General features: G+C 52.4%; 2 protein-coding genes across 10 annotated transcripts in view; both read left to right on the top strand.

The window, feature by feature from the left end:
* SLC13A2 (solute carrier family 13 member 2) overlaps positions 1-12899 on the top strand; it is a 27748-nt gene extending 14849 nt beyond the window's left edge. Inside the window, exons 2-12 of the mRNA XM_084750727.1 lie at positions 1427-1555; positions 3879-4015; positions 4108-4307; positions 6133-6304; positions 6428-6550; positions 9138-9356; positions 9576-9664; positions 9948-10069; positions 10965-11126; positions 11772-11909; positions 12311-12899. Of these exons, the coding sequence (XP_084606853.1) occupies positions 1427-1555; positions 3879-4015; positions 4108-4307; positions 6133-6304; positions 6428-6550; positions 9138-9356; positions 9576-9664; positions 9948-10069; positions 10965-11126; positions 11772-11909; positions 12311-12478 (1659 nt within the window). The 3' untranslated portion in view covers positions 12479-12899. The remainder of the gene's footprint in view (positions 1-1426; positions 1556-3878; positions 4016-4107; positions 4308-6132; positions 6305-6427; positions 6551-9137; positions 9357-9575; positions 9665-9947; positions 10070-10964; positions 11127-11771; positions 11910-12310) is intronic.
* Positions 12900-25350: 12451 nt separating this feature from the next.
* Positions 25351-57671, top strand: FOXN1 (forkhead box N1). 9 transcript variants are annotated; one of them, XM_084750725.1, is made up of 10 exons: positions 25351-25569; positions 41512-41610; positions 42227-42688; positions 43931-44062; positions 44826-44936; positions 46855-46985; positions 48216-48312; positions 53290-53497; positions 53645-54136; positions 56230-57671. In XM_084750725.1, the coding sequence occupies exons 2-10, from the start codon at positions 41569-41571 to the stop codon at positions 56547-56549; spliced, it is 1995 nt and encodes a 664-aa protein (XP_084606851.1). In that variant the 5' UTR covers positions 25351-25569; positions 41512-41568; the 3' UTR covers positions 56550-57671. The 9 variants fall into 9 exon arrangements, with proteins under 9 accessions (XP_084606851.1, XP_084606847.1, XP_084606849.1 ...); XM_084750721.1 differs by having other exon boundaries at positions 41479-41610; XM_084750723.1 differs by having other exon boundaries at positions 41474-41610.
* Positions 57672-67450: the final 9779 nt, after the last annotated feature.

Genomic DNA, 67450 nt, shown 5'->3' with positions numbered 1-67450 from the left:
GCCCCTCTAAGGAGGCTGGACCCAAGTTGTCTTGTGCCCATGTCTGGCCTCTGACTATTTCTAGGCTTAAGGTCAGAATCTGTGGTCCCTGAAGAAGGAAAAGAGAGGATCTTTGGTTACTCAAAGTCCATGCCTCAGAGTTACCCCAAATCCCTTGCATAACGCAAGGCTGGAAGAAGCTCTCACATAGTCTGTAAAAGTGAACCATGCCTTGGTTTGTGTGCCGAGTGGTTCTAGAGAAGGAGGAGGAGGGCAGTGGGAGGGGATGGGGGAGGGGAAGGGGAGAGGGAGAAGAGGGGAGGGAGGAAAACTCTAGGGAACTCTTCTCTAAGACAAGATAAAAACTGAGACCTGTCGGACGTGGTCAAGCAGAGCACACCTGTAATCCCAGCAGAGGCAGGCGGATCTCTGTGAGTTCAAGGCCAGCCTGGTCTACAAAGCCAGTCCAGGACAGCTGGGGCTACACTGAGAACACAAAATGCCCTGAGACCCAGAGATTCCAGGCTTCAAGGATCCAGACGCCACCAAGTTGACCCTGTCCTGGGATAGAGCTCAGTGGAAAAGCCTTGCCCAGCATGCACGAGGCCCTACCCGGGAACCACTGTATGAACACACATGAGAGGAAAAGGCTTAGGGCCTTGAGCAGGGCCACGCCTTCCTCCCAGGTCCCTCCCCAGGGTCCCTCCCCAGGGTCCCTGGAGCCTCTTCTTGAGCTGGGTGGGGCCTGTTACAATGTCTTGGCCCCACCAGGCAGTGGTGGCGCACACCTTTAATCCCAGCACTCAGAGGCAGAGGCAGGGGGATCTCTTGTGAGTTCAAGGCCAGCCTGGTCTACAGAGTGAGTTCTAGGACAGCCAGGGCTACACAGAGAAACCCTGCCTGAAACCAACAGCAAGCGAGTCTTGGCCCCAAGGTCAAAGCCAAGAGGTGAAAGCCTTCTTCTGTTTGGGATAAGGTCTCACTGATGGCGCACACCTTTAATCCCAGCACTTAGGAAGCAGAGGCAAGTAGACCTCTGTGAGTTTAAGGCCAACTTTGTCTACATAGTGAGCTCCAGGCTAGCCAGGGCTCTGTTTCAAAACAAACAAATAAACAAATAGAAGGTTGGGGTAGTGTTTTCATGTGTAGCTAAAGCTGACTTTGAACCCCTGAACAGCCTGCCCCTCCCCCCTGAATGCTAGGCCTACAGGCTGTGTGGTGGTGCTTGGGATTCTGTACAAGGCACCGCATGCCAGGACACTCCACCAGCTGAGCCATATCCCTAGCTCTTCTTTGTTCATTTCCATTTCGAGATGGGACCTTGGACCTAGGTCAAGCATTCGCAGGCCCTCCTCGTGCTGGGACCAGTGGCCTGGTTTCCCTTGAGGGCAGAAGGGATTGTATCCGCCCCTTCCAAACCACTCCGCTTCTCTCCTCCTGCCCCCAGGAAGCCTACTGCGCTTACGCCATCATCCTTATGGCGCTGCTGTGGTGTACCGAGGCCCTGCCCCTGGCTATCACCGCCCTGTTCCCCATCGTCCTCTTCCCCCTCATGGGTATCATGGACGCCTCGGAGGTGAGCACCCCCATCCACACTGAGGAAAGACTACCAGGACAGGGGGAGTCTTCCCTAGAACTTTGGAGCCAAGGGAGGTCCTTGAGGAAGCAGAGGGCATGGCAGGGGATCAGCCAAGAGGCAGAGAGCATCCTAGAAACACGTGTAGCTGTTGGGAGAGCTCACCATAGTGGGAGGAATGAGCCTTGCCAGAGAGTGCAAGGCCCACACCAAGAAGAAGTGGATGGCAGCCACTAAAGAGCTCACCCAACAGCTAGTCCTGGTCTCGCATTACTGTAAGTCTGGCACCGAGAGCCTGAGACAGGAGGATCCTAAGTTCAAGGCCAACCTGGACTACACAGATAGGCCCTGTCAAAAACAAACAAACAAACAAAAGGATCAACTGTCATCTCTCTATATCCACAGAACCAAAGTTTGTCTCTTTTTTTTTTTTTTAATAATTTATTTATTACATATACAGTGTTCTGCCTGCAGGCCAGAAGAGGGCATTGGATCCCATTATTGATGGTTGTGAGCCACCATGGGGTTGCTGGGAATTGAACTCAGGACCTCTGGAAGAGCAGTCAGTGCACTTAACCTCTGAGCCATCTCTCCAGGACCCCAAAGTTTGTTCTTTTTTTTTTTTTTTTTTTTATTGGTTGGTTTTTGAAGACAGGGTTTCTCTGTGCAACAGCCTTAGCTGGCCTAGACTCACTTTGTAGATGAGGCTGGCCTCAGACTCACAGAGATCCACCTTCCTCTGCCTCCCAAGTGCGGGGACGAAAGGTGTGCACCACCACCACCACACCCGGCTCCAAAGTTTGTTCTAAGACACCCTTTGGATTCCAAGATGCCAGAATGCTCAGTTCTCTCACACAAGATGTATGGTGTTTTTATAGAGCTATAATGTGTTCTTTAGAAAATAGGCCTGGGAGATAGCTCAGCAGATAAAGGCACTTGCTGCCAAGTCTTAACCCTGAGTTCAATTCCTGAGATCTGAGTAGTGGAAGAAGAAACCGACCCTGCGAGTTGTCCTCTGACCTCCACACCTGTACACACACACACACACACACACACACACACACACACACACACACACACGTAAATAAATGTAAAACGTTCAAGAAAATACTGTAGAGGAAAGTCTATACACCTCAGTACAGATGCGATTTCTGCCTGAGTGTTTTCTACACAACGTTGCCTCATCCATGAGCTCAGACTTCAGTAGGAAAATCTGACAGAGGGCTGGCTGCACATTCTTTTTTAAAAGATTTATTTATTTGATGCATGTGTTTGTTTCCTCTGCCCGCATCACATTTGTGCCTGGTACCCTCAGCGATCAGAAAGAGGGCATTGAGTCCCCTGGAACCAGGCTTAAAGATATGTGAACCTTCACGCAGACACTGAAAATAGAACCCAGGCCCTCTGGAAGGAACAGCACGTGCTCTTAACTGCTCAGCCATCTCTCAGCCCCTGACTAGTCACTTCTCATATGATGATGCTTGAATTTGGTTTTTCTTTTTCTTTTTGTTTTTTTGTTTTTGTCTAGACAAGGTTTCTCTGTGTAGCCTTGGCTGTCCTGGACTCACTTTGTAGACCAGGCTGGCCTCAAACTCATAGCGATCCATCTGCCTCTGCCTCCGAAGGGTTGGGATTAAAGGCGTGCGCCACCACTGCCCGGCTGATGCTTGAATCTGAACGGCACCAGAATTACCTGGACTGAGGCGCAAAACAGAGAGATGACCCCTGGCCCTGAGCTGACAGATCCAAAGGGCTTTCATCTCCATCTCATCCTCCTCTTTCTCTTCCTCCTCTTCCCCTTCCCCTCCTCCTCTTCCTCTTCCTCCTCTCTTTCTCCTTTTTCTCTTCCCCCCTCCTTCTCTCCTTCCTTTTCTTCTTCCTCTTCCCTCTCCTTCACTTTAACACAGGGTCTTGCTGTGTAGACCACAACTTCCTTGCTCCTGGGGTTTCGGCAGAGCTACCAGGCCAAGCTGAGCATTTAGTTTGTAACAAAGTCTCAGGAGATGTTGATGATACTGCCTCAGGAACCACAAGCATTTTCTATAAAGAGCAGGGAATTAGCTTTCTCCCAGAAATCGGCTTGAAACACAGCTGGCTTCAGGCTACAGCCTCCCAGTCTTTGAGAGGAGAAAAAGCAGTGAGTTCGGCAGGAAGGAACAGGGAGCCTGGCTCTCGCCAGTGGTTGCTCGCTCAGAAGCCATTTCCAGTTGGTTCCGAGGTCCCGAGGGAATACCAACTTGTGAAGATGTCTTGACTGTTCCCCCACAAGCTCAGTGGTATGAGGAGGGGACCCCAAGATCTCAGATATATCCCTGCTCCCCAGGTCTGCATAGAGTACTTCAAGGACACCAACATACTGTTTTTTGGGGGGCTGATGGTGGCCATTGCTGTGGAACACTGGAACCTACACAAACGCATCGCCCTCCGAGTGCTCCTTATCATCGGAGTGCGGCCTGCCCTGTGAGTCTGAGGTGGGGGGGTGGGAGGAACAGCATGCAGGTATCCCAGGGCTGGAAGAATGATGGAGTGGCAGTCTGTCTGTTTGCCTCTAGGCTGCTTCTGGGCTTCATGTTGGTCACGGCCTTTCTCTCTATGTGGATAAGCAACACAGCCACCACAGCCATGATGTTGCCCATTGGACATGCCGTCCTGGAGCAGCTGCAGGGCTCACAGAAGGATGTGGAGGAAGGCTGTGATAACACCACCTTTGAGCTCCAGGAAACAATTTCCCAGAAGGATGAGGTCAAGCTTGGTAAGAGACATGAAACAGACCCTGTCCCCAGCCCCGCACTGCCTGGGGGAAGCCCTGACATGGCTGCTGTTCCCAAGGGTAGTCATCGTGGGGCCATAGGGACAGGAGAGAGAAACCAGTGGCTAGCCCATCCAGGTCTTCCTGAGGCTTTCCCAGGCTTAAAATGTCAGTAGAGGATAGTGGGATAACTTAGGAGGTAAAGGTGCCTGCCAGCAAGCCTAAAGACCTGAGTTCAAAGCCAGGCGTAGTGGCATACACCTTTGATCCTGGCACTTGGGAGGCAGAGGCAGAGGCAGGCAGATCACCGTGAGTTCGAGGCCAGCCTGGTCTACAAAGCCAGTCTAGGACAGACAAGGCTACACAGAGAAACCTTGTCTCAAAAAAGAAAAAAAAATATGCCTGAGTTCAATCCCTGGTACCTACATGATGGAAGGAGAGAACCGACTCCTGAAAACTGTTCTCTGAGTTCCATATGTGCACTGTGGCATGTGTGTGTGTGTGTGTGTGTGTGTGTGTGTGTGTGTGTGTGTGTGCGCGCGCGCGCGCGTGCAGTAGTAGTGGTAGTAGTAGGAAGAAGAAGAAGAAGAAGAAGAAGAAGAAGAAGAAGAAGAAGAAGAAGAAGAAGAAGAAGAAGAAGAAATTCTGTTTCAAAAATATTAAATTGGGGGCTGGAGAGATGGCTCAGTGGATAAGAGCACTGGCTGCTCTTCCAAAGGTCCTGAGTTCAATTCCCAGCAACCACATGGTGGCTCACAACCATCTATAAGATGATCCGATGCCCTCTTCTGGCCTGCAGGTGTGCATGCACATTCATACGTTAAATAAATAAATCATTTAAAAAAATATTAAATTGTAGGCTTTGAACTTTTTCAAACCTACTTTATTTGAGGTTCTTTAATGCTTATACCTCCCTTCCAACCCACCTCCCAAGAGAGGAGGGAAAAGAGGTTAATGGGAACAGGAGAAGAAGACCTTTTGGACTCAGTTCCTGGGAGCGATTCCCCTGGTGTAGTCAGCAGGATTTCAGCAGACCAACAATTCAACCACAGTTGCTGCTGGAACCTGGAACAGCAGCCGGAACCTGGAGCCCCAAAGCATTCTCTAGAGCGGTTCTCTCTAGGAGCATCTCATAGATAGATAGATAGATAGATAGATAGATAGATAGATAGATAGATAGACAGACAGATAAATAGATCTCCTCTCACAGTCTGTACTAAGATGTGTTTAAGCCGGCAAAAACCAAGCCCCGAACAAGGTAGATCTTCTAGGGATAAACATCACCTGATCTCACAAGTCTGTTCCCCATCCCACACTTGGGATCAAAACAAAAACATGTTTATATCCACTACATTAAATGCCAAGGTCCATGGGCTAAGGATGTAGCTCAAGGGTAGGGCACTTGCCTAGCATGTGTGGGGCCCTGGGTTCCATCCCCAGCACCACAAAATAATAGCAATAACAACAGCAGCAGTGACAAACACTGATGACAAAGCTAAGCATCCTGTGCTAGGATCCCTCAGCCCTAGCAGTGCAAGAGTTTGGTGAGACGTGAGCTGAAGTCTGGGGGAACAGGAAGTGTTCTCTGGCTTCCTTCCACCTGCTTGGTCTAGGTTAACCTCTTCACTTCCTTTCTTCACTTCACATCTTCGCAGGACGTGTTGAACTGGATTGTGTCTGAGAGGCACAAAGCTCCAAAGAATGCTGGTATCTAGAGACAATCTCTGCTCCCTTGTCACCGACAAGAGGCCCTGGCGGCCTCAGGACCCAGGCAAGGTGGCCACAGTTACTCTTTTCCCTGACCCCACATGGTTTTCCTTGCTTACAGATAACGGACAGGCTGTATCTGCCTCTTCAGAGCCGAGAGAACAGAAGGCCCAAGAGAATCAACGCTTTCGCCAGGGCCTGAGCCTCTGCATCTGTTATTCAGCCAGCATCGGGGGCATTGCCACCCTGACGGGCACCACACCCAACCTGGTGCTCCAAGGCCAGGTCAACTCGTGAGTGCAGGGGAGGTGGGGGAGGGGGCAGGGGCATGATGAACCGGGACTTGCACTCTCACTGAGGGGCAGGCCGTTTCTCAGGGACAATGTCACACAACAGCCCGGTGTCCCCTTCATCAGGCTCTTCCCCGGAAATGACAACGTGGTGAACTTTGCGTCCTGGTTTGGTTTTGCCTTCCCCACCATGATCATCTTGCTGCTGCTGGCTTGGCTGTGGCTGCAGGTCCTCTTCCTGGGTTTCAAGTAAGTGGTGCGACAGAGAAGAGAAGCCCGGTTTCCTGCCCGTACCCCATGTCAGGAGCCTCAGTTTCATCCAAACATGGTGGGGGACCATGCTACTAGAAGCCCTCTCCTTTTTTAGGTGCTTGGCCTCCCACATGAGAGAATTCCTGGGTGCGGAGTGCTGCCCTTGTTAGCAGATGGGCAAGATGGAATGGTGAATTCTGGGATTGAAAACCATGTCTCCTGTATGTGCGTCTGTGTGCGCACGCACACATTCAGGTGTATGCATGTTTATGGACAGGAGCGTGTGCACATGCTTATATGAGTGTGTGTGTGAAGGCCAAAGGTTGACATGAGCTGTTTTCCCCTCAACCATTTTTCCCCTTATTTTTTTGAGACAGTGTCTCTCAATGAACCCGGAACTCACCCAGGTTATATTGACTAGCCAATGAGCCCCAGGAATTTCGAGACAGGGTCTCTCTGTGTAGCCTTGGCTGTCCTGGACTCACTTTGTAGACCAGGCTGGCCTCGAACTCACAGCGATCCGCCTGCCTCTGCCTCCCGAGTGCTGGGATTAAAGGCGTGCGCCACCACGCCCGGCTCCTGGAGCCACTTTTTATATATGTGCTGGGGACTGAACTCAGATCTTGATGCTTACACGGCAAGCATCTTACTGACCAAACCATCTCTCCAACGCCCCAGTCAGGCACCCTCCCATAATGGTCCATGGTCCTTGGATGAGCACTTGGGGATCCCCACAGGGAGCATAGTTCATTAGGAAAGCATCTGAAGCAAATCTTTCTGTTTCCCTATCTATGTACTGGACACTTAGGTGAAATCTTATCCTTGCCGTTCTCCAGCCAATGGCCCATGATAGAATGGGAGCCATGAGAGAAGCGAGCATAGGAGGTGGCCATTCCAGAAAGTTCCTGTATATGATATCTGCGTTGATTCATGCAGGACTGATAGTCAGCACGACATAGACATGAGGGAAGGCGCCCAGGCAGGAGGGGCCTGAAGCACAGAGCCAGAAAGATCTGGGTGTGTCTGGAAAGCCTATAAAGAGGACACTGAAGTGCAAAGAGGCCATCAGGGAACAATCACAGTGGACTTTGTCACGCAGAGTTGGGACCTTGTCCTTGAGGCCAGGATGAGGAGGTAAATTTCATCCTACACGCAATCCCAAGTTACTCCTCCTTCCAGTTTGCAGATCTATGTTAAGAAGTATTAAGGCCGGGCGTGGTGGCGCACGCCTTTAATCCCAGCACTCGGGAGGCGGAGGCAGGAGGACCGCTGTGAATTCGAGGCCAGCCTGGACTACAAAGCGAGTCCGTGGCAGCCAAGGCTAACACAGAGCTGCAAGTCCCTGTCTTTAAAAACCTAGAATGAAATGGCATAGTCTGATGCCTTGCTAAGGCTTCGGTTGAACTCCAGTCTGTAATCGATTAGTGATGTCTCCTGGCACGCGGATCCGAGAGGTGGTCTGAGTATTACTGGGGTGTGAGTCATCATTATCCGTCCATCCTTTCCAGGCAGAGGCAGCAGGTTGTTAAAGCTGTACTTTGAACAAATCACTTGGGAAGGTACAAGGAGGCTGGGTTAAGGTTGGGAGCCGGTACAAGGCAAGGGAGCAGTTGATGAGGTCAGCACAGTGTTTGGATTCTGTGAGGAGAGTGAAAGATGTGTAAAACATGGTCTTTGCCCCGAGAAACTCACAGGCCAGCAAGAGATAAGATTTACCCAAGTGTAAAGTTAAATGGCATTATGAGTTAAAGAAACCGGGCGAGGGGGCAGCCAAAGCATTGCTGAGGCTGGCAGTGATGCCGGGGCTAGGCAGGAGTTCCTGGAACACTAATAAAAATAGGAGCTCAGAGTCAGGACCAGAGGCCACTCATCCCTCTCACCCTGGGCAGAAAGGGCGCTGCACAAGACGCTCTGGAGGAAGGGCGGCAGTGAGGAAGTTGGGGGAAATGGACCGCTCTTGTTGGAGAAAAGCCACAGCCCCAAGCCAGGCATGGTGGTGCACACCTATAATCCCAGGATGCTGAGGCAGGAGGACCAGCAGATGGAGAACATCTTAGGCTAAAAACAAAGGGTTAAAAATATCAGTTAGTAGCTGGGTGGTGGTGGCAGCGGAGCATGCCTTTAATCCCAGCACTCAGGAGGCAGAGGTAGGCGGATCGCTGTGAGTTCGAGGCCAGCCTGGTCTACAAAGTGAGTCCACGACAGCCAAGGCTACACAGAGAAACCCTGTCACGAAAAAACAAACAAACAAACAAAAAACAAACAACCAATATGTGTGTATGTATATATTTGTGTGTGTGTGTGTGTGTGTGTGTGTGTGTGTGTGTGTGTGTCAGTTAGTGGAGAGCTTACCCAGCATGCGTGAAACCCTGGGTTCAGTTCCCAGTCCCACATAATCTGGGCATGATAATGCATGCCTGAGACTGAAGGTCAGCATGGGGTATATGAGAGCCTGTCTGGGGTAGCCATGCCATGGTGCCTCTGCGGGTCTTGGGCTCTCTTTTCTAGCGCCGAAACCGAGGCCATTAGGGTTTCCCATGCCTGGTGCAGACCCTTGACCCACGGCCCCTGCCTCTGCCCGCAGCTTCCGGAAGAACTTTGGCTTTGGGGAAGAAGAAGAGGACCGAAAGCAGGCGGCCTTCCAGGTCATCAAGACCCAGCACAGGCTGCTGGGCTCCATGAGCTTTGCCGAGAAGACGGTCACTGGCCTTTTTGTTCTTCTGGTGGCGCTCTGGTTCACCAGAGAGCCAGGCTTCTTCCCAGGTTGGGGTGACACGGCTTTCGCCAACGAAAACGGGCAAAGGTGAGACCTGCCGGGAGCGGGAGCAGGAGGGGCCGATACCTAGGACTCCTCACTCGGGAGCCAGAGGGGGCAGTAGGGGGGGGGGAGGGGGAGGAAGGCAGAAGGAGGGGAGGGACTTAGGGAGGCGACAGGATGTCTCTCTTGGGGCGCTCACCGGGCATGCCGATGGGCGGGACCCTTCTCTGTCCCCTACTCAGCCCCCCTCCCCCCCTCCCACAGCATGGTGTCGGATGGGACAGTGGCCATCTTCATCAGCCTCATTATGTTTCTTATACCCTCCAAGATCCCAGGACTGACCCAGAACCCAAGTAAGCACCCGGCCGGCAGGGAAGGGTCTGTAGCAGCCCCTGCCTGCAGGTCTATAGCCTCCTACCACATCTGGCAGGAACCAGCAAAGCCCAGAGGTTAGGGTGACCTGCCAAGGACACGGGGACTCAGGGACAGAGTTGGAATCCTACAGCAAAGCGAGACTGAGGGGCTCCCTTCCACCTGCCCTAAGCTCTGATAGGAACCCACTTAGGAAGGCCTCGAGCGGGCGGGAGGGGAGACCTATGCATTTTTGGTGACCATCCTTGTCTGCTTGGGGAGTAGAAAAACCAGGCAAGCTGAAGGCTCCTCCTGCCATCCTCACCTGGAAGACAGTGACCGATAAGATGCCCTGGAATATCGTGATCTTGCTGGGTGGGGGCTTTGCCCTGGCCAAAGGCAGTGAGGTGAGAGCCTGTCTGAGGGAGACCCTGGGATAGTCCCACGCTAGCCTTAGGTCCCTTTCCCTACCTGGGTTCTTGAAACCCAAAGGAGAGTAGGCCTCTCTCAGCGAGGAGCCCCACCCCGACACCAGCCACGTATTTCTGAAGCCAATGCAAGAAGCCTAAGCACCCCACAAGGGCTAGCATCGGTTTAATGTAATGCCATATGAGGCCTACAGGGGGCGCCAAATAACAGCCTTCCAAGGACCGGAGCGTCTTTCTCTAGATCAGCCATTCAAAAGAGCTGAGATTCTGGACACTGCAGGCCTGGACCTCCAGGTTCTGGCAGAGCTGAGGCAAGGGTTGATGTCGGAGATTTCTGGGACTGTGATCAGTGTATCGACACTTTGTGCCAGGCACTTTGCTTGGTGTGGAGGAGACAGGAACTCAGTGCCTGGGCAGAGCATTAGCACCAGGTCCTACAGCCGGGCATGACAGTGGGCAGGGCCAGAGCTGGAGCTCTTCCTACCCTGGGAATTGCCCATTTCCCCAATATTGTCTTCTCAGCCTCTTCAAGGCCCTACTCCCACCCCACCACCACCACCCCCTTGTCAGGAGCACAGTCCCCTTCAGCCCTAACGCTCAAAAGGAAGCTCAACAGAGGCTCCAGGGGGCGTCAAGAGAGTAAGGTGATCAGACCCACAAACAGCCAGGTTTTCTGCGTAGGTCCTCCCCACTCATCCCGTTGGTCCCAAGGGACAGCAGGGAGCCTCCTCGGTCCAAGCTGGGTACTGGCATCCTTCAGAGCTGAATGCCACAGAAGTGTGGGCAGGGACAGGAACTCCCAGAGTTCCAGCTGAGGATCTGGGGACCCCAAGCCGTTCTGCCTCCTTTCTATTGCCTCCTTCTGCCTTCTCAGAGATCAGGTTTGTCTGAGTGGCTGGGAGACAAACTGACGCCCCTGCAGCATGTGCCGCCGGCAGCCACCGTAGTCATCCTTTGCCTGTTGATCGCCATCTTCACCGAGTGCACCAGCAACGTGGCCACCACGACGCTGTTCCTGCCCATCCTCGCCTCCATGGTGAGCTGGCACTGCAGCCACCTGCAGGCAGTTCTCCTGATTGCTCTCTATGCCCCCACTGGTCAGAGTGGCTGACCTAAGCCTTCCCCTCCTACATGGAGGGGACCGCCTAGGTTTCCTTCTTCTCCAGACGTTGGACTCTCAGGTCGCAAGGCCTTCTGGCCCCTGAGTCACCTGTTTCAGGTGACATCACTCTTTGAGTATCCCAGTGGGGCTGGCTAGAGGCCTCACCCACCTCCCCACCCCATCTCCTGTTCTGGTCATTCCAGAAGTGATGTGGGGTGGGGTGGGGGGGGTAAAATTGCTCCCTGGAGCGTCCCCAGCCCCTTCCTCCTCAGGCGTGTCCCCACAGCCTTTGATGACACCTCCTGAGCCCCTTTGAGATCAGTTTTATGGGCCACTCCCCTCACTACACCCCACAGGGCAAGGCAGCACATTCATCTCTGAGAGGTCAAGGGGCCCTGTCCAGGTCACCCCGCAGTACTCTGCCGAGGGACTGGGTTAATGACCATGGGGGGGAGGGAAGGGGGGGACAGGTCCTCCAAGGGGAGAAGGAGAAGAACGGGGTGGGAGTGGGGTGGGGGGGTGTCTGGCCTTCCTGCGGAGCCTGGACCGGGCTCAGTGATGTCCGCCATCATCCTCCAGGCACAGGCCATCTGCCTGCATCCCCTGTACGTCATGCTACCGTGCACCTTGGCTGCCTCCCTGGCTTTCATGCTCCCTGTGGCCACCCCGCCCAACGCCATCGTCTTCTCCTTCGGAGGCCTCAAAGTGTCCGACATGGTGAGTGGCAGGGAGGTCGGCATGTCTCCACCCTCCACCTGTCCAAGGAGAGAAGAGCTGGCCCAGGCCACGGCCAAAGCGGAGAGGCCCAGCAGGAGCTCTGGCATCTTTGTGCTCTACAAAGGGAGGGGACATTCAGAAGGTCCAGGAGGGGACCCAGCATCCCCACTTAATGAAATAACCTTAGAGAAAACAAGGCCCCGAACCCCAAGAGTGTATAAGGAGCCCCCACTTTTCATGTTAGGATGGGCAGTCCAATAAGAGATAAAGACATGGCCTAACACTGCAGGTTAGACTGAAGGCAGAACTTCCCAAAGAGGGCTTTGCTGATGAAAAGGGTCCTGAGCACCCCGATAGCTGAAGAGTGTGCCTCTGATTCACGTTGCCTTGCCTCACCCTAGGCCCGTGCCGGATTCCTGCTCAATATCTTGGGGGTGCTGGTTATCACATTATCCATCAACAGTTGGAGTATCTCCATCTTCGACCTGAACACGTTTCCCCCCTGGGCCCACTCCAACGCAAGCCAGTGCCTTCTCAACACACCCAATTCCACCCAACCAGGCCTCTAAACTAGGGTACAACCTAGCTCTGCCACTCCTCAGAGCCAGGAGAGGGCGCCCCAAATGATGCCAAGCCGGGCCGATGCAGTGGACCAGCGCATGTGCAATCGTGTATTCGTGTGTTTGCATAGATCGCACGCGCGCGTGTGTGTGCGTGTGTGTGTGTGTGTGTGTGTGTGTGTGTGTGTGTGTGTGTGTGTTGCTCTAGGATGCGGAGAGAGATGCTTGTGTCTCCGTGTGGTGTGGTGCCGGGACACGCGTGTGTGGCGTGGCCAGAGGGGCGCCTCAGTGGTTGTATGCATGGTTACAGCGCCCGCCCTGTCTCCCAACTAAAGCCTCCAGACTTCTTTGCACTGTATTTATTGAAACTCTGGGCTGGAGGCGCCTGGGAGCGGGAACTCCAAGGTTCATTAAAGCTTTTTTCAGTAGAGTCCCAGTGTGTTTCCCGGTGCTCAGAAGCAGAGGTCGGGCACCCCTGCCAGGCCGTTTAGAGTGGGCGCAGCCACCCAGCAAAGTTGCAGTGACTTCACCGGCGGCTAATTGGGAGCTGCCAGTCCCTGCGTGTCTTTGGGAAAACCGGCCTCCCCGTTCCCAGAGCACTCCCTGGACATTTACATAAAACCCCCTGCCCCTGCCAATTCTTCACCGACCCTTCCTCCAGCTGGAAAAACCGGTCCCACCAGACCAGAGGAGACAGGCTGACCCATGCGGAGTGCTCAGAGAGATGGACCCTCATCCAAAATGGCAGCCCGCACCAAGCTAGATGGGGGTCAGACACAGAAGAGCAGGCTCAAACGTGCCGTGGCCTCCCTACCCATCGCACTCCACACTTTCATAGACCCCAGATACTCGTGTATCTCACAAGGGGATGGGAGAGACGGATGACACCACATCACCACGCATTTGAGCATCAACACCTCTCCTTCCTGGAAATCCATTTCCTGTCGGGAAATCCATCTTCGTGTCTGCCCTAACTCTGTGTGGATGGTGCCATGTAAGCCTGGGATTCATTTGGAGAAGTTTCCTAGCGCTTTATCCAGTTCTCCTCTGCAGCAGAGAGAGGGGGGCGGGGCCGAGATATATCAACTGAAAAGGGGTACCAGCTGTGATAACAGAAAATATCTTATTTTTGTCTCCTAGCTGGAATTGACCATCCTTACAGACCTGGGTATCTCAGGGGAGAGCAGCTGGGAGGAACATGGCTGTCTCCAGGGGAAGTGGATCCTGACAGGACATGCCAGGCATCTAGGGGGAGTGAGGTGTGTCAGGAGAGTGGCTCTGCCCCCACACTGCCCCCCCCCTGCATTCCTTACATATGAAGTACAGTCATAAACCAGGTGAGGGCCCCCCAAGGCCTCGGGGGACAGTCCCCCACAATGCAGTGGGCTTCTAGGAGGGCAGTGGGAAAGATCTTCTCTGCTACTGTGAGTTCTAGAAGCCCAGCACTGGGGAAGGCTTCACAGGGCACCAACAACTGCCTGCTCATTTATTTTTGAGACTCATTTACTTCAGGGCTGGAACTCACTACGTAGACTAAGCTGGCCTTGAGCTCATGGTGATCCCCCTGCCTCTGCCTTTGGAGTGCCACCAAATCCAACTGCTGCCCACTCAACCCTTGTTAGCCCTGCTCAGAGGGACAGGTGCAGACTGAGGTCACAGTGCCTGTGCTGGAACTGGTGGGCTTACTGGCCCTGTCCTTTTTAGGGCAGATGGACACCAGCCAGGCTAGGCCCAGAGTTGGACCACACAGGTGTGGTCGGAGCCTCCCCCAACTGCTTAGACACTGCCCTCTGCCACAAGCTGGGTTGAGGTGGGCAGGGCTGCAGGCAGCACTTGTTGGCCTAATCACCATCATTAGCTGGGTAATAAAGCATGTGGACCCAGCTGGCCTTTGAGGGAAGGGCCTGTCAGCCTGGGTCAGGGCCATAACAGCAGCAGGTAGATCAGGCCTACTAGCCTAGGCTCCTGGACCACCCTGCTAGGCAAGCACACCCCATCACTGCTGCATTCGGGGACAGTGTAGCAAGAGGTTTTGGGTGTCTCCTGGCAGCCGAAACTCAAAACATGAGCTCCCCAATCCTGTGGAAAATCAAGTGACTGGGACACCTCACCATGGCCTGCCAAATGGAGCCGTGTCCCTAGTTTCTTCATGCAGCCCGGTACAGAGAATATCATGTAAAGCAATGGATGTATCAGAAGCACAGAGGGACCATCTTCCCCTGGAGGCCATTAGGCCACACTGTCCTCAAAGCCCCTTTCCAAAGTGAGCCACGCTTTGTGACCGTGAGGCAGTGTCTCCATCTCTCTGGCCCAACCTCACTTCAGTCTCAGCAAATATGCCCAGATTTCTGAGCCGACTTTAGATGCTTCCCCCGTTCCTGTGCCCTGAGACCCTGGCTGGGGGAAAGTTTCCGTTTCCTACTCCTCCCCATGCCAGCTAGCAGGAGTCCACATGGGCAGCCATAGCAGCTGGACCACGGAGGCAGGAGCTCGCCAGCCTGTCAGAGACACCTGCAAGTCAGAAAAGAGTCTGATGGGTAGATGGGACCAGGCCAGGTCACCCCGTTGTCACGTTCATTTTTGCTTGAAGCACTCTAGGGTTTGAGGTTAGGACCTCCAATTAGACCTCTGTGAGGGCCTCTGTCTCCCGGTTTCTGAGGGAGGGAGGGAGGGAGGGGCTTGTGGAGGATGGAGAGAGCCAGGTCGTCCTCCTGGCAAGGCAGCTGACTAAAGGGGTAGACTGGATCCTTGGCTGGCTGGAAGGGGAGCCAACCCCAACCTGCAGCACAAGTGTGTGTTGCAAAGGAAAAAGGGATGGGAGCAAGGCTGTGACAAGAGTGGGTGACCACTTAAAGGTAGGTGACCCCGGTGCTCAGAACCCTGGAAGAGCCCTGCACCGCCTTCACCCACAATCCTGTGCACCGGCTTTCACAGCTCCTTAGCCCACACAGTCACAGATATCGGTGCCGCTCAGACTCTTGTGTCCTCACGAGTGTGCAAAGGCTCACACAGGCCTCTGGCAGACACACCCAGCCCCCACCCCACCCCCACACACACACAGTAGCTCCGTATTCCCACCATAGCCTTGGCCAAGCCTGTGGAGAGAGAGGGTGCCTGTGCGTTCTGCAGCAGAAAAACCCACTGTTTGTAGATATTTCTCACCTCCTCTGATCCCAGTGGGGAGGGGTTAGGACCTGAGTACGGGAACCATGCAAGGCCTGGAGGACTCTGCCCCGTTCCTCCTCCACCACCACCACCACCACCACCACCACCACCACCACCACCACCACCCTTCAAGCTTGGAAAGTCCCTGTACTTCCCAAGGGTCAGCCAACCAGAACAGGGGCGGACCTCCCTGGCCAGTTCCCCCTGAGGCTCTGATCAAGTTGTTCAGCCACCCAGCCAAGGACCTATAGCACCCCATATACCCACCCTCCAGCCAACCTCTGCCGTGAGGCCTGGCCTTCAGCATTTCATGCTGCGGTAGTCTGCAGGGGGCAGTGCAGTGTGCTGGAGCCAGAACACAAGGCCTCAAGTTATGCTAAGAAGCCCTGCTGCAGGGACCCCTCTGCAGACCTTCCTCAGAGCCTTCCGTCAACACTGTGAGCCCAGTGACTGGAAGGGCAGGCTCCATCTTAGGAACTCACTTTGAAAAGCAGAGCTGACAGCTGGGCGGTGGTGGCGCACAGCTTTAATCCCAGCACTCAGGAGGCAGAGGCAGGTGGATCTCTGTGAGTGTGAGGCCAGGCTGGTGTACACAGTGAGGCCAGGACAGCCAGGACTATGAGAGAAACCCTGTCTCGGATAGAAAGAAAGACAGAACGAAAGAAAGAGCCCAGCCTACAGGAGCAGAGTTGGACAGATGTGTCAGGCACCGTGAACTGTACCTATAATCCTGCAGGGGAATTGATGCAAATTCAAGGCCTGTCTGGTCTACACAGAGAGTTGTAGGCCAGCCAGGGCCACAAAGTGACACTCTGTCTAAAGTGAAAGAGAGAGAAAGAGACAGACAGACAGACAGACAGACAGACAGACAGACAGAGGAGGAGACCAGGGGTGGAAAGGAGACTCAGTCAGTAAAGTGCTCATCAATACAAACAGGAGTCTTAACATCCTTTTGAAAGCCCACGTGCAGCCTCTTGCCGCCTAGAACCAGGCACAGGTTGGTCTTTGGAGTCTTCCAGCCCAGTCACTGCAGCCAAATCAGCTCTAGATTCGGTAAGACACTATCCCAGAAAATGAGGCCAGGAGAGAGTGAGGAAGACGTCATACATTGACCTCTGGCCTCCGTTCACGCACCCACACACAACACACCCACACACACTCACACAACCACAAGCACACACTCCCCCACCCCAATTCTTTGCACATACATGCATAACTTGACAGACATGGCCTATTCTGACGGCACTCCCTACTCCAAGTCACAGAGGTTCCAAGTATGGTCGCTGCTCCTCCTGCTTGGGTCTCCAGAGTCTTTCTCTAGACAGGAACCTGGCAGCCCCTGCTCCAGGGACTTCCACTTCTGCCCAGCACTGGGCGGAGCTTGGCAGGCAGGGTCATAGTTCTAATCCCTCAGCTTCCCAGGCCTGTTCAAACACTAGCTGCGGCCACCTGGACCAATGCCAGCTCCGCTCTGTCTGCCGGAGGGCGGGAGGGCTCTCCAGTCAATGCTGCGGATGCTAGACTCCTCCAGGTGAGTGTTGGACTAGGCCTTCTGGACCTGGGAGAGAAGGCCTGGTTTGATGAGAGGAGTGAATAGCCTGTCACCAGGAGGTAACGCTCACTCAACCTCTTGAGGCAAGCTCTGTCAAAATTCCCACCTCCTCCATCTCCCAGGATTCCCACCTCCTCCATCTCCCAGGATTCACACCTCCCACATCTGCCAGGATTCACACCTCCCACTTCTCTCAGGATTCACACTTCCCACATCTCCCAGGATTCCCACCTCCTCCATCTCCCAGGATTCCCACCTCCCACATCTCCCAGGATTCCCACCTCCTCCATCTCCCAGGATTCCCACCTCCTCCATCTCTCAGGATTCCCACCTCCTCCATCTCCCAGGATTCCCACCTCCTCCATCTCCCAGGATTCCCACCTCCTCCATCTCTCAGGATTCCCACCTCCTCCATCTCCCAGGATTCCCACCTCCTCCATCTCCCAGGATTCCCACCTCCCACATCTCCCAGGATTCCCACCTCCTCCATCTCCCAGGATTCCCACCTCCTCCATCTCCCAGGATTCCCACCTCCTCCATCTCTCAGGATTCCCACCTCCTCCATCTCCCAGGATTCCCACCTCCTCCATCTCCCAGGATTCCCACCTCCCACATCTCCCAGGATTCCCACCTCCTCCATCTCCCAGGATTCCCACCTCCTCCATCTCCCAGGATTCCCACCTCCTCCATCTCTCAGGATTCCCACCTCCTCCATCTCCCAGGATTCCCACCTCCTCCATCTCCCAGGATTCCCACCTCCTCCATCTCCCAGGATTCCCACCTCCTCCATCTCTCAGGATTCCCACCTCCTCCATCTCCCAGGATTCCCACCTCCTCCATCTCCCAGGATTCCCACCTCCTCCATCTCTCAGGATTCCCACCTCCTCCATCTCCCAGGATTCCCACCTCCTCCATCTCCCAGGATTCCCACCTCCCACATCTCCCAGGATTCCCACCTCCTCCATCTCCCAGGATTCCCACCTCCTCCATCTCTCAGGATTCCCACCTCCTCCATCTCCCAGGATTCCCACCTCCTCCATCTCTCAGAATTTCCACCCCCTCCATCCCCCAGGATTCCCACCTCCTCCATCTCTCAGAATTTCCACCCCCTCCATCCCCCAGGATTCCCACCTCCTCCATCTCCCAGGATTCCCACCTCCTCCATCTCTCAGGATTCCCACCTCCTCCATCTCCCAGAATTCCCACCTCCTCCATCTCCCAGGATTCCCACCTCCTCCATCTCCCAGGATTCCCACCTCCTCCATCTCTCAGGAATCCCACCTCCTCCATCTCCCAGGATTCCCACCTCCTCCATCTCCCAGGATTCCCACCTCCCACATCTCCCAGGATTCCCACCTCCTCCATCTCTCAGGATTCCCACCTCCTCCATCTCCCAGGATTCCCACCTCCTCCATCTCCCAGGATTCCCACCTCCTCCATCTCCCAGGATTCCCACCTCCTCCATCTCCCAGGATTCCCACCTCCTCCATCTCCCAGGATTCCCACCTCCTCCATCTCCCAGGATTCCCACCTCCCACATCTCCCAGGATTCCCACCTCCCACATCTCCCAGGATTCCCACCTCCTCCATCTCCCAGGATTCCCACCTCCCACATCTCCCAGGATTCCCACCTCCTCCATCTCTCAGGATTCCCACCTCCTCCATCTCCCAGGATTCCCACCTCCTCCATCTCCCAGGATTCCCACCTCCTCCATCTCCCAGGATTCCCACCTCCTCCATCTCCCAGGATTCCCACCTCCCACATCTCCCAGGAGTCCCACCTCCTCCATCTCCCAGGATTCCCACCTCCTCCATCTCCCAGGATTCCCACCTCCCACATCTCCCAGGCTACAACAATGAAGAAACCTTCCAAAGGACAAGGGGTGGGGTAGAGGCAGAGACTTCTCTCACCAGCTTATCATATCCAACAGAAGAATATTGAGGAATGGTGATGCACACCTGCAAACCCCAAGGGAGGCTGAGGCAGGGGGATTGTAGGCTTGAGGGCAGTCTGGACTGCACCGTGAGTCCCAGCACAACCCTGGCTACATATGGAGACCTTATCTTTAAAAGACAAAGCAACACGCCTCTAATCCCAGCACTCGGGAGGCAGAGGCAGGCGGATCGCTCTGAGTTTGAGGTCAGCCTGGTTTACAAAGTGAGTCTAGGACAGCCAGGGCTGTTACACAAAGAAACTCTGTCTTAAAAAACGAAAACTAAAACTAAAAACCAACAAACAAATAAGAGCTCAGCAGGTTAAGACTCTTGTCACCAACTCTGAAAACCTGAGGGACACTGAGGCACACACAAGCATGCACCTGTGTGTACACACACACACATTAAATAAATACATAGATAGATAGATGATAGATAGATAGATAAATGTAGCTTTAAAGTCTTGAAAAAGAATCCCACTGTGGGGCCTGCCACAGTCTCCTGGGATTCCACTAGGGCCTCCCCAGAGTTGAATTAACTTGCAACTTCTCGATTTTTTAATGAAGTTGAAAGTCTTTTCACTTGTGTTTTGGCCATTGGTAGTTTGTATGCAAATTCATGTTTATTGTCATTTTTTTCCTGAGAGATGATCTTTAATTTATTTGGAGTTCTTTATATATTATGCATACTGATCCTTTGTCATGTATATTGTGACAGTTTCTTTTAGGTGTTAACTTTTGTCTTTTCCCCTCTCCCCCAAGACAGGGTTTCTCTGTGTAGCCCTGGCTGTCCTGGACTTGCTTTGTAGGCCAGGATGGCCTCAAACTCACAGCAATCCACCTGCCTCTGCTTCCTGAAGTGCTGGGATTAAAGGTGTGTGCCACCATACCCAGCTAACCTTTTTCTTTTAACTTTGTTTATATTTATTTTGCTCTAAATTAATTTTGAGGTTTTTTTTCTTTTTTGGGTTTTTTGTTTGTTTTTGGTTTTGGTTTGGTTTGGTTTTGGTGGGGGCTTGTTGGTTTTGGTTTTGGTTTTTCGAGACAGGGTTTCTCTGTGTAGCCTTGCTTATCCTGGACTCATTTTGTAGACTGGGCTAGCCTTGAACTCACAGCAATCTGCTTGCCTCTGCCTCCCAAGTGCTGGGATTAAAGGCGTGCACCACTACCACGTGGCTTGGTTTGGTTTTTCTTTTTTTTTTTTTTAATTACGTATACAGTGCTCTGCCTGCATGTATACCTGCATGCCAGAAGAGGGCACCAGATCTCATTATAGATGGTTGTGAGCCACCATGTGGTTGCTGGGAATTGAACTCAGGACCTCTGGAAGAGCAGGCAGTGCTCTTAACCTCTGAGCCACCTCTCCAGCCCATTGGTTTGGTTTTTCAAGACCGGGTTTCTTTATATAGAGTTGGCTGTCCTGGACTCACTTTGTAGAGCAGACTAGCCTCGAACTCATGGAAATCCACCTGCCTCTGCCTCCCAGAGTGCTGGGATTAAAGGCATGCACCACCACGCCCAGCTCAATTTTGAGTTTTTTGGGCTTTTTAAAGAAAGATTTATTTATTATTTATACAGTATTCTGCCCCAGTGTGTGCCTGCAGGCCAGAAGAGAGCACCAGATCTCATTATAGATGGCTGTGAACCACCATGTGGTTGCTGGGAATTGAACTCATGACCTTCGGAAGAACAGCCAGTGCTCTTAACCTCGGAGCCATCTCTCCAGCCCTCAATTTTGAGTTTTTACTTAGTAAAATCTGTCAATACATTCCTGTATGGCTTTCTGATTTGATGGCATGCTTCAAGGTGTCTTCACTACTTCATGATTTTTTTCCATTTAATTATTTAATCACTTTACAGCCTGGTTGCAGCTCCCTCTGTCCTTTCCTTCCAGCCCTGCCCTTACACCTCCCTTCCCTGGGAAGGCCCCACCTTGGCACATCAAGTCACAGCAGGACTAAGTACATCTCTCATACGGAAGCCAGGCAAGGCAGCCCAGCCAGGGGAAAGGGCTCCAGAGTCAGGCAGCAGAGTCAGAGACAGCCTCTACGCCCATCGTTAGGGGACCCACATGATGACAAAGCTGCACATCTGCTCCATACGTGTAGGGGGGTCTAGGTCCAGCCCGGGCATGCTTCTTGGTTGGTAGTTCAGTCTCCTTCAGCTCCTGTAGAACTACTTTGTACTTTAGTAAAATATTTTCTATACTTTTCTGCTGATTCGCATGGTTTTCCACTATTGTGGGTTTGGGGGTACGCAATTGGCCTGTTCATTTCATTTGAATCTCACTCTGTAGCCCAGGCTGACCTGGAACTCACTGTGTAATTCAGTCTGGCATTTAACTCATGACAATCCTCCTGCCTCAGCCACCCAAATGCTAGGATTCCAGGTGTGTGCCACCACGCCCATCTTCCATCACTGTTTTGTTTTGTTCTGTTTCCTTGAGACAGGAGAGGATGGGACCACAAGCCGCTGACCTTCTTGCCTCCACATCCATCACTGCTAACATACAGTGTGATGGAGGAGTGAGCTTTCTTACCTGTTGCAAGTCTATTATCTCAACCCCGTTTATTGTACTTTATGTATTTTCCCCTGCTTCTCTTTGTCGGTGTATTATCATATGCCCAATTCTCAGAAATATTCCACTTTATCCCAGGCTCTTTTCCATTAATTAATTTGTTTATTTAGTTTGATGTCAAAAATCACATTTAGTTGTTTTTTTTTTAAATTGGGGGTAGGTTTTTTTTTTTTTGTATCAGCTTTATTTATTTATTTATTTTGGGTTTTTGAGACAGGGTTTTTCTGTGTACCCCTGGCTGTCCTAGGCTTTGTAGACCACGCTGGCCTCGAACTCACAGAGATAGATCCACCTGCCTCTGCCTCCCTGAGTGCTGGGATTTCAGGTATGTGTCACCACACCTGGCACAATTTTACTTACATATTTATTACTACGGGGAGCGGCATGTGTGCCATAGTACACGTGTGGAGCTCAGAAGATGACTATATGGGATTTATTTATTTATTTATTTATTTATTTATTTATTATTTATTCTGGGGATCAAACTCAGATAGCAAGCATGTATATCCCATGAGCCTTCCCACCAGGTCAGTCTTGTTTTTATTTACTTTTGAATCAAAGTCTGGGGGGCTGGAGAGTTGGCTAAGTGGTTAAGAGCACTGTCTGCTCTTCCAAAGGACCCGGGTTCGATTCCCAGCACCCACATGGCAGCTCACAACTGACTGTTACTCCAAGATCTGACACCCTCACACCCATGCACATAAACTAAAAATTAAATAAAAATATTTTAAAAAATAAAATAAAGAAACCTTTCTAAAAAAAAAAAAGTCTTGCTGTGTAGCCCAGGTTAGCCTCTGACTAAAGCTCCTGAACACTTGGGTTTCCCGCCTGCATGCTGGCATGCCTGGCTCTAAAGCTGGCATGCTCTCATTCGTGAGGTCCCATTGGGAGTTCTGAAGAATGTTGAGGCCAATTTCAAAAACTCTTAAGTCATTTGTATGTATTTATTCTTCCCCTACACTAAGCTCTAAGGGCTAAGGAAATTAGGTTTTGAATTTTGTTGTTTTTCTTCTTTCTTTCTTTCCTTCTTTCTTTTTCTTTCTTTCTTTCTTTTTTTTTTTTCAAGACAGGGTTTCTCTGTGTAGCCTTGACTGTCCTGGACTCGCTTTGCAGACTAGGCTGGCCTCGAACTCACAAAGATCTACCTGCCTCTGCCTCCGGAGTGCTGGGATTAAAAGCCTGCACCACCCTCACCACCCCCGGCATTTGTTTTGTTTCTCAAGACAGGGCTTCTCTGTCCTGGACTCGCTTTGTAGACCAGGCTGGCCCTGAACTCACAGCGACCCGCCTGCCTCTGCCTCCGGAGTGCTGGGATTACAGGCATGCGCCACCACGCCCGGCTCTGAGGGCCTTATTTTTACGTCAGCTGATAAAAGCCTATTGTTTTTCTCATGCGGATTAATGATTCTTATTACACTTACCCACGGGCATTCTGCAGTGTCACTACAGTGGAGGCCAGGGTCTTCTGTGTCTGTCTTTGCGTCCTAATACGGGGTGTGGCTAAGTACTCCAGGCTGGTCATGAATTAAATCCTCCAGTTCCCAGACTGGGGTCACAGGGTCGTAGCACTAAGCCAAGGTCTCTAGTTTGGTTTCTGTTACATAGAAATGATTTTGACAAAAAAAAAAAAAAAAAAAAAAGAAATGATTTTGACTTTTACCAACCTGACTGCTATTGGGTCACCCCGTGAGATTCACGCACCACCTCTAACAGTCTTCCCTCAAATTCTCTTCCTTTCTTCTCTCTCTCTCTCTCTCTCTCTCTCTCTCTCTCTCTCTCTCATTCTCTCTCTCTTATTGTTTTTCAAGCAGGGTTTCTCTGTGCAGCCCTGGCTATCCTGGAACTCATGAGGTAGACCAGGCTGGCCTTGAACTCAGAGCGATCCGCCTGCCCCTGCCTCCCGAGTGCTGGGATTAAAGGCGTGCGCCACCACCGCCTGGCTACATTTTTGTTTTTAATCCTTCTGACAACCCTGTAGTTGATTTCCTCAGACGAGGAAGGTGAGACTTGAGGGCCAGGTGTGGAGGCTTACATAGCTAACCACCATGTACAAATGGGTCCATGAGGCAAATGTGGTAGAGTATGCCTGTAACTCCACAGCTCAGGAAGCTGAGGCAGGAGGATTGTAGAGAGTTCTAGGTTGTGAGACTCTGTCTCAAAAACAACAAAGCAAAAAACAAAAGAACAGCCAGATGGCTATTCTGTCAGCCACCAGCACCCACCTTTCTACTGAGTCTTCCTAGACCAAGACATCTCCAAATGTTCTGTACACACACACACACACACATACACACCACACACACACACACACACACACACACACACACTTGTGCATGGATGCACTCACCTGTGCATTTGTATGTGGGAGCCAGAGGTCAAAGTTAAGTCTTCCTCCTTCACTCTCTACCTTATTTTTTGAGACGAAGTCTCTCAGTGGCCCTAGAACTTGCCATTTGGGCTAAACTGACTGGCCATCCTGTCTTCCCCAGCTTATGTACCCTGCCAGGCTTTTACATAGGTGCTACGGATCCAAACTCACATCCTCCTGCCTCCACGTCACTCATTGGGCCATCTCTCCAGCCCAAGATGCTTTCCACGCTTGTGCCAAACACCTGAATCATCCAACCACAATCACATTGTCTTTAGAGGGAGATACTGTAAAAAGAGAGAGAGGGCTTGCTACACCCTCGGGCCAGAGGCTATGTCCCAGGCTCTGCTAAGCAGAACCTTTACTGTCCCATAGCAGCCCTTAGCTCCAGGAAGAGGCACAGGAAGGAGAGAGAGTCTAGGGACATGAAACGGCCGTGGAGGAGCAAAGATGGGCCCCAGGCCTAATGCAGGTGAGACCCATGGTGGCCAGTTCCTAGCGCCCCCCACTCCCAGAAATTGCACCCCCACTGTGGAACTCAGCAGCCACTCAGATATTTCCATCCTGTAGGTCACAAAAAGAGACTGTGGGGGTAATGACACAGAACAAGGCAGCCTCCAGCCCCACCCACACGCATACATGGGGCAAGATGATCCAGAGCAGAGGCACATGGCTGTAAACTCAAAGACAACACATAACAGAGTGATACAGGCCTGGGTCCAGGGACAAGCGCCACAGATGCACAGACATTAGGGAAGACATAAATGCAGACAGACAATCCAAGAAACAGGCATGCCCACAGACATACAGGGGAAGTCACAAGTGGATTTTAGGGTGCACACACCCCTGCACAAAAGGAGTCAGAGGTAACATGACAGGCAGATGGGCCAACCAATGCTGTGGGCATCTCCCAGAATGCATTGGGTCCCTGAGGGGTCCCAGTCACTGCTGGTCCACACTATACCTCAGAGGACCAGGTCCTGCAACCACGTGCTGCTTCCTGGAACCCCCTCACTAGCTCCATGAACACACATGTGGCAGCTAGGCTCTCCTGACACACAAGTGCGTGTCCCGACAGGCCTGGGCCCCACCCGTGGGGGCTGACATCTCTGTTCCGGGGTGCAGGTGGGGGCCACAGAGCCACCCCCTCCCCCGCAAGCCACAGGCTGTGCCCGCTGGCAGGGACTGGGGGCCCGGGCTGGTGCAGGAGGGGAGGGCTGGGGGGCCGGGCGCGGCCAGGGCGGGCACAGGAGCCAGTACCTGTCAAACAAGAGCCAAGGAGCAAACTAGGTTCTTAGTCACCTTTCTCTTCTCCCCGTTTTTGGCAGCAACCCCTCGGGGCAAGGGGAAGCTGATATCATAATTATTGGCTCACCCAGCAGCTGCCTCCCCTCACCTGATGTCAGCGCAGACCCAGGACAGCCGGGCTGACGGACTGACAGACGGTCGGAGCTCCTGGCCCCCCAGACCCGGGCCCCCACGCTGACCTGCTTCACTGAGCAGGTAAGAAGAGATCTGACCCAAGTCAGCCGTGGAGGCCAACAGGGGAGGGGGGCTTGGCTTTTTAATGGGCCCCAGGAGGTACTGGGTGCTCCTCAGCGTCTCACTGTCTCTCACAAGAGGCTCGGGATCAGGGTGAGTGCCTGGAGGCCGAGGGGACCCCCTCCTCCACGCTCCTCTCTCTCTCTCTCTCTCTCTCTCTCTCTCTCTCTCTCTCTCTCTCTCTCTCTCTCTCTCTCTCTCTCTCATTCCCGGCTCAGGTCTTTCAGCTTTGATTCTCCTTGCTGTATAATGTAGGACTCTATCCCGCTGTGCATGGTGACTATGTGCGGTGGTACCCACCCTGGCTTGGGAGGCAATGATGGCTCCAGCTTTCCAGCTGGACAGACAGACGAATCCCCAGACAGGGACTGAGTGGTTGTTTGGGAGGAACATGGGGCACCCAGGTCTGGTGACCTGTGTGACCTCTCTGGGATACCTGGGCTGGGGTCTGCGTGTCCCAGATGCCATGGAGGAGGCTGGACTTGCTGAAAGGAGAAGGGTGCACCTGGTGCAGGAGCAGACAGGTGGCAACAGGTGCTGCGGCTAGGAGCCGACCCAGGGTTAGAGGCACATGTCTCTGAGGGCCGGAGAGGTTTCTCTTGCTCAGGATCCTCACAGTAGAGAGGAAGTGGCGAACAGACCAGAGATAGGCAGAGCATTCACAGATTTCCCCCCACCCACCCCATGCCAACCTAGAATTGGGGGACTAGGGAAGTGAGGTCCCTCAGGGAGTAGCCAGTACCCCCCCCTTAAGCTACTGAGACTCCCCTCTGCCCCCTACCTGAGCAGGCAAAACCCTGGGATTTGCTGTGGAGCCCCCAGCCCTCCTTTAGTATTCAAAGAAGCACCTTGGGTTAAGGCTAGAGTAATAAGTGGGCGTGTTTGCCTCTTCGCTCCGCACCTACAAGCGCAGGGGACAGACATGTCTGGGTATGTGTAGTGGCAGGGCACAGCTGCTTGGCAAGAAAGGACCAGATAGAGGAGATGCCTCCCCTTGGGACAACATGTCATCTCATCTGTCCCCTACCTCTGTCGGGCCAGGTCCCACACCAGACAGAGTTTGGTCCTCTCTGTTTCTAAGCCCTTTAAGAAGAGATTTCATGAGTTTCTCACAGCCTCTCTGAAGTCTCTGCTGCTGTAGGGTGGTCCATGCCTGCCTGTCCCATGTCCTCTTTCTTCCGCGGATGAAGCACACTTCCCCTGAACTGACTGAGAAGCCTGGCAGGTAGGGAAGGTGGCAGTGAGCTCTGGTCCTATCCCCACTGGGCTTGGGGGAGAGCTTTTTTCCCCACCCTGACCTATAGAACAGAACACGATGCCGGAAGTAGACGGGCATCCCAGCTGGTGAGGAGGGCAGCCCATCTTGCCTTGGCTTGTGCCTCCCTGAGGGGTTAAGACAGAGCTGAGCTGGGTCCTGGGGAAGAACAGAAGGGCCAAGCGCTGCCCTCGGTTGAGGATCCTCAGGGGTGAAGATGCCATCCATCGGGAGGGGCACTTGCCCTCCCAGCTCTCTGCCCGGCCCCGCCCGGGCAGCCTATGCCGAGCTCAGCTCCCGGCTGCTGCGAGGCCTGCCGAGGCACGCTGCACCCCCAGGCCTTTCACCTCACCACGGGCCAGGAACCTGTTCTCCCGGGAATGCTGGGGAGTTCTCAGAGAACTTTAGTTCCCAGGGGTTTAGGAAGCTCAGAAATCCTCTGGTCCAGCGAGGGAGCCATGGAAAACAGGAGGATGGAAAGATTAGGGGGCACGAGGGCCCATTGCCCTTGTCACCTGTGTCCAGCAACACAGATCTCACACTTCTTCTGATGAACTCTTCACGAGAAAGAAGCCTGGGGACAGTTAAAGACAAAAGAAAAAGCCCCTTGTGGCACATGCTTTCTGCCACATGCCATCCTTTGGCCCCCATGGAAAGTCCCTCTGCCCTCTAAGAAAGTCACAGGTCATCACTTGGACCCCTCCAGCTCCCAGCCAGGGAATCTTTTCTGCTATCTAACCTCCCTTCTCCTAGCTTGAGTTGAGCCTGGTCTTCATGGACCAGCACACACACACACACACACACACACACACACACACACACACACACACAGCACCACCCCACTGCCTGTCCCAAGTCTGCACACAGAGCTAGAGCCTGTTCCTCAGTAACATGAAAGTCCTGGGAACTTGTGAGCCTGCTGACCCGTCATCCTCTCCAGCGCCGTATTCTGATGAGCTGGGGGCCACTTCTTTGTCCATTTTTGTTCTGGTTTGCTTTGTTGTTTTAGACATGATCTCCCTATCTAGCCCAGGCTGGCCTTGAACTCACAGTGATCCTCCTGCCTCAGTGCTGGAATTAAAGGCCTGCACCATGCTCAGCCCTCCCCACCTTGTAGGCCACTTCTGGGTCCCCATACCAAAGGGACAGAGAGAGGATAGAGGACAGAGACCACCATCCCTGTCGAAGTCTGTCAGGCTTCCACAGCGGGGGATCGTGGGGGAGAGAGTTCAGCATTCTCAATTTAGTTATCCCAGCCCATGTAACCCCAGGCCAGCATTGATCTGGGATGAGTCCGGTGGAAAGGGGCTGGCGAGTTGCTCAGAGCAGGGGAAAGATTAGCTGACCTCTGAGAGACTGCACCCCAAAAGTGCCCATCAATTGACCCCCCCAGTAGGCTGGACCCCTGTTCCTTCTAGCCAGCCTTAGTCCCTGGCTCCTTTAGCATCCCAGCCCTAAGTCACCCCCTCCTACCAGCTCTCCTCATGCACCCCTGGTTTGAGCTGGAGCTTCTGCTGTGTGAGGCTCCTGTCTGCTGAGGTTGCGGGTACAGCCATGACACCTGGGCCTCCCTTATTCCGCTTGCAGCCACAGCTCAGCCTCCCCCCTTTTTTTCTACCCCACCTTTCTTCTACCTTTTCTCCTCATCCTCAACTTTACCAGAGTCTCTACAATGCCATCTCCCTCCTAACCCCAACTCCTTAATTTCTTACCCTCCTTCCTAGCCCTATGACCCCATGAGCACCCCCACAGGATGGATGAGCACCCTTGTGCACAATCCCCTGGGAATCTACAGCCTCTCCCAGTGTTCCCTACTTTATTCTCGTAGGGCTGAGAAGCCCAGAGCCATGCCCCAGGGACAAATGGACAGATAGTGTGGGATCGTCCCTAGAGAAGCTCTCGGCTTCCTGATCCCATCGGGGGCCTTAAAAAGCTGGGTGCTGGCAGATAGTCAAATGGGGGCTCAGCTGGAGTACAGTTCAGAAGGAAAGCTGGTGCTTTCTAGGACTGAGGTCCCGGGTCCCAGCCTCGGCTCCCAAAATAAAAACGAAACCACCCAAATGAGTTCACCTACAGGATGAGTGGACGGTCTGGAGTCTGGGTGCTGCAGCTGTGTGGCAAGCAAAGGGCGGGGGTGGGGGGGGTAGGGGGGGTGAGCAGGAGGGCCGGAGGAATGACTGATCCAATCAGGCTCGGCCAGGCCAAGGCAGGAGGAAGGACAGAAGCCAAAGCAAGGCTGGGCTCTTTAGGAATGACTGCCACCGTCATGAGTATCCCCCAGTCCCTACCCTGCCTGTGTCTCTTGCTTAGTCAGCTCAGATTAATGGGACCAGGGAAAGAGTTAGCTGAATCGTGATCTCTCTCAGGGAACCTGCTGTGAGTCACAGGGAAGGGGAGCCTGGGAGCTCAGGAATATTCTGGAAGCTCCCTAGGTGTGTGGGGGGGGCGGGGCGGGGGGGAGTTACTCCTCAAGACCTCTCTGAGATGCTACCCAGAGCCTGCTGGGAGGCACAGCCCTGACCCTCCACCCCACGCTTACAAAATGATAATGTGAATTGCCAGCTGCCAACCACAGCCTCAAAAAACCATCCCAGGGCCTTCGGCACTCCCCCAGCCTGAAACCACTACTTCTGACAAACTGCGGGCACTAGGCCTAGGCACCAACACATAGTCAGTTTACGTGGCACCATCACACACTCGGTCAGTATACACGCAGACACCCAGAACAGGGCGTGTCCCTGGAACCGGATCGCCTGCAGACAGATGGAAGTCCCACCTACACTTGTAAATTCCACAGCCATGTCCCAGACTGCAGCAGCCTATCAGGTTCAGAGGCATAGGATGTGAACAAGGATGAACACACACACACACACACACACACACACACACACACACACACACATACACACACACACACCAGCGTGATGTGAAGACCCAGTTATCACATTTGTCAACCATTATCAACCCTCCCTGCACACACACACAGCCGGAAGAACTATAACAATGTTTGGTCAGTGGTACCCTGACTCTCTCTAGAAATGGTTCTAGAATCTATACCCTGGACACCTACAGAGTAAATGACGTAGACAGGTGCGTCTTATAATCCCAGCAGTGGGCAGGCTGAGGCAGGAGGCTTGCTAAGAGTTTGAAACTAGCACTGGTAATCCAGGGTACATAATGAGTTTAAGTTCAGCCTGAAATCCACAGTGAGACTGTCTAAAACACAAAAGAAAGGCAGCTGTGGCGGCACACTCCTGTAGTCGCAGCACTCGGGGAAGCAGAGGCACGCAGATCTCTGTGAGTTCAAAGCCAGCCTGGTCTACAAAGCAGTCCAGGACAGCTAAGGCTACACAGAGAGACCTTGTATGGTTAAAACCAAAGATCGGGGCGGGGGTGGGGTGGGAGGGGAAGAAAGAAAAAAGAGTGAGAGGCTATGAATACTCTGATGGGTCTACACCTATATGCAAGAGGCCTAGTGTGGGAGGGGCTGCAAGGAAATTTGGGGTGACAGGAAAGCCACAAGTACGTAGAGAGTGAGTCTCAAGGGAGACAGGTGGAGGATGGAGCCAAGCAGCCAGAGCAGCTCAGAAAGAGCCTCCGAGTCTGTCCCTTCTCCAAGGACCTCAGAGCCAGCTCAACACGACCCAGGCGCGCAGAGGAAGAAGTGGTTTGTACAGCACACTTGCCTAGGAAACCATGCCTAATCCCAGGTACTCAAGAGGCCAAGGCAGGCGGATAACATGGTCAAGGCCTGCCTGGGAGACATAGTGAGTTCAAAGCCAGCATAAGCTATGTAGTGACTAGGACCTTGTTTCAATGTTTCAAAAGAAGAGCTGGGTCTAAAGCTGTTTGTTGTTTGTTTTGTTTTTCGCGACAGAGTCTCTCTGTGTTAGCCTTAGCTGTCTTGGACTCACTTTGTAGACCGGGCTGGCCTCGAACCCACAGCGACCCACTTGCCTCTGCCTCCCAAGTGCTGGGATTAAAGGCGTGCGCCACCACAGCCTGGCTAAAGCTCATTGTTTGTGAAGCACTTGTCTAGCATGAGCAACACTGGCCAGGCCTCAGCACCACAAAACCAAACACAGCCGTCCTTCTCCTTGCTTGGGCTTCAGTTCTCCCATCTGTCATGCAGCATCTCCCAATGCACGTCTTCCTCTGTGGTTCCTGCTTCGGAACCAATGACTGCCTGCCTGCCTTTTGCTTGGACATGGGGGGGGGGGAGGTGGGGGGGGGGTTGGGGGGGGGAGGCAGGAAGTGCAGCAGCAGGCATTCATCTTGTGCTGAATCAGTATTATTAGCAGTGGTGGCAGAATTAATATTCCTAATAATAGATTGGTGGTAATGAGCAGTGCTGGTAATAATATGTACAGAGAGAGGCCTCTGACCGAGGGACAGTGGAATCCTGGGCCACCTGAGGGCCCTACTAAGATGAGCAGGCAGAGGGCAGCCAACCGACATACCCCTACTTGTATAGGGAACACCCCAGTGGGGTGCGGTGCTGTGGTTCCCTGGGATCCCAGGAAAGGAGGCAGAATGTTGGCTCGACCCTTAAAACCTTCCTCCCGGTTCCCATCTGCTCGTAGGGACAGGACATCAGGGGAAGAATGCAAGGCCAGAATGAAGTTCCTATTTCATGAAGGAGGAAGTAAATTTCATCCTAGTCACTAGCCCACGCTGACGACAGGGCCAGGAGAAGGTCCTCCCACAATCCCTGAGAGGGAAAGAGGGGCGCTCCAGGAAGCTAGGAGAGTCCAAGCTTGGTGAAGCCTTAAGGAGAGGACCCCGGTTAGGGGAGATGACGAGGTCCCATCATCCTATCATCCGTGCTGAATTTACAGATCAAATCCTCAGCTGCCAGTTACTGACATAGCCAATTGGCTTAACACCCAATTTAGGGGGCAGGGGGGGCGGAGGGGTGGGGGGGGCTCACTTCCAAATGATGTCATTGTGGGGCAGGGTTTCTTGGCCTCTAATGGGCGCTCAGAAGCCAGCAGCATACTTGCTTCTGCCCTTTAGCTTGTCCCCCCACCTCTTCAGCAGATGTGGCTTGCCACAGGAAGGGTGAAGGTGAAAGCCCCTCCTGTCCCTTCAGACCATCCCCCATCCTTGGCCCCTTTCATGGCTAGGCAAACTGAGGGGCTGAGGGAAACTTGCTCCTTCCTGGAAATCAGTGTCTAAGGCCTCAGATCCCTGTTCTCTGTAAAGTGCATCCAGAGGATTAATAGATGCTCCACCCAGCTCTCCATTTAGACCTTAATATTTCTTTTTAGATGATGATGATGGCAGCTGTCATTGTTGTTTTCCAAGACAAGGTTTCTCTGTGTAACAGCCCTGGCTGTCCTGGAACTCTCTTTGTAGACCAGGCTGGTTTCGAACTCAGAGATCTGCCTGCCTCTGCCTCTGGAGTGCTGGGATTAAAGGCATTGTGGCACCACTGCCTGGCTCTGTGTGTGTGTGTGTGTGTGTGTGTGTGTGTGAGAGAGAGAGAGAGAGAGAGAGAGAGAGAGAGAGAGAGAGAGAGAGAGAGAGAGAGAGAGAGGTCTCACCATGCAGCTCAGGCTGACCTTAAATTTGTGATCCCCCTGCCTCCGCCTCCTGAGTACTAAGATGCTACCAGCCCAACTAGGCCAATAGTTCTGCCCTGTGCTCACCTCTCAGGGCTTCAAAAATCCCCTGGAAAGGTGGAGCTGGGGGCTTTTCCCTACCTGGCTATCCAAGGGTGTCACGTTCTTGAATATGAGAATGCATGCTAGCCCCAAAGGGGAAGCCACCTTGCTCCTGGAAACAAGATCCCCAGTGGAGGGAGGGGAAGGTGGGTCATAAATGGCCCCTGAGAAGAAAAACAAAAGCTCCTGTGAGCGAGGATAGTCAGGTGGAAATAAGAGGTCTCCAGAAAGAGGTATCTAAGGAGGCCGACTGCAGTAAGGCCATCTCTTAACCTAGGCGGCCCTAGCAAGGGAGAAGAGAGACTTACAACAAGTCTAGGCGTAGATGGTAGCTTTGCGGGACAGCCTTTCTTGTTCCTTTAAAACCTCTTCCTGACCATTTACAAGACAGGCATCCATAGGTTACGTCAAAGACATCAATCCATCCACCTGTCTAACCATGGTCCATCTATCTGTTCATCTGTTTTCTGTCTGTCCATCCGTCTTCCATCCAACCGTCCACTCATCTATACATCCACCGACCTAGAGAGGTCAGAGCTACTGGGAAGGGCCTGTGGTCCTGTGGCATTTATGGGGCATGTGACCTGCCTGTTTGGCCTGGGGAGCCAGTCCCACCCCTGCCCTGGGGGAGGGGGCCGGTCCTGGAATGTGGGAGTATTTATACCTGGTTGGAGGCTCCCCTGAAGCTGCAGGCTGGATGACTCCCCAAAGCCGGGATGGTGTCCACGGCACAGAGCCCACTGTGAGTGTTTAGATTCGGCTTCTTTGGGGGTCAGGGCTGGGTGGAAGAAGATGGGGAGGGCCTGGGGAGTGGGGGAGCTGCCCAGGGGTGGCTAAGGCCTATGGGAAAGAAAAGCATGCGAGGCAGAGGTTCGAGAGAGAATAGGAGGCTGACAGCATCAGACACTCTCAGCAAGAACGTCTGGGACCTTCCATGGAGATGGGCCGAGGCTACGTCCCTTAGCTAGTGAGAGGTGGTCCCTGGTGCATAAGGCGAGCGGACAAGATGGTAGGAATTAAAACCAAGTATCTAGAAGAGCTCCCAGGTCGTCAGAGGTGGCAGCTCTAGTGTTTTTTCAGGATGAGCATATTGAAGGATGCTTTCTGACCGGCATGCTTGAAGAGACCTGGGTGATGGCTATGGTGTCTTTATAAAAGACCTAATAAGAGATTGGGATGACTTGACTGCAGGTGTCAGTAGCTCACAGAACATTGCAATGGTTGCTTTTCTAACTACTGTGTGTGTGTGTGCGCGCGCGTGCGTGCGCGCGCCACAACCAGAGTGTGGAGACCAGGGGAAATTTTTGCTGTAGTTGATTCTCTTCGGCCACCATGGAGGCCCTAGGAATCAAAATCCTGCTAAGCCATCTCACCTGCCTGTGGTTGCTTTTCATCCATCACTCTTTACAAAGCCAGTCAGTATCCAGAGCCAGAGTCTGGAGGGCTGCCTTCAGGACCCCAGGTGGGTGGAAGGAAAGCGGCTAGGAACCCCTTTTTCTTCTCGACACCCCTAGATCCCCAGAATCCTGAGAGATGCAAGCCTAAGGCATAGTCCCCAGGTCTTTCTCTACCACCCGCACCCCACACACACACACACACACACACAAGGTAATTAGGGACCTGCTCCAGGGAACCCCTCCCAGCAGCCAGGCAGGTGGAGCCCCGGGTGGGGCTGCAGGCGAACACTGGGCACAGCCCCACCCCTCGTAAAACATGCTGCCGCAGCCAGCAACAGAAACCATTAAGGTGGAACCGAGCCGGCTCCGCCTGCTCGTAAAGGGCGAGCAGGAGGGCGCCGACAGGTGGGGGGGGGGGTGCAGAGCCCCTTATAAGTGTTCTTGGTCAGGCAGGAGTGCAGGCCTGGCCTCTGTGACTCAGCTGCCGGCAGGGGCTCCAGGGACAGACCCTCCCAGGGAACCCTCCACCTTGCTGAGGCGGGGCTGTGTGGTATAGTGGTTAAGGAGAGATTAGCTTTGAAGCCTGGGTCTGAATCCTGGGGTGCACGGTTTACTAGCTGGGGGACTTGGGCGAGTCAGGTTACTCTCTCTGAGCCTCAGTTTCCTGATCCATAAAAGGGGGTGACAGTGCAGTGCCTCACTCATGGAATATAACCAGAATTCCTGGTATAAGACTAGCAGACCACTCCATAGACTGCATCCACACCCATAGGACAAAGACCAGCATCCTAAGATTCAAATGAGGCCTGGGCTTCATTTTGCCTATAGAAGGACTGAAATGCTGATGAGAAAATAACTTGTCCAAGGTCACAAAACCAGCCAATTAGGTGTTTCCCCCGACGCCCAGGGCCCACCCTTAAGTGGGCCCTTCTGCCTGTGGGCTGAGGACAGAGCCTAGGAGGCAGAGGTACCAGTGATTAGAGGCAGTGCAGAACCGACTGATTAAGGGCAGGGTACAAGGTGGGGACGCCAGGCATCAGGGGATACAGGGTAGCCATGCAACAAGGCCTGCCATTCAGTCACTGTCCCTCCAGCTCTCAGTGTTCTAGAGGGGCTTCCTCCTAACCTCCCTACTCAGGCCAGAGGGCCATGTCTCTCTTCCTTTGATTCTAGGACCATCAGGTCTATTTGTTTCTGTCCCCAAACTTTTCCTATCCTCTCCGAGGATGATGGAAGGAGCGCAGAGGGCAGAGAGTACCAAGGATGCCCAGACCCTGAGAGGGTCTTTAACATGACTTGCAAAAGCTGTAGCCCTGGATAAGCGCATCTGGGGCTCTTGAGGCACGAGAGAGGATTTTCCAATCTTTCTGTGTAGAACTAGGCATGGTTTATTTCTTCTCTTCCCCACCCATCCCTGAAAAATGGACCTAATGCCTTGCTTTCCTTCCTGGGGTGTGCTGGTAATTTTTCACCAAATATCAACTATCAAAAGGGGGGAGAGGAGATCCTGATTTGGTTTTGCTTTATTTGGTTTGGTATTTGGGCTTCTTGTTGTTGTTGTTGTTGTTGTTGTTGTTGTTTTGACAGTGTCTCCCTGTGCAGCCCTAGCTGTCCTGGAACTCACTATGTAGACCAGGCTGGCCTCGAATTCACAGAAATCCATTTGCCTCCCTAGTACTGCACTTAAAGGTGTGCCAACACAACAGGCAGCACTCTGGTTTATTATGATGTTTGGAAATTTACGTGAGCAGCTATGTGGCCATGGTCAATTTGTCCTTATTTTGCTGAATGTAGAATTGGAAGTGATGGGTCTAATTTGCTTCCCCCAAAGCCCTGGCTCCAGTGTGCTATGCTCACTGTTCTCGGAGACAGAAGGAGGAAGTGGTGATGTGATCATAAAATCACGCAACATGAGCCGGGCAGTGGTGATGCACGCCTTTAATCCCAGCACTTGGGAGGCAGAGGCAGGCAGATCTCTGTGAGTTCGAGGCCAGCCTGGTCTACAAAGCGAGTCCAGGACAGCCAAGGCTACACAGAGAAACCTTGCCTCAAAAAACCAAAAGGAAAACAAAAATTCATGCCACATGGACTTCTGAGTGCTCTAAGGATGCGGGTCTATGGTGAATCATACTTGTACAGTGGAAGGGAACTTGGACCACATCTTGCGCCATAGCCTCCAGCCCATGAAGGAGACATACGGTGGGCAGAAGATGGTTCTAAGTATTTGGGACCAGCTCCCAGGATTCTGGCTTTGGGAGAGAGGAAGAAGGGAAAGGAGAGAAGTCAGTTTGCTGGCACACAGTTGCTGCACATCCCATTGTGTGTAGGACCAAGGTTTGGCAGCAACAAAAGATTCCTTCAAATTCATAGGCCACTATCAGGACACTGGGGCCACCATGGATGCTTCCTGGGGCTTCCAAAGAAGCAGGAACATCCTATCCGTTCCATTACAGACCGCTGGAGCCTCTGTACCCACTGGCTCTACCGCAGGAGAATGAACAAAATGACCTCAGAGGCCAGAGTCAAGAGGAAGTTCAGTGTCCGTCCACGGCAGGAAGATGCTGTCAGGGAGACAATGGTGGGAGACAGGAAAGGGTGAAAAAAGGCAGTTCCCTCCCCCACACCAGAGCTCATGCCTTAAATTAACTCTGCCCCACTGCTAATTATTAATAATAGCTATCATTTATTGAGTATGTACTGTGTGTTAAGCTATTTACAAGCAGTATTTCAGGCAGCCCTCCAAAGAGGTATGTATTATACACTCTATTTTACAGAGGAGGAAACTGAGGCCCAGGGAAGGAAGTTGAGCAATGTGTCCAACCAAATTCTCACCCTGATTAGGATGCAGACCCAGATCTGACTCCAAGTCAACAGCTCTAAGAAAGCTACCACTAGCCGGGCGCTGTAGTGCACACCTTTAATCCCAGCACTCGGGAGGCAGAGGCAGACGGATCTCTGTGAGTTCGAGGCCAGTCTGGTCTACAAAGTGAGTCCAGGACAGCCAGGGCTACACAGAGAAACCCTGTCTTGAAAACCCCTCCCACCCACCCCACCTCACCCCCCCCCCAAAAAAAAAGAAAGAAAGAAAAGAAAAGAAAGCTACCCCTGCTTTGGGGAAAGGCTGGGGCTAGGATACCTCCCCTTCCCCTCTCTATGCTGAAAGGATCTTCCCCAAACACCAACTAGGGTCCCATTGTCCATCCTCTGAAGCAGGTGACTCCTTTGGGATGTTAACTGAAGGCTCATCTTTCCCAGGTACTGTGGCCTTAGAAGAGTCAGTTAATTTCCTTAAGGGACTCAGAACAGGGCCTCAGCTCTGGGAACCAAGGATGCACCATGGACACTGGGCTGGAAGTCAGTACTTACAGAAGGCACTCAGAAGAAAGCCTGGGTGAGGACCACTCTGGGACATCTGCATCCTCAATGCAAATTAAGGGGCTGGCCTCTGAATTGTGAAAGAGACAAACTCTAATCCCAGAACAGGCATGGTGGTTTGCAACACCAGGGTGTGATAGTCTTGGTAAGGACCAGAAGGCCTCTGACACCCAGGTTATACAGATGGCGCTCCATCTGGGGAGTTGGGATTGAGGAGCAGGACAGCGTGCTTCTAAACAAGGCAGATCTTCAGGAGGGGAAGGCTCGGCTGGAGCTCAGGCACCCCTCCCCCAGATTCAAGCCTCGAAAGCGTCAGGGCTGGGGTCTGAGTCTTCTGAAGTCATGATAAATAAAGGCCAGGCAAGCAGGGAGAGGCAGCCGGGAGCTGGAGACAGTAGCAGCATCACCTCCACTGTGCCTGAAGGAGCAAAGCCCTCAGGGAAACTGTAGAGGCCCTTAGATCCAGGCACGCTTAGCCAACTAAAGCCAGAGGTTTTTTGGTTGGTATTTTTGTTTGTTTTTGTTGTTGTTTTTGTGTGTGTGTGTGTGTGTGTGTGTGTGTGTTTTAAGATTTATTTACTATGAATACAGTAAGATAAGATCACATTACAGATGGTTGTGAGCCACCATGTGGTTGCTCGGAATTGAACTCAGGACCTCTGGAAGAGCAGTCAGTGCCCTTAACTACTGAGCCATCTCTCCAGCCCCGAAGCCAGAGGTGTAACATGTGTCCCTGGCCATTTTCTGGTGCACCACGTGGTGCACACCACAGCTCGTGTGCACCACGCCACTTAGTCTTCAAGAGGCCCTAGTGAGGTAGGTCCACACGCCCCACTTCTCAGATGAAGAAAGGGAGATACAGACTTACACAGCGTGTTCGAAATCACAGAGCCAGGAGGTGCCAGATGAATCACCAGTGTCCTCCCCTCCTGGGACTGAGGAGCCTAAGATGGGAAAGGCAAAACCTCCGGTCTCACACCTGCAGGGGGATGGGACTGTATTTGGAAGGCACCAAGTTCACAAGACACCACCTCCTCCGGGAAAGGCAGCTCTGAGCCAGAGTGAGGCATGGCAGGCAGGCCCAAGCTATCTAAGGGAGCAGGGGCCAGGGCGGGCAGTCATGCAAAGCCAGGGATGGGGTGCCTCACCCCTGCTTGCTCCCTCCAAGTGTCCAGTTACAGCCAGCTCCGCGCTTCCCGGTCATGCCACATTTAGCACTGCTGAGAGTGAGCCTGCACCGGGACACAGAGAAGAGGTGATGGTGGGGACCCTGAGGGGTGGGACCCCCCCACCCTCAAACCCAGCTCTGTTCCAGCTACCAGGTGTCTCCCAGCCGAATCCTAAGTGGAACTCTGGATGGGTTCCCTTCCCTTTTTGTCACCATTAGCCTCCCCGGAGATGGCTAATTCATAAAAGATGTGTCAACCGCCGACTAGGGCAATTCAGAAAGATGAGGCCTGCCCTCTCTCCCAGACTTCCCAGGACTGCACAGCTACTCCACTGTGGCTTGAGGGGTCTTGAGGAGAAGAAATAAATGCAAAACTCTGGCTTTTCTTTCTTTCTTTCTTTCTTTTTTGGGGGGGGGCGGTTTCAAGACAGGGTTTCTCTGTGTACTCTTCGCTATCCTGGACTCACTCTGTAGACCAAGCTGGCCTCGAACTCACAGCAATCCACCTGCCTCTGCCTCCCCGGTGCTGAGATTAAAGGCATGTGCTACCATGCCTGGCTTAAAATTCTGGCTTTTCTTGCTGCTTGGCTCCCGGAACATCCCAGCTCTGACTCCCAGCAAATACAGAAGTGGGGAGAGAGGCTAGCTAAAGCTTTATTCGGGTTCCGGCTGTCAAGGGTTGCCTGTGAGACTGGGAAAGTCACAAAAATCTCTCTGGGCTTCAGTTCCCTCATCTAAAAGATGGGCCTAATAAGGTGCCTTCCCCGCAGCAAAGCAATGAGTTTGGGCATGGTGGCTCACGCTTGTAATGCCAAGCCTTGGGAGGCTGGTGGCAATAGGTTGCCAATAGTTCAGAGTTAGCCTGGCCTACAGAGTGAGTTAGAGGCCAGCATGGACTGTATGTGTTAAAAAACAACAGGGGCCGGACATGGTGGTACACGCCTTTAATCCCAGCACTCGGGAGGCAGAGGCGGGCGGATCGTTGTGAGTTCGAGGCCAGCCTGGTCTACACAGCGAGTCCAAGACAGCCAAGGCTACACAGAGAAACCCTGTCTCGAAAAACCAAAATAATAATAATAATAATAATAATAATAATAATAATAATAATAACAACAACAACAACAACAATAATAATAATAATAACAACAACAGGGGATATAGATACAAGTCAGTCAGTAAACTAATTGCCTCTCATGCAGGAAACCCTAGGTCTGAACACAAAACTGGGCTGGAAGGTGCATGTCCATAATCCCAGCACTGGGGCAATGGAGGAAGGTGGAGCCTAAAGTCGTCCTCACTGTATCGAAAACTATCCAAAGTACTACACAGTAGCCATCACAGAGGAGTCCCTCAGTAAACAGCCCAGTCCGTCAGAGATAAACTCAGGGTCCTGAGTTCAAAGGCTGTTGCCCTCTGCAGAGGTCAAGGAAGCCAAAGAGCGGACAGGACAGGGGAAGAGCCCTAGGGACAACCCTAGCTGTGTGGGTCAAAGCCTGGTGTGCTTGCACCGTGCTCCACGCTTTCTATGCATGATTTCATTTCACTCGGCGCCCTGTGCGAGGTTCTGTCACTCGCCTTGCTTGCAGATGCTGACACAGCCTGGGATGGAGGGGCCTCACCTGGCGCCGAGCCCCTAGGCCTCCAAGCCTCTCTATGTATGGCGCTGGGTCAGGGCTCTGGAACAGTTCAGAGGCAGTCCCCTCTCAGATCTGATTCCAGCCTCAGCTTTTCATGGGCAAGCTGAAGAGTTCAGAAAGAGGGCAGTGATGGAGGATGGGGGGAGCAGTGGGGGGGGCAGGGGAATGGGCGGGCAGCTGGGGGCCACTGGGTTCACTCCCACACAAAAGAGAAGGGAGGGGAGAAGAGTGGGGATAAGGAAAAGAGACCTGTTCCGCACAAGGTTACAGATAACAGTTTGAAGGGTGGAGGTAAAAAAAAAAAAATAACACTTACCATGCCGGGTGGTGGTGGCGCACGCCTTTAGTCCCAGCACTTGGGAGGCAGAGGCAGGTGGATCGCTGTGAGTTCGAGGCCAGGCTGGACTACAGAGTGAGTCCAGGACAGCCAGGGCCACACAGAGAAACCCTGTCTCAAAAAAACAAAACAAAACAAAAAAAAAAAAAAACCCCACTTACCATGCCAGGTGGTGGTGGCGCACGCCTTTAGTCCCAGCACTTGGGAGGTAGAGGCAGGTGGATCACTGTGAGTTCGAGGCCAGCCTGGTCTACAAAGGGAGTACAGGACAGTCAAGGCTACACGGAGAGACCATGTCTCGAAACAACAACAACAACAACAAACACTTACCAAACATCTCATGGGCCCCACCAGCAAGACCCTGTGGACCCTGCAGGACCATCCCTCTGTATCACTGGTGCTGTCACATGAAGCCTGGGCATGACACACCTTCTAGCTTCCGTTCCTCTCAGGGCCTACCCAGCCACTGGTAAGGTCACCTAGCATAGACACAGGAGACCCAGCAGCCAGGGCTCCCTGGGAAGCAGTAGCTCGCTGACTCACTTGAACCAGCAAAGATGAGAATAGACAGGACCTCCCCCTCCTCTGAGTAGCCTATCTGGCTCATTTCTCTCATGATCCTCCTGTTTTATCCTCTTCAGCATTTGCCTGCCAGCATGTACCAGTGCATCACCATGTCTGTCTGTCTGTCCGTCTGTCTATCTACCTACCTCTCTCTGTCTGTCTATCTACCTACCTCTCTCTGTCTGTCTGTCTATCTACCTATCTCTCTGTCTGTCTATCTATCTACCTATCTCTCTCTCTGTCTGTCTGCCTGTCTGTCTATCTATTTATCTGTCTCTCTGTCTCTCTCCTCCCCCCCCCTCCACCTCTCTCTTCTCTTCCCTTCTCTCCCTATTTCCCCAATCAGGTGGCTAGCTGCAGACAGGCTCCCAGCCTAGAGAAAGGGTGGGAATGGAGGTAGTGGACCTTGGGGGTCAGCCACCCCTAGCCTTGGTCCTCATTCTCATCGTAGCCGGCTTTCTTCGAGGCCAGGACTGGGTGATGGTGTCGCTACTCCCTCCGCAGTCTGACGTCACGCTGCCAGGCTCCACCCGACTGGAGGGCGAACCCCAAGGGGACCTCATGCAGGCTTCGGGCCTCCCAGGCTCCCCCGCCCCACAGACCGTAAGTATCTGCTACCTAGGCCTGGAATAGGACCAACCTGGAAGCTGTATGAACAGCGAGTAGGTGTAGTCACTGCCCCACACAAGGACCTCCAGGGTCTACTTTGTCCCTTACACCAACAAACAGGATGACTCTAGACCCCACAGGGCTCAGGCATGGATCTCTGTTCATTCCTTGGTTTGGTGTTTCCCAAGGCAAGGTGTGGAGCCCCATCAGCCTTGGGGCACCCCAGGTTTAAAAGAAGTATGCTTGTGGGAGAGCATGGCTCAGTGGTTAAGAGCGCCGCCTGTTCTTCCAAAGGTCCTGAGTTCAATTCCCAGCAACCACATGGTGGCTCACAACCATCTGTAATGTGATATGGCGCCCTCTTCTGGCCTGCAGGTGTACATGCAGGTGGAACACTGTATACATAATAATAAATACATCTTTAAAAAAAAAAAAAAGAAGAAGTATGCTTGTATCAGATTGGAATCCCAAGAGTAGCTCACATCTTTCCATCATGTCAGGATTCCTGTGAGCTCAGCCACAGACTCCATTACCTCAACACAGAGTAGGGTCCTGGCAGGTCCCCTGGTCCAACCTCTGTTTACAAGTTCTGTCTACTCTGTCTACCCAGAAGCATGGCAACTTCAGCTGCTCATCCTTTGTGCCTGACGGTCCTCCAGAGAGGGCACCCTCACTGCCCCCCCACAGCCCAAGCACTGCGTCTCCAGGCCCAGAGCAGATCCAGGGCCACTGCACAGCCGGACCTGCCCCAGGCCCCTTCCGCCTTTCCCCTTCAGACAAGTATCCTGGCTTTGGCTTTGAGGAGGGCCCAGCAGGCAGCCCAGGGCGCTTCCTCAAGGGCAACCATGTGCCTTTCCACCCCTACAAGAGGCACTTCCATGAGGACATCTTCCCTGAGGCCCAGACAGCCATGGCCCTTGATGGACACTCCTTTAAGACTCCGGGAACACTGGAAGCCTTTGAGGAGATCCCTGTGGATGTGGGGGATGCCGAGGCCTTCCTGCCTGGCTTCCCGGCAGAGGCTTGGTGCAATGGACTCCCGTACCCCAGCCAAGAACACAGCCAAGTTCTGGTGAGTACCAATGGCCAAGGACTTTCCTCTCTCCTAGCTGCCTAGAAAGAACCCTCAAAGCCGGGCGTGGTGGCACATGCCTGCAATCATAGTACTCAGGAGGCTGAGGCAGGAGGATTGCATGAGACAAAGGCCAGCCCATGGCTATGTATGGAGGAGACCCTGTCTTAAAATCAAAGAGCCACAGAACCAACAAGCACAGAGGACAGGGACCTCCTGGCTCCATACTGGTCCCCTGGGGAGGGGGACGCTGGCAGGCATGGAGGAAGCGAAGCACACTGGGAGGGAAGTTGGCAGCAGCTGAGTCAAGATTCCAGAGGGTGACTTCTCTGTTTAAGTGTCAGGAATGTCCAGGCAGACAAACACGCCCCTATGCAAATGTAAGGAGAATTTAAAAAAAAAAAAAAAAACACACACACACACACACATTCCAGAGAGAGAAGGTTCTGGCTAGAGCATCCAGAAAGCAAACTCCACCAAATGTGGGCTCGGGGACTTCATTAGCATCTCCTACCCCTTCCACAGCCTACTTTTTTTTTTTTTATTGGTGTGTGTGAGAAACAGAAAATAGCTCTGTTGCCCAAGGCCAGTCATGAACTGGAGATTTTCCTGCCTCAGCGTCACTAGTGTTGGAATTACAGGCGAGCTCCTAGGCCTGTTCTCGCGCCAGAGAAGGCCTCGAAGTGGAAACACTTTAGAAGGTTGGGGAGTGTTTCCACAGCCAGATCTGGAAGCCCTGGGACTTACCCATGGGGCAAAGTCATTTACTCTCCTCCAGCCTGGTGGGAAAAGCTGTGCTGAGGGTTCCTGTGTCAGGAGTGTGGCTTTGAGAAGGCAAGTGGGGCTTGTTTCCTGCTCCCTATCTGTAATCCCAAGGCACCCCGAGGCCTAGGCTCTGGCTCCTCCAAGGGCCCACTAACCTTCCGCAACTCCTGCTCCCAAGTAGGCCTGTTCTAATCCTTAGCCACTCCTAACAGGAAGACAGGAAAACAATCAAACACCCAGCAGGTGTGGCCAAGACACGATCTTAGGCAGGTTCTGGAGGCATGGCAGCTTTTCCCCAAGCCTGTAGAATGTGGTGGCAGCAGCTACTGTGAGGCACCCAGCAAAGGGACATTTGTCCCCCACTGTCCACTCAGTGCAGCCCCTGGTCATTCAGCCAAGAGCTTCTTTCCTTCCCAGGGTTCCATTTGATCTCGCGAACAATGGCCTAAAGCGTTCTTGCTATCTCCATTTTGTGAGCCAAGACCTGGCTTTCTAGGCCCGTGGCCTCAGGACTTGCTGGGACGTCCCCAACCTGTCAACGGAAATCTACCTGGCACCGTGGAGACAAGTCATACCCAGGGGCCCACAGCTGCCCGGTCTACTCTCTGGGTGACTGATGCCACATAGTCTCCTCTCTTTGGGATCAGCTCCATCATCTGTGAAATGAGGGGTTGGACGCAGTGTTTGTGGCCCTTCCAGGCCCAAGGTTCTGCCATTATGGCAATCTCTGCATCAGCTGCCCTGGGGCACCCCCCAGAAAGTGGTCAGGGCTGAGCTTTCACCCCTCTGGGCCCAAACACTGGCTTCCAAAAGGCCCTTGGGAATCCTAGCAAGAGCAGTCTGATCCTGGCTTGCCTATCTGCCAGGTAGGTCCTAGCGGCACACCCTGACTGTCTCTACTCAGGACAGACCCTGAGGATTATTTCACATGGGTCTCTAAAAGATCTCTGGTCCCAGCCGGGCGGGGGTGGCAGAGGCAGGTGGACCGCTGTGAGTTCGAGGCCAGCCTGGTCTACAAAGAGAAGTCCAGGACAGTCAAGGCTACATAGAGAAACCCTGTCTAGAAAAAAAAAAAAAGATCTCTGGTCCCACTCAAGTCTATGTGACCACTGACAGGTCTCCTCCACTTCTCTGGTGACCTAGCCTAACCTGTCACCTGCAGTGAGGTGGGATGTAGGAAACACTGTTTTTTCCAGCCTAGCCCCTCCACTAACTTGCTGATTGCCCTCAGGAAAACCCCTATCCACCTCTGTTCTCTGTCCCTTCCTGAAGAGTCAGCTTTGAGAGAGTCAGAGAAAGGATTCTTTTAAGTGTGAGGTTCAAGCAAGACAAAGAAGAAGGGGTTTAAAAAAATATATTTCTTTTCCAACAGGGGTCAGAGGTCAAGGTCAAGCCCCAAGCTCTGGACAATGGTCCTGGGATGTATTGCTACCAGCCTCCCTTACAGCATATGTACTGCTCTTCTCAGCCAGCCTTCCATCAGGTAAGCCTACAGCAAGTGGATATAGTTCTTGGAGCTCTCAGGAGGTTATGTGGGTGTTGCTCTGTGTGTGTGTGTGTGTGTGTGTGTGTGTGTGTTTCTGTGTATGTGGATGTTGCTGTGTGTGCAAGTATTGCTTTGTGTGGAAGTGTTGCTGTGTGCAATATATATATATGGGGATGGGGGTGGGGGTGGGGGTGTGTCTGTGTATGTGTGTGCATATCTGTAAAAAGGTGTTGCTGTTGCTGTGTATATGAGTGTGGCTGTGTATCACATATAGATACATTCAGGGTCCTGAAACCTTACACTGGGCCACCCCAGGTAAAGAACAGTGGCTAGTGGGAAGAGAAACAGTTGCCCTTTTCTGGGGACACTCAGGATTTTCTGAACCCCTGGAGGAGGCTGATAGGAGGCTCCTTCTCAAACAGAAACACACACACACACACACACACAACCAAAACTAAGGTAGAGTCATGCCGTGAACCAAGGGGGAGAGGGAGGAGACCATCGCAGACAGACGGGAGCAAAGAGGAAAGGGGTGTGTGGTGTGACACACAGGCTGAGCAGGGAAGGGAACAAAGGGTTCCCGTCTAGGTCACACCTTGCTGTGTGACCCTGTCTTTAAATTTTCCCTTTGGCCTAGAGCATGTGGGCACAGGTGTGAGGCTGGGGTCCTCCCGATAGTGCCTACCACCCTCCCCCATCCTCACCCCACTGCCCAGCTTAGCCTCTCCAGAACGGACGAGATGCTAAAAGAATTGCACCACACTGACAAGGGATGGAGGACTTTAAAAAAGAGAGAGAGACAGAAAAGAGCCCAGAGCAGCCAGGCAGCTCCCTTGGAGTCACCGGGCAAGACAGAGCAAGTGGCTGCCCAGCGCCCAGCTCCATCCACCTGCCGTCTGGCACTCAGACAGGCCCTGCCTGTGGAGCAGGTTCTATTCCAGTTAGCATTGGCCCTGATCCTGGCCAAGCCAGGAGGCAGGCTGGGGGTGGGGGTGGTCATGGTGCCTGTTGTGGGTACAGAAAGTGGCAGAGAGGGACAAAGAGACACATGGCATGAAGGGACATCCTCCCCTTCTGGAGAGGGCATAGCTACCGAGGCCAAAGCTTCTCTAAGGTGACTCAGGGCAGAGGATGTCCCTGAGGCAGTCTGCCACATCAGGGACCAAGCCACCGCAGGATGAAGGTGACCAGCAGACCCTAAGTGGCCTTGCCCTGCTTTGAAGCCCTCTGCAAGTCTTCAACATCCTTGAACAAGATGGCCGCACCCAGGGCTTTATGGAGCCCAGAGAGAGGGTGACTCAAGCACTAAGTGTCTTTCGGTGACCTGGAAAGAACACTTCAGCCTGGAGCAGCTGGGGGAGTCAGAGTCTCCAACCCCCAGCCCCCATAAAACACCATTCCTGGCACCGCAGCCACTCCCTTCGCCATAAAACTGCCTCCTCCCCCCACCTGCCCACCATCATGACCTGCTCTTTCAAAGAGCCACTGAAACTCGTAAAGGTGGCCATGCCTAGAACACACCCAGGCTGGACAGCCCACTTCCGGCCCAGTGCTCCAGGAAAGGCCCAGGGGCCCGGGAGTACCTGCCTGGAAAGTGCAGGACCAGTGTGGGCTGCTCCTCATCCAATCACCATGGCAACCAGGGTACCTCAAAGGCTGAGAGGAAAGAGCTGGAGGAAGACAGCTGAGACCTTTGAGAGTCGGAGTTCTGGAGTTTGGATCTTTACCCAAGCCCAAACTGTCCATCCCAGTGCCCATTAATCAGCCATGCCATTAGGTATGGTGTAGGGTCCATGACCAATAGGAAGAGAATCTGGCCTCAGCTCTCTCTGAATGTGTATAAATGAGGAGGGCTGCCTCACTTGGGAAGGCTTTGATATCATGGTGATTGCTCTGTCCCCTTTGGCCTCTACAGTACTCCCCAGGGGGAGGCAGCTACCCTGTGCCCTACCTGGGCTCGGCTCACTATCCCTACCAGAGGATCGCACCCCAGGCCAGCGGTGACGGGCACCAGCCACTCTTCCCCAAGCCCATCTACTCCTACAGGTACCGGGGCAGAGCTCGGAGCAAAGAGGGCCCTGGGGGAGACTAAGGCATCATGACCCTCAAGATGTAAAGGTGATTTCAGGGGGTAGAAATCATACCCGCTAACTTCCAAGGGCGCTGGAGAAATGGTCCCTACAGGTGGGCAGGTAGTAGAGACATAACCTTTGACCTTTCATCTGACCCGAGGAGTCTTAACTCTGGATGCTGCTGACTTGGGTGGGTGGATCTGTGAGGTCCCATCCTGGGACCCAGCACCTGGTTTGTAGAGTTTAGGTGGAAGATTAAGGGCACTGACTGCCCTTCCCCCCCCACCTTCAATATTAAAAAACCAATAAGCCAGGTGTGGTGGCACATACCTTTATTTAATCCCAGCACTTGGGAGGCAGAGGCAGGCAGATTGCTGTGAGTTTGAGGCCAGCCTGGTCTACAAAGCAAGTCCAGGACAGCCAAGGCTACACAGAGAGACTCTATCTTGAAAAACAAAAACAAAAACCAACAACAACACCAAAATCAATAAGCCGAGTGTGGTGGCACAGGCGGATTGCTGTGAGTTTGAGGCCAGTCTAGTCTACAAAGCGAGTTCAGGAAAGCCAAGGCTACACAGAGAGACCCTGTCTTGAACAAAAAACAAAGCAAAATAAACAAAACAATCAATAAGGTATGGGGCACACGCTTTAATCCCAGCACTCGGGAGGCAGAGGCAAGCAGATCGCTGTAAGTTCAAGACCAGCTGATCTAAAATGTGAGTCCAGGACAGTCAAGGCTACACAGAGGGACCCTGTCTCAAACAAACAAAAAACAAAACAAAACAAAACAAAACAAACAATAAACAGTCCTGCTACTTACTAGTTGTTAAACTGTTTGGTTGTCTGGAAGGGAAAAGGGGAGACAATTCATACTATGTGAAGTTTTATGCATGAGAATGTGGGCAGAACATTCTGTCTGGCACACACAGAAAGCCTTGCTCCCTTCCCACACGGGCACGAGGAGCTAAGGACTGAAAGGGCAAGCTGGCTACTGTACTTGTTTCAAAACTAAGGAAACAGGCTCAGAGAGGTTCAGACAAGCTCACACACCTATCTGGTAGCGAAGTCAGATAGCAGTTAGTTACCCAGATTCCACAAAATGTTCTTTAGTTCAGGCTCAGCCTCCCAGAGCCTGTCAGCAAGGGAGTCGGAGAGGATGGGGGCCTGGTCAGAGGACCAGGCTCTCAGCAGCTCTCTTTTGCAGCATCCTCATCTTCATGGCTCTTAAGAACAGTAAGACCGGAAGCCTTCCAGTCAGCGAAATCTACAATTTCATGACGGAGCACTTCCCTTATTTCAAGGTGAGTCTAAAAGCCATCTCTGAGCCAGGCGTGGTGACACATGCCTTTAATCCCAGCACTTGGGAGGCAGAGGCAGGTGGATCGCTTCGAGTTCGAGGCCAGCCTGGTCTACAAAGCGAGTCCAGGGCAACCAAGGCTACACAGAGAAACCCTGTCTCAGAAAAAAAAAAAGCCATCTCCTACCCACCCACCCACCCCCCACCGCCATCCCCACCCCCACCCCAACCCCCAACTCCCTCACCCCCCACTCCCATAACCCACCCCTCCACCCCCATCCTCCAACCCCCAACCCCATCCCCCACCCCATCCCCTACTCCCCACCCCATACCCTCTCCACTCCCATCCCCCACCCCTCCACCCCCACCACATGAAAGCAGGATGAGTGTGACCCTAAGGTGCTTCCCCTGTGTCCACAGTGAAGTGCAAAGCTCCCAAGGAAGCACACTCTGAAGGTTGCACATGGCAGAGAGACAGAGAGAGAGAGAGAGAGAGAGAGAGAGAGAGAGAGAGAGAGAATATCACCTCACATGTACCAGGCCCCGGGCTCCATCCTCAGTAGCAAAGATGGGGAGGACCCTGTGAAGAAAGAGGTTGTGCAGTGGTGTGACGGGAGAAGCTGGAGAAGGGGGAGAAGCTGGAGAAGGGGGAGAAGCTGGAGAAGGGGGTGATGTAAGTCCTGACAGACTTTAGGAATCAGCTACCTAGCCCCAAACTGAGTGAGGAAGACAAGTTAATGGAAGTGTCTCCAGCCTCAGCCAGGGTGCTGTGCGGCTGGAGGAATTCCAAGTTGGTTGCTAAGGTGACAGGAGTACTGGAACCAACTGGCCACCTTTCAGAGTAAGATTGGCATCTGTCTCTATGGGTAGCATGCTGAGCTTCACTTGCAACCTTAGTGGGGCTCATAGTCTTGGGCCGTCCCAAGGATCCAGGCGGCTCTCCCCCAAACCCATGTGTAGCATTAGTCCCTATTCCCCTCAGAAGAGACTTCAGGAAACTCCCAGTAATTTCTTCCCAGAACTGCTGGGATAGGAGGAGGCCTAAGAGGGACCCTGGGGAAACTGAGTCATGGGATTTCTCCATGTATAAGAGTTTGGGTGGCATGAGGTGAAGGTCCCACCCAGCGGATTTTCTTTCTTTTTTTTCTTTTTTCTTTTTTTCTTTTGGGTTTTTCGAGACAGGGTTCCTGGCCTCGCACTGTAGACCAGGCTGGCCTCGAACTCACAACGATCCACCTGCCTCTGCCTCCCAAGTGCTCAGATTAAAGGCATGTGCACCACTGCCCGGCAACCCAGCGGATTTTCAAATGTTCTCCAACAAGATTCCTACATGGACCAGGCATGGGGGGGGGGGTGGACTAGATCAATCCTGGACCTTGGCCTAAGCCTGGGGTGGGGGGGTCATGTCTGTCTCTGGGTTGACTTGGCAAAGCTGGTGCCTTGAGTGAGACTGCTGAGGTCCAACCTCCTGGGGATATGACGGGTACCTTTCTTTCTAGGTGAGCAAATTTATCAGAGAGGGTGATCCACCTTCCACCATCACACAGCAGATGAATCAGCTGCTGGGTGAAGCACATACACATTTGGTTCACACACAGCCCCCTTAGCCTTCACACACGTTGCCTGAGACCCTCTTACACAGACACCTTCTCCTGAGGTAGGCGCAGGAGAGACAAGAGCTTCTGTTAGGGAGTACAGTCCCCAGGACTTAACACCTGGTGGATGCTGTCTCATCCTGCAACCCAGACAGAACAGAAGCCAAGGCCCTGGCAAAGCGGAGCGGAGTTTCCTGGCCCCACTATCTGTACCATAGTCCTGCCTGGGGACGCTCTCTGCCTGGTGTGCAGACAACTCTGTGCCTGCTGTGCTTCCACCAGACAGGGAGTGGGCAAAAATGTCTTTCAGCACGGCTTCAACTAGACTGGGAAAGTCCACTGGCTTCAGGTTCAAGGAGGGAGAAACGCCCTATAGTCTGTATGGGCTGCTCCTGAACCCCAGAATCTCCGAGTAGAGACAAACGCACCCCTTCCTCCTAAAGTGGCAGCAAAAGCCTCCAAGAACTGACCAGAGAAAGGGAGGCAAGGCCCCTCCCGACTCCTCTGGGCCATCTTCCCTGCCCACTCCTGGCCTTACCCCCAGCCCCTCCCTGCATCTCATCTTCCTGGCTTAATTATTTTTCCTGGGAGCCGTGTAATCCCTGTTTTATGGGGCTGAGGAGTGAAGAGGTCTGACAGCTTTTTTGGTTTGGTTGTTTTTCTTAGCCGGTTGCATCACCCCCGCATGCCTGAGTTTACACTTGACTTCAGAGAGAATGTGTGAAGATGGGACCGGGCCCCATTAGCAAGGCAGGCCCCATGGGATGACCTGGGCAGGGCCCTTAGCTGGGAAACAGAGCTGGAGACCAGGCCCAGTTATCATTTCCTTGTGTGATCCAAGGCCAGCCTCTTCTCTCTCCGGCCTCAGTTTCCCCCTTCTGTAACATGTCGGTTTGGACCAGTTGGTACTTAAGACTCCTTCCAAGCCAACAGGTTATCTCTGATGCTCCCTAAAGAGAGTTCAAAGGCTCTAAAACATCTCAATCCTCACTTGGAGGTTATTTTTCAGGGCAAGGAAAGAATGGGACGCTCAGGGGGACGGTACTCAAAGGACAGAGTGGACTCTGAAGTGGACAGTACTCATACCCAGGGCGGTTGCTGTGGGCGTCCCACAGTCCCATGAGTCAGGGATGTGGGACTGAGGAAGTGTCCGGCCACCGTGCATAATTGTTAGTGCTGACCATCCCTCTTCCAAACAGGAAGTGGCTGGGGTGGGGGCTGCCCTGGCATCCCAAAGTCACAGGTTTATGGGACCATAAACGTTCCCGGTACCCATTAAAGTCGGCCGATGGGGCGACAGAGCTTTGACTATTAGCAGCGACAGCTGTGGGAGTCAAAGAAGGTCCAGTGGCTCAAGATCCTCCCTGGTGACCCCTGATGAACCTTGGGGGGGGGGGGGTCAGCAGGATCAGTCCCATGACAGGCTAGCTGTCCCCAAGGAAAGCTCCTGCGCCTGCTGCCAGCAGCGCTCAGTGAGTGACGCTGGCATCAGGGCCCAGTTCTGCTAGGCATGATTCAGCTTGGCTGCACCCTGGGGCAAGTGAGCTAGGGAGGAGGGCGTGACCATCTCTCATTAACCAGAGAAGAGGGGCTGAAAAGGAGAGAGGAAGCCGGGGAGTGAGGGAGTTCCCTCAGCCAGGGTGGTGGTTCTACCCACAGTCAGGCCCCTGGTGGGCCCAGGGTGGTCACAGAGCCTACAACTGAGCCAGAGATGTGGGGGTGGGGGGGGGGAGACAGGAGGCCCATGTCCCACACTCCCCTCCCCCCACCACCACCTCTCACCAACTGAGTCAGCTTAATGGTTTTTACAACCCTCCTTGGGCACAATTACTGCACTGGTGGCATGACCAGGCCTCCTAATGGGTGTTTATTCTGTTGGCACAAGCACCCCCCCCCTGCCTGAGGGCTGGCCTCCCCACCAGGGCACACCTCCAGGGCACACTCACGCGAACTCACACCCACACACTCAATCATGGCTACACATGTACTCTGAGACACTTTCTCACACGCAAGCCATCCCTCCCTCAGGAGTTCAGAGACCCTGTGGTAGGAGATGCCACTCACCCCGAGAGACGTCTAAGGCCTTTGGTGTATATTCACCCACATACTGCTACCCCTGTCTTCCCCAACATCACATCTGCCACCAAACATATAGGCAACAGGGGCTCTAACCCCCACCGACCACCAGTCCTCCTCTGCCCAGCCTGTCCCGGAGGGATGAGGCCGACCCAGAGGGCGGGTGTTCTGCTGTCTCCCCTTTAAAGCCGGACCCAGAGACTTTAAAACAGTGGTCTCCCCTTTCTACAAGGGGGTACATTGGGCACTTTCTGCTTTAACGGGGACATAGACCAGCGGCCTGGGGGTTATTTACCAGCTGTCCCTTAAAGAGGGACCACCAGTCAGACATCTTGGCTCATGCCTGCCATACTCTGAGCAGGATCACTGTGAGCTTGAGGCCAGCCTGGGCGACAAGTGAGATCTCATCTCAAAAAGGAGGGGCGGCAGTGACATGCTGGAGAGAGCCGGGTGATGGTGGCAGCGGCGGCGGCGGCGGCACGCGCCTTTAATCCCAGCACTTGGGAGGCAGAGGCAGGTGGATCTCTGAATTTAAGGCCAACCTGGCCTACAGAGCAAGTTCCAGGACAGCCAAGGCTATACAGAGAAACCCTGTCTTGGGGGGAAAAAAGCCAAACACACAAAAAAAAGCACTAGAGATGGCTCAGTGGTCAAGAATGTTGGCTGCTCTTGCAGAAGACTTGGGTTGGTGACTCACAACCATCTATAACTTCCAGTTTCAGGGGATTCCATGCCCTCTTCTGACGGGCTCCTGTAGGCATGTGGTACATAGACACACACTCAGGACCCCACATGCACGCATAAAACATGTAAATAAACATACAAAGGATCGCAGCCCTCTGAAGGTTCTGGGCTAAGACCTAGGTAGGATGAAGGCAGTTTTAGATTTTTGCTGAAAATTTAACTTACAATCAAAGTTCCTGCCCAAGACTTCCCCACAACTAAAGAGTTCTGAGCATCTTTTTTTGGTTCTGAGGATGTCAAATCACAGAGTATGTAGAAATTCCGTGTCCAGAGATAGTGAAGAAATGTTCTAAAACCCAGATCTAAAGCCATTCCTTTTTTTTTAGTTTTTCTTTCTTTTCTTTTTTTTAGGGGGTGGGGGTGGGAGGTTGTGACAGGGTTTCTCTGTGTAGCCTTGGCTGTCCTGAACTCACTTTGTAGACCAGGCTGGCCTCAAACTCACAGCGATCCACCTGCCTCTGCCTCCCAAGTGCTGGGATTACAGGCGTGCACCACCATCATCTGGCTCTGGAGCCATCTCTTGCTGCCTGAGCCCAATCTGAATTCTTCTTGCCCTGCTCTGGCAGACCGCGCCTGATGGTTGGAAGAATTCTGTTCGCCACAACCTGTCTCTCAACAAATGCTTCGAGAAGGTGGAAAACAAATCTGGGAGTTCCTCTCGAAAGGGCTGTCTGTGGGCCCTTAACCCTTCCAAAATCGACAAGATGCAGGAAGAGCTACAGAAATGGAAGAGGAAAGACCCCATCGCTGTGCGCAAAAGCATGGCCAAACCAGGTGAGGCTGGCAGGCCCGAGTGAGAAAGGCCAGGGACCCACGCACCTTACAGATGGACGGGAGAGGAGCAACAGCCTGTGGGAGGGTCCCAGGTCGGGCGGCTGTAAAGAGGGAAACCTCACGAAGTTTCCTTTTGGGCCTTTGCAGAAGAGTTGGACAGCCTCATTGGAGACAAAAGGGAGAAACTGGGCTCTCCACTGCTGGGCTGTCCGCCCCCTGGGCTGGCAGGACCAGGCCCTATCCGGCCCCTGGCATCTTCTGCTGGTCTTTCCCAGCCTCTGCACCCAATGCACCCAGCTCCAGGTCCCATGCCTGGCAAGAACCCCCTGCAAGACCTACTGGGTGGTCATGCACCCTCCTGCTACGGGCAGAACTACCCACACCTTTCTCCCAACCTGGCCCCTTCTGGCCACCAGCAGCCATTGTTCCCACAGCCGGAGGGGCATCTTGAGCTGCAGGCCCAGCCAGGCACCCCCCAGGACTCACCCCTACCTGCCCACACACCACCCAGCCACAGTGCCAAGCTGCTGGCTGAGCCTTCCCCAGCCAGGACGGTGCACGACCCTCTACTGCCAGATGGAGACCTTGGTACTGACCTGGATGCCATCAATCCCTCTCTCACCGACTTTGACTTCCAGGGTGAGCTGGGAGCAGGGAGGGAAGGGACTAGGGGGGAGAGAGAGAGAGAGAGAGAGAGAGAGAGAGAGAGAGAGAGAGAGAGAGAGAGAGAGAGATGCTTTTGACCATTTGGCCTAGCCTAGCAGGCTGCCACCTGCTGACTCCTGAGTTTCTGGTCACCTGAGGCAGATGCCTAGGAGTAAGTATTGCAGCTACACTTTTCATTTATTTTCTTTTTTTTTTTTTTTTGTTTTTTGTTTTTTGTTTTTTTTCTGAGACAGGGTCTCTCTGTCCTGGCTGTCCTGGACTAACTTTGTAGACCAGGCTAGCCTCGAACTCACAGTGATCTACCTGTCTCTGCCTCCCGAGTACTGAGATTAAAGACGTGGGCCACCATGCCCAGCTTGAAGCCATCCCACACATGGGGTGAACTGTTCTTGCCCCATCTTCCTCCTCCTGGTACCCTGAGCATATTCCGGATGACCTCATTAACAAACCGCTCATCCCTGACAAAGCTGGGAAAAGCTAGATGTCCCATGGCATACTTGATTATGGGAGACAGGCTGAGAGGCTGAACATTCCAAAAGCATTTGCATTTTATCAGAATCCACAATTCACTGAAGGAGCCATACCCTCTGTGGAGTATAAGATCTCAAAGCTAAGCATGTCCTAGAGAGATTTGATTCTAGAAGCCCAGAGAGCGGCACCTATCTATTCCCCTCCATCTTGCCAGCGCCATCCTACAGGCAGCCAAGCCCCACCCTCTTTCCTCTTAAGCTCCACCCCTTCCCTCTTAAGCCCTACCCCTTCCCGTCTAACCTGCAGTGAGCTCCCAGGTGCTGCCGCTGACCTTAGGAAGTTTGGAGTAGGCCATTGGTTGACCTATACCATAGACTATTAGAAATAATTTCACACAGATCTTCATTCCAGACCTGCTGTGGATGCAGAGAGCAGGCCTCTACAGAGGAGGCCATAGACCTGTGCGATACTATAAACATCTATTGGAAGGCTGGAGATGTGGCTAAGGGGCAAAGTTTTTGCCCAGCATGCACCAGGCCTTAGTTAGGCTCAATACCCTAGCACCACAAAACCAAAATAAGAAGACGCTTACTTAATTCCTACTCAAGCTCGTACTGAGTATCAGGCATCTTGCAAACAGCTTTACCTGTGTTCTCCTCATCCGGGCCCGTGGACTAGCAAGGGATGCTACCCACAGAAACCCACCCCAGGTCAGCTGCCGGGAAAGGAGGAGTTAGGATTGGAACCCAGGTGGCCAAGAGCAGTCAGAGCCGTCAGGTCCTTTTCTCACCCCGCAGGGTTATACATCCTAGGCGGGTACTCCGGTCCATGGCCTGCCACGAGGCAGGTCACATGACCCAGAGGGGAATCCATGGTAGCGTTGTATGTTCCTCGGAGTCAAGCATCGTTTCTGGCTCTATCCCTGTACGTTGGGTTCTGTGAGAGGGGAGGCCTGGGGAGTCAGGTCCTGTGTGCCTCATCAGGTCCAGTGGCGGACTGTGGGAAGACTGCAGTTGCAAATCCACCTTCTTTGGGATCCTAGGCAGGAGCCTGAGTCAAGAGTTTCAGGGGACCCCCTAGGGCACCCCCAAGTAGGTCTTTGCACCAAGCCTTCAGATGGGCAAATCCTTAATCTTCTCCAGTGCTTTGCCACCCCACCCCCCCACCTCCACCCCCAGCACAGAGGTAACCTCTGCAACCGTGGCAGTGGTTCTCAATCTGTGGATCGCGATCTCTCTGAAGGTCAAAAAATCCTTACAGCTATGACGTTCACACTACACTACCTCGGAGCTGGACTCTGAGGCTGGGGGGGGGGGGGGGGAGGGGAATCAGTGGGGCCGGGTGGTGGTGGCGCACACCTTTAATCTCAGCACTCCGGAGGCAGAGGCATGCGGATCTCTGTGAGTTTGAGGCCAGCCTGGTCTACACAGCAAGGTCAGGCCAGCCAGGACCTGACCCTGCCAGGGTAGGCTTCCCCTCAGCGTCATGCAAATCCTGTTGTCTGAAGCTCCTCAGAAGCTTGAGCGGGAGTCATACCGGGCTTAACTCCCTGCGGGCCGCCAATGATCATGCTTCTTTGTCCCCTCCCCAACTAGGAAACTTGTGGGAGCAGCTGAAGGATGACAGCTTGGCCCTGGACCCCTTGGTACTGGTGACCTCTTCCCCGACATCAGCCTCCATGTTGCCACCCCCGCCAGCAGCTCATTGCTTCCCCGCAGGGCCCTGTCTGGCAGAAACAGGCAGTGAGGCAGGTGAACTGGCGCCTCCAGGCAGCGGGGACTCTGGCGCCCTAGGAGACCTACACCTCAGCACCCTCTACTCGGCCTTTGTGGAACTGGAACCCACGCCTTCCTCAGCTGCTGCAGGCCCTGCTGTGTACCTCAGCCCCGGCTCTAAGCCAATGGCTCTGGCTTGAGCTGCGCCCAGCCATCAGCTCCAGCCTTTGCCTGGACTGAAGTCCCCGCTGGCTGCCCATATCGGCCTCATCTTAGAGGTCAAAGAAGGAAAACACTACCTGTCTCCTATGCCGCTCAGCCAATTTATTTTTAGCCAGAAGCTGGGGGTGGGGTGGGGATCCACCCAGGAGGGTCTACCTAACCTGGTGGACCTGCTCCTCACGCAGGGCCCCAGCAGGGAAAGTGTCAGGAAGGAAGCGACAGAGCACCCCCTAGCGCCAGCTCACTCGAATGTCAGCCCTCCAGCGTGCTCGCAAGCTCAACACACCTGCTCCCGTGCCTGACCTGACACACTCAGAAGAAGCCTTAGACGTCTAGGGCAGCCGAGAGAGCTAAAAGCTTTGGTTAGCAAAGCTCAGGGCTGGTGCGACTGATGAAAGATTTCCTCCCCAAACCCGTCCGAATTGCCACGCGCTCTGCAGGCCTGTCCCAATTCAGTCATGTGCTCTCCCAGAAGTCTCTGTATTTATTCTCCTATGTGGCCTGTGGACCCCTTAGGGGGACCTGCTACTTCCTAGCCAGGCTTTTACCCATCCATCCTCAAGTATATACTCTGGCTGGCCACTTCCAGGGTGACACATAGAAGGGACAGCATCAACCCTGGGACCAAACTGAGCCCAAATCCAACACAAAGTGTTTGGAAGAACCCTCGTCTTTGGAAACTTGAATTTGTTGGCCTCCTCTCTCTGACTCAGCCACAGGAAGGGTCCCCTCCAGGTTGCCACAGTCTCACTCTTCCTCAAAGAGTGAAGTACATAGTACAGGCCCCAGCTTACTAGTTACGGCCACCTGTCTCAAGTATCCTGGGTGACCAAAGAGTGCAGCCTGCTGCTCCGGGATGGCCACACACACCTGCCCAGGTGACCTGAGACACCCAGCAGGCAGGCAGGATGTCTGTGGAGCTGGGCTGTCCAATATTCATCATGGCCCACCAAGTGGGATCTCAGCCTTCCCCTGGGCCTGAGGGTGACATGTACCTCTGTAGGTTGTCCCCAAGCTCACACAAGGGTGTGAGCAGATCCCCTCAAGTCATCTACCATCATCCTGTGTCCTGGAACAATAAAGTAAGTGCCTGACGGTCACAGCTACTGAGCGTTCATTATGGGATCTTCACTCCACAAGCAGAAGGGCCAGGCCACTAGGCATCTAGAAGGATTTTAAAAATAATTTTTAAAATGTGTGGGGTGTGTGTGTATGTGTGTGTGTGTGTGTGTGTGTGTTGGCAAATGTGTGCTGTGCGTGTATGTGCATGTATGTGCTGGCCAAAAGGAGAGTCAGATCCCCTGGAGCTGGAGTTATAGGCCGCTGTAAGCCTCCTGGTGTGGATGCTGGAAACCAAACTTGGGTTCTCTGGCAGAGCAGCAAGCACTCTTAAGTGCTGAGCCATCTCTCCAGGCCTTTTAAGGTTTCCAGACCAGCAGTTCTCAAGCTGTGGGTCACGACCTGTTTGGATCAAATCACCTTTTCACAGGTGTCACATATCCCATGTTCTGCATATCATAATTTATATCACAGTTTATAACCTGAGGAGCTGTATTAAAGGGTCACAGCATTCAGAAGGTTGAGAGCCACCTCTCTAGACCAAGCTGAGCAAGCAGCCAGGCAAGGCCTCTTCTCATAGGAACTTGAAAAAGGGAAGTCTGGGGTTGCCTGTCCAGTGGAAGGGGGCGACTTCTTTCAACATCTCTTCTTCTGACACCTGCCCACTGCTGCCATGCCTGGCCCCAGTTTCATAAGAAAGAGTCACTGCTGTGGCTGACTTGGTGGTTAAGAGCACTCGGTTCTCTTCCAGAGGACCTGAGTTCAGTTCCCAGCACCGTATCAAGTGCTTTGTAACCTCCGCAATTCCAGGCCAGGAGATCTGATGCCCTGAGCTCACGTGCACATACGCACATGCAGGCGTTCACACCTATATTTGATTTTTTTTTTTAAAAGATTTATTTATTTATTATGTATATACAACGCTTTACCTGCATTAGGCCTGCAGGCCAGAAGAGGGCACCAGATCTCATTACAGATGGCTGTGAGCCACCATGTGGTGGCTGGGAATTGAACTTCAGAACCTCTGGAAGAGCTGACAGTGCTCTTAACCTCTGAGCCATCTTTCCAGCCCAGTTTTCTTTTTCTAAGAAGAGAAAGGGTCTGGCACGTGCCTTTAATCCCAGCACTCGGGAGGCAGAGGCAGGTGGATCGCTGAGAGTTCAAGGCCAACCTGGTCTACAAAGTGAGTCCAAGACAGCCAAAGCTATACAGAGAAACCCTGTCTCGGAAAAAAAAAAAAAAAAAGAAGAAGAAGAAGAAGAGAAAGGGTCCCTTCCATGTCTAAGCTGTATTTTCTTGTCACAAGCCGGGAGAGATACCAAGTCTGTTTGGGTCTCTGGGTTCTATGGGTGACAAGATACAGCATAACCTGGCGCCAGGATTGCGGTTGGCAGTGGAGGGTGGACTCTGGAGGGTCAGAAGCTCAGTTAGCCTCATTCAGCCCCCCCCCAGGGAGGTCAACAAGGGCAGCCCTATTGTTCCTCCCCCAGAAGAACTGCCAGGCTCAGGAGCCAAAAGCACGCGTGTCTGACCCTCACCACTCAGAGCAACCACAGGCTGGTCTTTGACTTAAGCTATTCTTGGGGTCAGGCTTGGGTGCCAGCCAACACCTACAGAGTTCTACAAAGAATCCCAGAATAGAACCTCACCCCACATTAGCACCCTCCCCACCCCAAGTCTCTAGGAAAAAGCTTGGGGGGTGGCCTAGGACATGGGAGAGGCATTGCCAGCTGGCACATCCAAGAAAAAGAACCTTTTCCACAGTGGACGAGGAGTACAGCTATCTGCCAAATCCCAGAGTATGTGGTACCCAGCTCTGGCCAGCGCTGGGCCTCGGGCACAGGACAAGTGTTTCGTAGAATTGTTCTGGGACTTACTTCCTTGGCTCTTGATTCTTGGGACCTGGGAGAGCAAGCAAGCTTCCCCGTCTCCCCAACTCCCATGTACCCTAATCTAGGAGACAACAAAGTATCTACAGGGCGTCTTCAATCATGTCTGTCCCTGTGGGCCCATTTACCACATCGAGTGTGAGCTGGCTGCCAGAGCAGTGACAGCGGGTGGCAAACAAATAGGACTTTGGGTGTTATTGTTTGGGTTCTTTGTCTCTAGACCGGTCCTCAGATTTTAAAACTGGGCCCAACCCCATTGTGAAAATGAGTCCCACACTCTTGCTCCTATGCTGCCCCCTGCTGGCCAGCCCCTGGTTTAAGCTGGGACTCGCCTGAGCGTCTATAAATCCTCTACTTTATGGGGGAAATTAGCCCTTTTGTTTTGGGGTTCCACAAAAATCCTCAAACGACCACAACCCAGAAGTGCACATCTGTAATCCAGGCTCTTGGAGTGTGGAGCCAGGAGCATGAAGTCAAGCTTCAGCTACATAGCCAGTTCAAGAAGAAAATAATTCGGGCTGGAGAGATGGCTCAGAGGTTAAGAGCCCTGGCTGTCCCAGCAACTACATGGTGGCTCACAACCATCTATAATGAGATCTGGTGGCCTCTTCTGGTGTATATGCAGGCAGAACACTGTGTATATATGATAAATAAATAAATCTTTAAAGAAAAGAAAATAATTCAAAGGCTGGACGGGGGGAAACCTCACCAAAATCAAGAGCTGGAAAGATAAACCAGTGGGTAAGAGAGTTTGCTGCACAGGATGAAAGCCCAAGTTCAGGTCCCAGCACACACATAAAAAGCCACATGTGTTTGTCCCTCTAGCATTGGGAGTGAGGGACAGAGACAGGGGACCACTGCAGCTTACTGGCCACCAACCCTGTTCCAAGTTCTACCTCAAAGGACTGAGGCAGAGGGATAGAGCAAGGCCTTACACACACACACACACACACACACACACACACACACACACACACACACAATTACAGCATCATTCTCATCTTCGCTTGGAATTTAGCAATGCTGACAACAAATCACAAGTTTTCACAGTGCCAAGGGTCTTCCCATGTCACGTGTGTTGTTGCAGGCTCACCCCAAACCACGGAGGCTAAAGGAAGAAGATCACTTGGGGGAAGGATTTCCAAGACAGCCTGGCACCATAATGAAATGCTATCTCTTACAACAGGAAAGTCTGGCAGTGCTTGTGCACGCCTTTAATCCCAGCACTAGGGAGGTAGAGGCAGATGGATCTCTGAGTTCAAGGCCAGCCTGGTCTACAGAGAGAGTTCCAGGACAGCCAAAGCTACAGAGAGAAATCCTGACTCGAAAACAAAATAAGACAAAAGAGGAGGAAAAAGAAAACACGAATATGGTCTAAGGATGAGGCTCAAAAACAGTGGTTGAGTTCTTGCTTTGTGTTTGCGAAGACCTGGGTTCCAAGCCCCAGTGCTACCAAAACAAATCAAAACAAAAAACCAAAAAAACTAATTAAAAAAAAAAAGAAACTAATATCTTCATAGTATATTATAAGCATTGCAAAACACACACAGGGCTGGGAGCGCTGGAGAGATGGCTCAGAGGTTAGGAGTATTGTCTGTTCTTCCAGATGACCCTGGTTCAATTCCCATCACCCACATGACTGCTCACAAATGTCTGTAACTTAAATCCCAGTAGATTCAACTCCTTCACACAGACACATATGTAGGCCAAACACCAAATTTACATAAAAGTAAATAAATTAAAACACACACCCGAGAATATGTCATTTTAAAAACGTAAACATTTATAGGATAATAACATATTGTATGTTGGCGGAAAAAAACTCATACTGCCCAGGACTTTAACAGACTGATAGCCGGGCGTAGTGGCGTGCACACCCAGCACTTGGGAGTGGGAGGCAGAGGCAGGAGGATCGCAGGAAGTGAGTCCATGACAGCCAGGGCTACACGGAGAAACCCTGTCTTAAAAAACAAAAAACAAAACAGACTGATAACAAAGGGGTCCTGTGGTGAGAATTTTGGTGTCTTTAAAAATCCAGTTATATTATATAAACATGTTTTGTTGTTGTTGTTGTTGTTTGGGTGTTTTTGTTTTTGAGACAGAGTCTCTCTGTGTAACAGCCCTAGCTGTCCTAAACTTCCCTTGTAGACCAGGCTGGCCTGGAACTCACAGAGATCCTCATGTCTCTGCCTCCTGAGTGCTGGGATCAAAGGCGTGCACCACAACGCCTGGCTGTAAACATGATTTTTGGTTTGGTTTGGTTTTTTGTTTGGTTGGTTGTTGGTTTGGTTTGGTTTGGGTTGGGTTTTTTTTCTTTTGTTTTTTGTTTTTGTTTTTTCGAGACAGGGTTTCTCTGTGTAGCCTTGGCTGTCCTGGACTTGCTTTGTAGACCAGGTTGGCCTTGAATTCACAGCAATCCTCCTGCCTCTGCCTCCCGAGTGCTTGGATTATGCCCAGCTGTAAACATGGTTTCTTGTTTAACCCCAGGTGTGGGATATGGGGCTGCTTCAGATTGTCCACAGCAGCAGACTGTTTGCCTTGTGCATGCTCTGGCAGGGGTGTGATTCTGCCAACTAAAGATAGTTTAATTCTGGGAACTGTACAGAGAGTAGAAAAAGACCAGAGTGCCAAGAGAGAGGTGTGGCTGTTCCTCCTGCTGGTTCCTGCTCCTCCTGTTGCTGGTTTGACTCAAGAGGCAGAGGCAGGCAGATCTCTGCGAGTTCCAGGCCAGCCTGGTCTACAGAGTTCTAGGACAGCCAGAGCTGTTACACAGAGAAACTCTGTCTTGGGGGGGGGGGGGGGCGGGGAGAAGGGAGAGAGAGAAAGAAAGAAAAAGAAAAAAAAAAGGAGACAATAAACCTGGGTGTGGTGGCACACACCTGTAATCCCAGCACTTCGGAGGCAGAGGCAGGAGGATCACTGTGAGTTTGAGGACACCCCGGTCTACAAAATGAGTCCAGGACAGCCAAGGCTACACAAAGAAACCCTGTCTCAAAAAACCAAAATAAATAAATAATAAATAAATAAATAACCAAACCAAAACAACAACAACAACAAAACCCACCAGCAGGGTCCACAGCATATTGAAAAATAAAAATGACTCAGCAGTTAGGAGCTCTTGCAGAGAACCTGGGTTTAGATTCCAGCATCTCCATGGTAGCTAACAACTGTGTTTAACTCCAGTTCCAGGGATCTGGTGCCCTTTTCAGGTACCAGGCATGTCTGTGGTGCCCTTCTGTGCAGCCAAATAGTCATATACATAAAGTAAAAATATACAGCGAGGCGTGATGAGGCACACCTGTAATCCCAGCGCCTGGGGAGGCAGAGACAGGAAGATCACTGTGAGTTTAAGATAAGTCACGTCTATACAGCTCTAGGACACTATATAGCTCTAGAAGCTATAGAGACCCTGTCTCAAATATATATCTTAAATAAAGCGTAACTGGCTTCAGGCGCTACAGGATGGAGATGTGGACGGTGACACTTAGGGGAGAGGACATGGAGCCTTAGACAGCTGCTCTTCACCAACTCCATGTTCTAACACACCTGGGCTGGCAGGCCAGAAGGGTACCCACTGTGATGCCACTGCATTGTCTGGGTTTCCTGCTCTGTCCATTAGTGACCCTCATGATACCTCTAAAGACTAAAGACTCAAAGCTTAAAAAGACTGGTCCACCTCAGAAAGATCATCTGAGACTTGATAAGACCAAGAGAATTGTCCTTTCTTTCTTTTTCTTTTTCTTTTTCTTTTTTTTTTTCTTTTTTTCTTTTTCTTCTTTTTTATTTTCAAGACAAGGTTTCTCTATGTTATCTTTGTTATCTTGACTGTCCTGGACTGCCTTTGTAGACCAGGCTGGCCTCGAACTCACAGATATCGGCCTGCCTCTGCCTCCCGAGTGCTAGGACTAAAGGTGTGCTCCACCACACCCAGCTCAAATTATTCTTTCAAGATGGACAACGGAGCAGCACTAAACACCTCATCCCTCCTTCCAAGGGATGGTGCCAGGAACCATTGGCAGCAAGACCCATGTGAGAGGTGTGAAGATGCTAAGGAAGGAAATGGCCAGGGCTTGGCCCGCCCCTCCCCCCCACCTCCCCCCCACCTCCCCCCCACACCCCCCCCCACACCCCAGCTTTGCCTCCTCTAGACTCAAAGGATGGAACGAACCAACCTTGTACCCAGCTACAGGGATGAGGCATGCAGATATGGAGACCCCTTGTGGTCTGAATGCAGAAGTGCAACAAACGCATTCTGGAAGCTCAGCCAGACTTTTTACTTGATGCTCCCTCGGAGCGAAGGTGGGGTGAGGTGGGGGGAGTGAGGGGATGCGTTGGGGAGCCTTAGGAAGTTAGGGGGCCTTGGGAAGATTAGGGAGGGCGTGGGGGTGTCCTGTACTATCAATCAGACCAGTGGAGGAAAGTCTTCCTTCTGACCCAAGTTGAAGTCCCCACTTTTCTATGACTTTCTGAAGACTGGGAACCCCACAAACTACAACCACAAGAACAAGCCCCCCCCACACCTGTATATCTGTATGGCCTCATTGACAAAATACCCTCCACATCAATTACCACTTTTTGTTTTTTAACAGAGTCCCTCTATGTAGCTCTAGCTGTCTTGGAATTTGCTATGTAGACCAGGCTGGCCCCCATTCCCAGAGATCCTCCTGTGTGCTGGGAGGCAGAGGCAGGAGAATCTCTGTGAGTTTGGGTTTGGTTTTTTTGTTTGTTTGGTTGGTTGGTTGGTTGGTTAGTTTTGGGTTTTTTTTATTTTTTTTTTATTTTTTGGTTTTTCGAGACAGGGTTTCTCTGTGTAGCCCTGGCTGTCCTAGACTCATTTTGTAGACCAGGCTGGCCTCGAACTCACAGCGATCCGCCTGCCTCTGTCTCCCGAGTGCTGGGATTAAAGGGGTGTGGTGTCACCACGTCCAGCTGATCTCTGTGAGTTTGAGGCCAGCCTAGTCCAGGACAACCAAGTCTACACAGAGAAACTCTATCTCAGAGGGAGAAAAAAAGGAAATAAAAGCGTATACACACACACACACACACACACACACACACACACATACACACACACACAGGAAAACAAAAAAAAGGGTATGGCACCATGCCCAGACTAATTATAGATTCTGCCACAAGCCTTCACTTTTGTGGCCACTAAGGATTCCTGAGATCTGGATTCCAGATGCAATGCTTGCCTCAGGGGATGGAGCACTGGCCTAGCATAGCCGAAGCCTGGGTTCAACTCAGAAAAGGCTCCTGCTCTCTCCACAGTGAGCTCCCCTCCTACCCTGTCCTCAAATTCTCACTTCCCCCAGTGCTAAAGCACGGTATGGTCAAACAGCACAACCAAAGCACCCCGGAGAGGAAGGGTTTATTCCTCTTACCTTTCCACAGCTCATCACTGAAGGAAGTCAGAACAGGAACTCCAACAGGGCAGGAACCTGGAGGCAGGAGCCAATGCAGAGGCCATGGCCTGCTCAGCTGGCTTTCTTTCAAGATTTATTTATTTATATTTATACAGTATTCTGCCTGCTTGTGCCTGCAGGCCAGCAGAGGGCACCAGATCTGGTTGTGAGCCACCATGTGGTTGCTGGGAATTGAACTCAGGACCTTTGGGAGAACAGACAGTGCTCTTAACCTCTGAGCCATCTCTCAGTCTGCTTTCTTACAGAACCCAGGACCACCAGCCCAGGGATGGCTCCACCCACAATGGGCTGGGCCCTCCTCCATCGATCACTAATAAGGAAATGCCTTCCAGCTGCATCTTACGGAGGCATTTCCCCACTCGCTGACCCTCTGCAGTGCCAGTTGAGGACCTTATAATGGTAGCCACCACACAGCTTTGGCAATTAATTTTTGTTTGTTTGTTTGTTTGCTGTTTTCGAGACAGGGTTTCTCTGTGTAGCCTTGTCTGTCCTGGACTCACTTTGTAGACCAGCCTGTCCTTGAACTCACAGAGATCCACCTGCCTCTGCCTCCTGAGTGCTGGGATTAGAGGCAGGCAGCCCCAGGGCTGTCTCTCCTTTCACCCTTATGCAGATTCCTGAGGAAGACACCTGATGTCAGCCTCTGGCCTCCACAGACACGTATATCACATATGCACAAGTGAATGCACACTCACACACAGGTACGCGCACGACACATATATGCATACGAAAAAGTTCTCAGTTGAGGGGTACGGAGAGAGATCAGAATAGTGTTGGGCACTCAAGCAAGAGGACCTGAGATTTTGGTTTTGTTTTGTTTTGTTTTTGTTTTTTGTTTGTTTGTTTGTTTCCAGACAGGGTTTCTCTGTGTAGCCTTGGCTGTCCTGAATTCACTTTGTAGACCACCTGCCTCTGCTTTCCAGAGTGTTGCAACTACAGGCGTGCACCGCCTCACCCAGTTACGACCGGAGATTTTTAATTTTTATTTATTTTGCATGTGTGTGTGTGTGTGTGTGTGTGTGTGTGTGTGTGTGTGTGTGTGTTGTCTGCATGTATGTCTCAGAGGCCATCTAATGCTTTGGAGCTGAACTAGCAGACAGTTGTGAGCTGCCATGAAGGTTCTAGGAAGCGAGCCCAGGTCTTCTAGAAGAGTGGGCTCTTAACATCTGAGCCGTCTTCCCAACCCCCAGACAACCTAAGTTTGATACCTAGCAACCATGGAAAAACTGGGTGTAGCAACATTTATAATCCTAACATTGGGGAATTGAAAATAAGCAGACGCTGGAGTTATAGATGGTTGTGAGTCACCGCCATGTACGTGCTGAGGACCAAACGCGGGTCTTCTTGAAGAGCAGTGAGTACTTTTAACCACTGAGTCATCTCTCCAACTCTTGTCTTAAAAAACAAGGTAGGGAGCTGGAGAGATGGCTCAGCAGTTAAAAGCACTGACTGATCTTCCAGAGGTCCGGAGTTCAATTCCCAGCAATAACATGGTGGCTCACAACCATCTATAATGTGATCTGATGCCCTCTTCTGGCCTGGATGTTTATGTGCAGCCAGAGTACTGTATACATAATAATGAATAAATAAATATAATATTTAAAAAAACAAGGTAGATGTTTCTTTAAGAATAACAACCAGCCGGGCATGGTGGCGCACGCCTTTAATCCTAGCACTTGGGAGACAGAGGCAGGCAGATCGCTGTGAGTTTGAGGCCAGCCTGGTCTACAAAGCGAGTCCAGGATAGCCAAGGCCACATAGAGAAACCTTGTCTAGAGAAAAATAAAAATAAAAGTAAATAAAAAAGAATACCAACCAAGCTGGGCATGGTGGCACACACCTTTAATCCCAGCACTTGGAGGGCAGAGGCAGGTGGATCACTGTGAGTTCAAGGCCAGCCTGGTCCAAAAAATGAGTCCAGGACAGCCAAGGCTACACAGTGAAACCCTGTCTTGAAAAAAAACAAAACAAAACAAAGAATAACAACAAAGCTGGACATGGTGAGTGGCACACGCCTTTAATCCCTGTCTCTACCTGGGTTCCACCACTCTGGGACTAGAGATGCATACTATACTACTGTGCCTGACAGAGAGACAGAGGCAGGCAGATTGCTGTGAGTTCAAGGCCAGCCTGGTCTACAAAATTAAGTCCAGGACAGGTAGGACTGTTACACAGAGAAACCTTGTCTCAAAACAAACAAACAAACAAACAAACAAAAACACACACATATGCAGACATGTGTACACACACATTCATGTACACCTGCACACACATGAGCATGCACACACACACACACACACACACACATCTCAACCAGGTTAAGAGTGATAATGCACCCCTGTAGCCCCAGTACTCCAGAGACAGAGGCAGGAGGATCACTGCAAGTGTGAGGCTAGCCTGAGCTACACTCAGTATGACAGTATCTCAAACAAAAATCTGAATTTCATCTGCTTCTCCCTATCTGAGGCTACTGATCTCAGGGCGGCTCCCTTTGTCCCTCATCCT

The sequence above is a fragment of the Acomys minous genome (assembly GCF_964271855.1).
Source record: "Acomys minous genome assembly, chromosome: 12".
In the NCBI taxonomy this organism is placed as follows: domain Eukaryota; kingdom Metazoa; phylum Chordata; class Mammalia; order Rodentia; family Muridae; genus Acomys; species Acomys minous.
The sequence above is the reverse complement of the archived record's forward strand: the minus strand, read 5'-3'. Positions and strand labels throughout refer to the sequence as shown.

Excerpts from the sequence above, each read along its gene's own strand:
- FOXN1 (XM_084750717.1), top strand. The coding sequence starts at position 33,176 with ATGTGGGAGTATTTATACCTGGTTGGAGGCTCCCCTGAAGCTGCAGGC. Across the intron at positions 44,937-46,854 it reads CTCAGCCAGCCTTCCATCAG|TACTCCCCAGGGGGAGGCAG; the intron begins GTAAGCCTACAG and ends TGGCCTCTACAG. Across the intron at positions 48,313-53,289 it reads AGCACTTCCCTTATTTCAAG|ACCGCGCCTGATGGTTGGAA; the intron begins GTGAGTCTAAAA and ends CTGCTCTGGCAG.